Source organism: Cornus florida, unplaced genomic scaffold, assembly GCF_030987335.1.
Source record: "Cornus florida cultivar Cherokee Brave unplaced genomic scaffold, ASM3098733v1 CherokeeBrave_3.0.0_Hap2_Chr09, whole genome shotgun sequence".
Classification (NCBI taxonomy): Eukaryota; Viridiplantae; Streptophyta; class Magnoliopsida; order Cornales; family Cornaceae; genus Cornus; species Cornus florida.
Genome location: NW_026775579.1, coordinates 63,276,850 through 63,348,938, shown reverse-complemented (window position 1 = coordinate 63,348,938; position 72,089 = coordinate 63,276,850). Strand labels below are relative to the sequence as shown.

Here is a 72,089-nt window from a genome sequence, read left to right as displayed (position 1 = left end):
ATAGCTAATTTGTGGTAGAGTTTTATAGAGTATTTTTTATATTAATAATTCATGTCTAATTAGATTTACTTTTATTAAAAAAAAGTCATAATAAAAGGTAATTTGCGGTAGAGTTTTAGAAATATTATTTAATTTTTTATATCAATTAATAAATATTTTTTATATTAATAATTCTTATCTAATTAGATTTCCTTTTATTAAAAACTCAAAATAAAAAGATAAATAGGTAATTTGTGTTAGAATTTTATAAAAACTCTTTTAAAAACTATTTTTATATCAATTAATAAATATTTTTTATATTAATAATTCTTCTCTAATTAGAATTTTTTTTTCTTAAAAAACTCATAATAAATATATAAGTAGGTAATTTGTGTTAGAATTTTATAGAAACTCTTTAAACATATCCTTATCTAATGTGATAGAATTTTATTGAAAATAAATTAGGTAATTTGTGTTAAAGTTTTATAGAAATTATTTTATTTTCTTTAAATACATGTCGAGTTAGAGTTTCTTTTATTAAAAAAATCATAATAAAAAGGTAATTTGAGGTATAGTTTTAGAGAAATTATTTTATTTTTTATATCAATTAATAAATATTTTTTTATATTAACAATTATTGTCTAATTAGATTTTCTTTTTTTAAAAAACTCATAATAAATAGATAAATAGATAATTTGTGTTACAGTTTTATAAAAACTACTTTAAAAAATTATTTTATTTTTTAAAAATATATCCTTGTCTAACTATATTTTATTTTACTAAAAAACTCATAATAAATAAATATATACAGGTTATATGTAATAATGTTTTAAAGAAAATAAAAGAGGTAATTTGTGGTAGAGTTTTATGGAAATTATTTTATTTTCTTTAAATATATTCAAAATAAATCGGTTATATGTGATAAAGTATTAGGAAAATTATTCTATTTTTTTTATATATAAAATAGGTAATTTTAGGTGGAGTTTTATAGAAATTATTTTATTTTCTTTAAATATATTTATAATAAATATGTAAATACAGGTTATATGTGATAAAGTTTTATAAAAAAATAAAATAGCTAATTTGTTGTAGAGTTTTATAGAAATTATTTTATTTTTTTTAATTATGTTCTTATTTAATTAGATTTTATTTTATTAAAAAATTCATAATAAATAGATAATGTCATAAAGTTTTATAGAAAATAATTTGTGATAAATTTTATATTAATTTTTGTATTTTCTTTACATATATTCTTGTCTAATTAGATTTTCTTTTATTAAAAAAACTCATACTAAATAGATAAATATGTAAAATGCGTTAGGGTTTTATAGAAACTCTTTTAAAAACTCTTTTTATATCAATTAATAAATATTTTTTTTATATTAATAGTTATTATCTAATTAGATTTTCTTTTCTTAAAAAACTCATAATAAAAGGTAATTTGTGTTAGGGTTTTAGAAATATATATTTTTTTTATATGAATTAATAAATATTTTTTATATTAATAATTCTTGTCTAATTAGACTTTCTTTTATTAAAAAATACATAATAAATTGATAAATAGTTAATTTGTGTTAGAATTTTATAGAAACTCTTTTAAAATCTCTTTTTATATCAATTAATAAATATTTTTTTATTTTAATAAATTTTCTCTAATTAGATTTTTTTTCATTAAAAAACTCATAATAAATAGATAATTTGTGTGATAAAATTTTATTGAAAATAAAATAGTTAATTTGTGGTTGAGTTTTATACAAATTATTTTATTTCTTTAAATATATCTTAGTCTAATTATATTTCCTTTTATTAAAAAACTCATAATAAAATGTAATTTGTGGTAGAGTATTAGAGAGATTTTATTATTTTTTATATCAATTAATAAATATATTTTTATATTACTAATTTTTATCTAATTAGATTTTATTTTATTAAAAAAACTCATAATAAATAGATAAATAGATAATTTGTGTTAGAGTTTTATTGAAACTCTTTTAAAAACTCCTTTTATATCAATTAATTAATATTTTTTATTTATATTTTGAAATAAATTTTTAGATAATTTTAATTTTATTAGGTAAATTTGAATTTTGAATTTTATTATGTAATTTGAAATAATTTTTTTGGTAATTTATTTATTTTTTATATTAATAATTCTTGTCTAATTAGATTTCCTTTTATTAAAAACTTATAAATTGATAAATAGGTAATTTGTGTTAGAGTTTTATAGAAACTCTTTTAAAATCTCTTTTTATATTAATTAATATATATTTTTTATATTTATAATTTTTGTTGAAATAAATTTCCTTTCATTAAAAAATTAATAATAAATAGGTAATTTGTGTTAGAGTATTATAGAAACTCTTTTAAAATCTCTTTTTATATCAATTAATAAATATTTTTTTTATATTTATAATTTTTGTTTAAATAGATTTCCTTTCATTAAAAAACTAATAACAAATAGATAAATAGGTAATTTGTGTTAGAGTTTTTTAGAAACTCTTTAAATATATCATTGTCAAAAGTGAATTATGTGATAGAATTTTATTGAAAATAAAATAGGTAATTTGTGGTAGAGTTTTATTGAAATTATTTCATTTTCTTTAAATATATCCTTATCTAATTAGATTTTATTTTATTATAAAACTCGTAATAAATAGATAATTAGATTTTATTTTATTATAAAACTTGTAATAAATAGATAATGTGATAGAGTTTTATAAAAAATAAAATTGCTAATTTGTGGTAAATTTTATAGAAATTATTTTATTTTCATTATAGAAATTTGTATTCTTAGCTACTGCATTGTAGAAATGGTAACATGACCTTGACCTTTGGAAATATGAAAGTGGACATTAAGAAAAGGAAAGAATCTACCAACCTATTTGATTTGAAAATTTGAATTCTCAAATTTATTTTTTGTCACAAGGAAATGGTAAGAAAAATTTAAAAAAAAAAAAAAAATTATTTATCATTATGGTAAAATTTTAAATACCTTCCATTATCTTTTCGAGAGTGAGATACTTAACAAACCAAAAAAATTAATAAGTGTTCTTAATGCGTTGAAAGGTAATTAAATGAAACGTGTTGATAAATGTACACTACCACTGCCGAGATTACAACACAATTATAACACAGCATCGAAGACTCAAAATCATATATTAAGAGTGAATCAAAAATAAATAATAATAATAATAATTGAAAAAGAAATAACATATAAAAAATAATATATTAAGAATGAATCAAAAAAAATATATAATAAAAATTGAAAAAAAAAACATATAAAAACTTTTCAACAACGTACAAATTCAATTCAAAATCAAGTCTAACCCAAAACAAAAAACATTGAAACAAAGAAAAACAATCACAATCCAAAAGTAAACTTATCAAATCAACCACTTCTAAATATCAATTAGAAAAATAAAATTAAAATGAAACAAAACAACCACTTCTAAACATCAATTAAAAAGAGAAAAAAAAAAAAAATGCTTCTAAAAAGAAAAAGTAAAGAAAAAAATTAACAATCCAACCTTCTCAATATAACAAATTAAGAATAAAAATTTTGAACCATGCAAAGTATACTTACAAAGAGTAAAATAAAAATAAATACTTAAGAAAAAAGAAGAATGATACTTTTGAAAAAGAAAAAAAAAAAAAAAAACAATAATGACTCAAAATAATAATAAACTAAGAATGAACCAAAAATAAAAAAATAAAAAAATGAAGAAAACAACCACTTCTAAACATCAATTGGAAAGAGAAAATAAAAATAAAACAAATCAACCACTTCTAAACATAAACATCAATTAGAAAGAAAAAAATAATAATAATAATAACATAATAATAATGCTTATAAAAAGAAAAAGTAAAGAAAAAACTTACGGAGACCAATTATAAAGAGAAAAGAAAAAATATGCACACCACACGCCTGACTTAATATATATATATATAATTCTAAAAAGAAAAAAAAAAAAGAAAAAAATTAACAATCCAACCTTCTCAATACAACAAATTAAGAATAACAAATTTTAAACCATCCAAAGTATACTTACAAAGAGTAAAATAAAAATAAAAACTAAAGAAAAAAGAAGAATGATACTTCTGAAAAAGAAAAAAAAAAATAATAATGACTCAAAATAATAATAAATTAAGAATGAACCAAAAATAATAAAACAAAAAAATGAAGAAAAAAAAAATCAACCACTTTTAAAGATCAATTAGAAATATCAATTAGAAAGAGAAAATAAAAATAAAACAAATCAACTACTTCTAAACATAAACATCAATTAGAAAGAAAAAATAATAATAATAATAACATAATAATAATGCTTATAAAAAGAAAAAGTAAAGAAAAAACTTACGGAGCCCAATTATAAAGAGAAAACAAAAAATATGCACACCACAAGCCTGACCTAATATATATATATATATATATATATATATATACAACCCTCAACTGAAATTGTAGTTGAGGTGTGGGGCCGTCGACAGCATCCCTGATTTGTAGCCCGGGTGGGTATACCAGCCAATATATATATATATATATATACAGGTTATAAATAATGCTTCTAAAAAGAAAAAGTAAAGAAAAAAATTAACAATCCAACCTTCTCAATACAACAAATTAAGAATAACAAATTTTGAACCATCCAAAGTATACTTACAAAGAGTAAAATAAAAATAAAAACTAAAGAAAAAAGAAGAATGATACTTCTGAAAAAAAAAAAAAAAAAAACAATAATGACTCAAAATAATAATAAATTAAGAATAAACCAAAAATAATAAAATAAAATAAAAAAGAAGAAAAAATCAACCACTTCTAAATAGGGATGACAACGGGGTGGGTTTGGGCGGGTGTACCCTCCCCACCCCCACAACCGTTTAAAAACTCCGCTCCTATTCCCACCCAAAACCGTCAAAACAAGAAAACTTTCCACCCCATCCCCATAGCCGTTTAACATTTTTACCCCCGCGGGTACCCATCCCACCCCGTTTAAGACCATAATTTATTTATTGTTGAAATAGATTTGCTCTATTTTTTTTTTTTTCCCTCATCTTCAATTCTTCACAATTGCAAATTTACTTTTAATCAAATTCATTTGTTACTTTAATATTGTTATATATGGTACTTAATATATAGTGGGAAATATATACACTAATAAAATAAGGGTACTTAAGTAATTTGTCTATCTAAATGGGGCGGCGCGGCGCGGAGCGACCTCCCCCCGCCGCCGCACCAAACCAGCGCGGGTTTTTATTACATCAAACCATCCTTGCCCAAATAAGCAAAACGGTCCCCCAAAATCGCCAAAAGCGATGCTGGGTGGGGTGGATAACCGCGGGGGCGGGTCAAATTGCCATCCCTACTTCTAAACATCAATTAGAAACATCAATTAAAAAGAGAAAATAAAAATAAAACAAATCAACTACTTCTAAACATAAACATCAATTAGAAAGAGAAAAAATAATAAAAATAACTTAATAATAATGCTTATAAAAAGAAAAAGTAAAGAAAAAACTAACAAAGACCAATTATAAAGAGAAAAGAAAAAATATGCACACCACAACCTAATACACACACACACACACACACACGTTATATGTGATAGAGTTTTATAGAAAATAAAATAGGTAACTGAAATTTTATTAGATAATTTGCGTTAGAGTTTTATATAAACTCTGAAATTTTATTAGGTAATTTGTGTTATAGTTTTATAAAAACTATTTTTATAAAAACTCTTTTCATATTAATTAATAAATATTTTTTTATATTAATAAATAAATACCGAACTGCTAAAACAATTAATAAATATTTTTTTATATTAATAAATAAATATTAAATATTAAAATACTGAAATTCTTTGTATATTTAATAATAATATAGATATAGAAATGCACTATATCTATATTGGATGGTGTTTTTCACATTACAACCCCTCTGAATACACTATACACAAATAAGAAATTCGGATCATCTTGACCCCTGTAGTAATTTGTGTTGTACTGCCTAATGGTTCACATCACACATTCTGTGTATGACACGTCATCCAAGCACCCCAACTAGACATACACACCAATAATATTATAATATCAAGTGTATCATCTGCTTCATGGTGCTTACAGTGAATCTTTGACCAAAAATAAGAAGGAAAATTTTTTAATGTAAAAAATGTTGCTAGATGCAATATATATATATATATATATATATATATGAGGAAGGCTCTCATGCGATCTGAAATAACAAATTTTTAATACTAAAATTCAATTAGTCAATTACACTTTATTACTTTATCAGACTTAACTATTGTTAATAATGTTAATTTTTATAGTCAATTTATCATAATTAGTGAATAACTTTATTCAATCTCTCTCTTCCTTAATCTCTTCCATCTTCCTTGCAATCTCAACCACTACCGCCATATCTACACCATCACCATCTTCACTACTACTACCACAATACAATACCATATTTATTTTTCAACTTATGGGAATTAAAAAACAAAAAATATATAAATTTAAAAATTAATATAAATTTAAAATATTATTTTTTTCTACGTATAAATAAATACATGATTTTATGATGTCTAAAGGTCTTCGTGATGTTATATTGAAATTATAAAATTAATGGGAGGGTAAAGTAAAGCTTTTGATTGTTAAAATAAATAATAATAATAATAAAAGTTGAACAGGTTCCATACTATTTGAGTCTTGTGATTATATTTTCCGTATGTAGCCTTGCTGCGGGGAAAACAAAAGAAATGGGATGGAGAATGGCTTTTATTAAATATATATTCAGATCCAAAATATATTGTTGTCTCTACTCTATATATTTGTTTTTTCTCACTCCTTTCCTTTTCACTGGTCTAGAAAATGACAGATACCGTAAATATTGATTCATGTGTCAATATCAAAATTATAAAAAATCGTCTTGAATTGGCGACGAATCTGACCTGTGTTATAGAATAAATTGACTATTAAAGTTAACATTATTAATTATGATTAAGTCTGATAAAGTAATAAAATGTAGTTGACTAATTGAGTTTTAGTACATTATTTTGGACCTTCCTGTATATACATAAGATAATTGATACAATCTTAGGTTGTGGCCACGTTTTTGCATTTATATAAGTTCAAAGCCTTAGACTTAGCGTCACAGTCACATTGATTGAGGCTCTTAAGTTACAATCAGAATTAATTGACATAATGCTATGTTTGGTGTGCATGAACGGAATAGAATGCCCATTACAACCAGTTATTTGTTTGGTGTGCAAGAATGGAATGGAATGACCATTCCAATTGAATGAAAATCCATTACAGAGAAAGAAAATCCATTTCATTACTAAACCTATGGAATGGCCATTCCATTCCATAGTAAGATTAAATATTTTTGTAATATTCCTAATAAGCCTTTCATCACATTCCAATAAGGCAAAAATATTTCGCATAGACCAAAAATCTTTCATATTCTATTTTTCACGCTTCTCCAGCTTCTTTATTAGACGTGGTAAAGGTCTTTCACCTTCCCTCTCTTCTGAATATAAAAGTTACAGGACCTTCAACCATATTATATATATATATATATATATATATATATATATATATATATAAGCCTTTACATCAGCTTCTTAGGTTAAATATTCAATCCGTTTTTGGATAAAATTGTACTAACAAAATATTAATTAGATTGATTTTATTAAAAAGTAATGAAAATGGTATTTTTGAGAAAAATCATTCAATTCCAGATTTAATGATAGTCAATCAAACAATAGAATGGTAATAATCATTTCATTCCATAACGATTCACCGTATCACACCAAACATTAAAATGGTAATACTTATTCCATTCCATCATTCCATTCGCATTCTCATTCCATTCCAAGTTGCATTCCATTCCATTCCTGCACACCAAACATAGCCTAAGAGTTAAACAAAGTGATCATTATATTTATTAGGCAAAAGAGCAAAAAACACCCTTAAACTATACCATTGTTGCATAATGCCCCCCCCAAACTATTTTTAGAATCGAGTTGCCCCCCTCAACTATTAAAAGCAAGTAAAAAACCCCCTTGAAGGTCATCGAAGACAACTTTCCAACCGGTAAAGTGATACAATTACTAATTTATCCTTATTTATTAATTTATTAGAAAATAAATATAATTTATGGATGTGAAATACCAATAATGCCCTTATATATATATATATATTCCTTCTTCAGTCTTTCCCATCACGAAAAGCTGTAAGGCTGCCATCGCCCGCAGTGACGCCGGTGATTGTTACCGGAACAGAGCTTCATGTGATCAATGATGGTGGTGAGATTGGAATTGGCTTCATAACTGGCCACATGAGGTGAGAGGTGTGAGTAGAGGAGTTTCGTGAAGAGGCAAATTGTTAATTGCCAGACCTTTCCCAAATCCATCAAATTCCGAACCCCAAAGCCCCCCTTTCTCTCTAAACACACACACACTCTCTACAATGGCAGAAACCGATACCCTCTGCTTCGCCACTCTTTCTTCTTCTCGCACTAAAGAAACCTTTCATTCTCTCTCTCCCTCACCTCTCACTTTGCTCGCCAATTTCTCTCTTCTTCACCGTCAATTGCTCTCTTCCTTCGTCCATTTCAGAGCAAAAGCTTCGAATTCCGGCAATTTCCTTGGCGACGATCCGTTTGGATTCTATTCCTGGGATTCTTCCAATGAAGACAGTGGTATGTTCTTGATTTCTTGCGTTTCTTTCTTGATGTTTCTCTTTAGACTATATATTTTTAATTTTTTTTAGTTTGATTGCTTAGATGACTTTTTGTTCATTTATTCACGATTCAGTTCACGTCCAACTAAATCTGAGATCTTATTGTATCTTGTAGGATTAATTAGGTTTTGATTTTATAGTTAGAGAAATCTTGAGCCCATGGTTGGTGATATGCATACATTAGGTTAGATATTCAAAGCATTATTCGGTCCTTTAAATGCATTAAAAAAGCCTTTATCAATTATAAAGATATGAATTATTTCTTGTTCTTGGTTTCACTGTGAATAAATTATTTGAAAATCAAAAAGAAAGAAAACTTGGACTTTTGATTCTTTCCTTCCGGTCCCAACTTGTTAATAATGTTTTGAAGTTTTTGTTTATTTTATAGTATTAACTATTGAGGGCATTATTGGTATTTCACATCCGTAAATTTTATATTTTTTATAATAAATAAATAAATAACTAAGGGTAAATTATTAATTGTATCGCTTTGCTGGTAGAAAAGTTGTTTCCGATGGCCTTAAAATAGGCATTTTACTTGTTTTTAATAGTTAAGGGGGACAACTTGCTTCTAAAAATAATTCAAAAGAGTATTATGCAACAGTTGTATAGATAAAAAGAGTTTTTTGCTCTTTTGCCTATTTATCATTTCAATTCTCTATTTTGCTTTTGCACTAAAAATGTTATTGTGTGCGTTGCATGGTAGATTGTTAGTTATTGTTTATTTACTTCTTAGAGGCTACAAATAAATCACTAATTGACATCTGATGACACATCACAAGTCCAACTTTGTTCGCTTACAAAGTTGGCATTGTCGCAAATATCTATAATAACCTATTATATTGTGCAAATGTTATGGTTAGTATATTTCTTTAAGTTAGTACTTACTAACTTAGAATAAGATTTTTATTTTATTCTATTTATTCTATTATTAGATTTAGGTGCTAGATAACTCATCAACCTAGCTATCCTACGTCCTTTCTATCTCTAAGGTTCCTCCTCTTTTTTCTTTTTCTGCTCTACATTTTTTCCCTCAAATTTCTCTTCTGAATTCACGCTTATACATGAATGTCTATCTTTAAGCTAAATAACTCGTGTATAATCCAAATAAATCCAAAATATACATAATTAATATTTTGACAATAGAATATAAGTATCGGATTTACTTTAAAATTTATATTTAATCTTAGATAAAAATAAATTTTACATAAAACTTAATTCATTCCATTTCATGGTGTGTTATGTAATATATAATAATACAGTGTCACACCATGTCAAGTTGGAGAGAGGTTGTGCCACCATAAGTGACACAAATGCTTATTGAACATTACATGTCTCTATGATAAACTTAAAAGTTAGTTTTTAGAGTCTTTAATATATATATAAAGATTTCTATAGACTTAATTCTTGTTGAGTGTGGGGGATTTTAGAATATAGAAAACCTTGTAGAGATAATAAAAATCTTGGATATTTTGATGGAAGATGCTAAAAGAGTTGATATTTAGTTGGTAACCATATAAAAGCGGTAGAGGTTTCATTTGTGGAGTGTTGGTGTCTTCAAGTATGAAAATATGACGGGTGTATATCATTTATATAGTTTTGTCGCAGCGAATACAAATACTAATGGATTGACTTAGAGTGATTCATCCTTTATCTTTAGAGAAGAAGATGGTTGTTGTTACTATTAAAAAAGTATCAACTATGTCAACATATAAAGTTGTCAACATATAAAGTTGACGACGTGACCCCAATTTTTAATTTTGGGAGGCGATACTCAACACTCTATTTAAAAAATATATATTAATCAATAATTAATGATTTTTTTTATAAAAATTAATAATTTAATTCTGAACTTTATAAATAGTTAATTATTAACTTTACAAGTAAATAATTATTATTAAGGCCTTTCAGATTCCTCTCTTTGTCTCTCATCTTACATATTTTAAGTTTCTATTTGACAAGATAAAAAATATATATATATGTTTTTGTTGAATGTATATATATTTTTTATAGGACAAAAAATAATTATTCAAAATAAAAGTTTTTTTTCTATTGAATAAATAATAAATTGCCTCTTTTCACCAGACCGAGAAAAAAGGTACCCATTAAAAAAGTAAATTATCCATCTTTTTTTTTTTTTTTTTGGGTAAATGGATCAAATATATAAAACCCACAAAGAATACAACAAAAGTAGGCTAAGTAAGGCCCATCACACAAAGCTAAGCAAGCCTACCAAACAAACCCAAAACAATAAGCCTAGCCCACCAAACTAACTATTGTTGCAACAGCACCATAGAAGGTGTTTGAGCAACAGAAAGGGGAAAGGAGAACAGAACATTGTAGGCCAAGAGGATCAGCTAGTAGAGGGCATGGTTTCTCCAATGACTGAACTTGGAAGGCTCCAAACAGCAGCCGTCGATCTACCATCCTTGCGGTTGGAGAATTTGTTAGATAAAAGGTAATTCCTCACAAAATCATCAATAAGTTTGATAGCTGCCCGTGAGGATTGGTTTGTTGAGATGACACGATTATTGAATAAATTATCTCTTTTAATAGAGAAAAAAATCCAAAACAAATATCTTTATTTAAGAAATTATCCATTTTGCCAAGATCCAAAAAATATATATATGAAAAAAGGATTAAAAAAAATTACGAATAAATTATCTCTTTTAATAAGACCAAAAATATAAATATATATTATTTTTATTGAATAAATTATCTCTTTTGAAAAGACCTATCATAAATTACAAAAAAAAAAAAAAGAAGAAGAAAAAGTTAGCTCTTTTGATGAAAAATAAAAAAATAAAAAAACTGAAAAAAAAAGTTAACTTTGTTGAATAAATTAAGGTTAATTTAATTAAAAAACACTTTTGGAAACTATATTTGCCAGAATGTAAACACTTAAAAACAAACTCATTAAAAAACCCTTTAGGCAAAAATTATTACAAATATGTCAATTTTTACTGTTCATGAATGCATGAGACAAAATTGCCCTTAAAGTACTTTTTGGAATTTACTAAATTATCCTTACTCCTTTTATTTCTTCCCTTACGAGCTATAGCTGGGTTATTCAAATTCAAGAACACATTTTGAAGACACAGGGCACAATTAAAGAAGGGGGTAAAGATGAGTCTTTTGTTCAAGACTTCAGAGAGAGGAATGGGCTAGATCAAAGGAGGAAAGAAGGAACAAGGCTAGACTATAGGCATTCCATTTTCTCAATCATCTTCATCATCATTGCATCCTTGCACCACGTTCATCATCTTCATATGACAGTTCTGGCGTTCCAACGACCCAAATTGCTATGGGCCTTTGGTTTATTTTGTTTATGTTTTTTGAATAATGTAAAACCTTTACTGAATAATATAAAGCTTGTACTTAAGGAGCGTAAAATAGTCATTGGACTCGTGTAAAACATTCATTGCACCAATGTAAAATATTTTCTAAACAATGTAAAACATGTACTTAAGCAAAATAAATAAGTGTAAGGAAGTGAATGCAATGCAAATCTGTCAACTAGGTGCTAAAATGCCCCCCTCTTGAATGCTTCTATCTTACATTTGGTATTCGCTTTCTTTGCATGTATTGTAATGATTAAGTTTGTACCATAACTTCCAATTCATAGCAATAAAAAAATATTATAACTTAAATAACTGATCATGCACATTTGGAACTGAGAACCAAAGACACATATTACATTCAGTGCATTCATGTAAAACGTTAACTACACTAATGTAAAACCTTAACTAAATAATATAAAACTTCTACTTAAATATAGTAAAATGGTAATTACATTAATGTAAAATCTTTACTTATTAATGTAAAACTTTCACTTAAGAATGTAAAACTACCGGTTAAATAAAGTAAAACGTTCAAAGCACTTGAGTATTGTAAGAACATGCTTCCGGAATTGAGTTTCATTATGTGGGATCTGCCAAAAAATGCATTTGTACGAGGTTTGAATCGCCAGAACGGTAATCATTTGGGTTGCCAGAATGGTTATATGAAGATGATGAACATGGTGAACATGGTGCTAGGATGTGATGGTGGTAACGATGAAGATGATTAAGAAAATGCAATGCCTACATTCTAGTCTAGTATCTTCTTTCCTCGTTTGATCCGGCTCCTTCAGAGAAAAGTAAACGCCGTATAAACGGTAGTTTGATATTATAAAATAAGGAATGATGCATTAATGAGTTTATGAACCTTCTTATTATTTTCTTATAAATAAAAAAAAGATAAGTGGAATGCAATTGGAGAAAAACGAGGTATGAATATCGCTACAATTAATTTTCAATTTTAATTGATAGTTTTTGTTTTCAACTCCCAACCTGTAATTTTTCAATGAAAAAGATAAGCACATTCCAAGCCCAAGCGTCTGAAAATAAAAACCAAAAAAAAAAAGAAGTTTCTGTGGGACTCGTTGACCCGTCAGAGCCCAATAAGCCTAGCTAGGCCCAATTTGAAAATTATGTACTTCACAAAAACAAAAAATTTTAAAAAAATAAAATAATACTAATAATAATAATAAATAGTGCAGTCTCAAAACATGATATACATATGTTTTTTTACATTACTATGTTACCACTCAATAACAAGCTTCTGAGTTCAATAATTTATGTTTAGATAGTAGAGACAAATGTTCAAAAATAAATAAATAAATAAATAGTTGAGACAGAGAAAAGAAAATTAACACGTACTCTTGGTTTTTATAAAATGAATAGAAAAAAATTTGCAATTTCAGGTCTGTGTATTATTATTATTATTATTATTTTTAGAAGGTAAATTTGTGTATATATATGTGAAAATGTACAAAAAGGCCTTAGTCCCAAAACCAAGCCCAAGTCCGGACCGGAACAATTCAAGCCAATGTCCAAAACAGACCATAACCAAAATCAAACACACGACCATGGTTCACAGTTGTGATATTGGTCACAGTCATGGTGTAATAGATTGAGCGAATATCGGTATAAACCGACCAATCATAAAAGTATGTAACGATATTGAATTCTTAAAAAAAAAATTACAAACCGATCAATACGTGAAACCATGCACATGACCTAATTTAGGCCACTCAATCTGTAAAGACATTTGTACCCTAGAGCCCTAGAGACTGATGTGTAAGCCAACCCCAATCCGGTGAAAAGGACGGCAGCCAAAATCATATAGACAAAAACATATGGCGGACAACCAAGAAAAAGTCAGCCGGTGGAAAGAAAGAAATGGCGTGCGCCCAACCCAAACATAACCGCAATTAGGACTGCATGCATTGTCTCAAATCTTATAAATATTAATATTAAAAAATATTATCACTCACACACACACACACACACACCCCAATACTGATTGCATGTACGATCTGCTTCATGTGCATGCATGCATGATATATATCTTTGACCCGAAAGAAGAAAGAAATGTTTTTTTTGATCATGTTAAAAACTATAGATGCAATATATATCTTTTCCGTGCATAAGATTTTAAGTTGAAATCATAGAAGTTTAAAAGCAATGTTAGAACAATATATAATACTTCTTCACTTTATCACTAATGTGTCGTGATATGATTGGAGGATGTGGCCTTTTATAGTATTAAAATAAATAAATAAAATCATAGTAATTATCATATTTTGCGTTAAAGTATTTTTCATTTTTTTATTGACTCACAATTTTTAAAAAATAAATAAATAAAAATGAATATTCGGTTTTTATTGGGACTAATTTTTTTATATGTTATACTCCATATGAAAATGAATAATTATTAAAATTTTCTTACAAATAATCCAAGTATTTTATAAAAAAATAAAATAAAATAAGATTGTTGTAGTAGATTTTTAGATTATCTATTTCTCTCTGGTTATGAAGTTTTGTTAAACAAATATAATATTTTATGGAATCCTTGTTTTATAAGCTTTTCATATATATATTAGTTGCAATATTTGGATGTACGATTTGTTAGATATGAAATTTTGAATTTCGAAAAAATTAAGATTTAAATAAAAAGATATTTTAGTCCAAATATCAACTCTTTTGCTCTCCTTAGATAGTTGAGGGGAGTTTTTTGGTAAAAAAATTAGACAAGGGGAATTTATTAAAAAGGGTTACAAGTCGAGTAGGGTTCTTTAGTAAAACATTAGACAATGAGAGTTTACTGAAAAAGGCAACAAGTCGAAGGGATTTTCACTACCAACAATCCATGCCACATCCTCCCACCACATTACAGCCACACCTAAAATCATATATATACACACACACTTGCATATATATATATATATATATATATATATATATATATATATATATTCGTCTCCTTTTGGACTATAATTTGCTCCGTAAATTGGGGTCTTTTTTTTTAATTTATTTTTGCGGTGTTGTTGTTGTTGCTTATTGGCCTTTATTGATGTAAGAGTTATCTGAAAATGGAAATTGAGAATGATAGTTGAAAAAGAATGGTGATTGTGTCAAAAAATAACATTTTGGATTAAATGTACCATTGGAACAGAATTACTAAAATATAGCATTTTGATATTATAACATCTTTCAAAATATAAATTTCACATGCAAAATTAACATTTTGCATTAGATATGATCTAAGCCAACCCCAATCCGGTGAAAAAGACGGACAGCCAAAATCACATGTATGTATATAGATGCAACTTATGTCTAGGTAATTATATAGACAAAAACATATGGCGGACAGCCAAGAAAAAGTCAGCCTGTGTAAAGAAAGAAATTGCGTGCGCCCAACCCAAACATACCGCAATTAGGACTGCGTGCATTTGTCTCAAATCTTATAAATATTAATATTAGAAAATATTATCACTCACACACATATTGACATATATATATATATATATATATATATATATATATATATTTATACACCAATATTGATTGTACTATATGCTTCATGTGGATGCATGCATGCTACCTTTGACCAGAAATAAGAAGGAAATGTTTTTTTCGATCACGTTAAAAAAACTATAGTCTATAGATGCAACATATATCTTTTTCTGTACATAAGATTTTAAGTTGAAATAATTGAAGTTTAAAAGCAATTTTAGAACAATATATATACTTCTTCTCTTTATCACTAATGTGTCGTGATATGATTGGAGGATGAGGCCTTTTATAGTATTAAAATAAATAAATAACCCTTCTAAAATAAATTGGTCCAATCATAGTAATTATAATGAAGGATAAAGTGCAAAAAAATCCTGAAGTATTGGCGTTTTGCAACTATGCCCCTTGAACTAAAGATGGCCCCCTAAACTATTGATTTGTTACAATTAAAAACAAATCCATTATAAAAGACTATTTCACCCTTTGTTATTAAATTTGTCATTTCTTATTAAATTATTTTTTATTATATTTTATCTTATTTAAATATTAATTATATCATTTACCTTAATTTTATAATTAGTATCAATTGATTATAAAAATGGAAAAAAATAAATAAATTTGTAGTTATCATTTTTTTAAATGATTAACTTATTATAACAAAAATTATTATACTCACTTTAAAAAAATTTAGTATAAAAAAATATATTCTTTTTCAAACAATATTCATGAAATATTAATAAATTACGTAAATAAAAAATATCTTCTTTTTAATGCAATATATTCATGAAAATTAAGAAATTACTTAAATTGTTTCAAAATTTTCTATTTAAGATTTTTATTTAAATAATTAATTAAAAAAATTAAATGCAAACTTATGCAAATTTAATGAAGAATATTTCATTAAATTAGTATGAATTTTTTTCATAATTTATTTTAACAAGAAAAATATATCAAGTATAATTTCAAATAAGAAAGGGTATTATGGTCATATAATGAAAAATAGGTAAGACAATGGGGCATTTTGCAACTAAATGTGATAGTTTAGGGGTTTTTATGCACAAAATATAGTTCAGAGAGGTTATTTGCCAATTTAGAAAGGGGGGTTATTTGCCAATTTAGAAATAATTGAGGGAGTTTTTTTATACTTTACCCTGTAATGAATGATATATGTTGATTAATTAATATGCACGTATTGTATGACTGCACTGTTGAAGTAATTAATTCCACATTCACTTTAGGATTCAAACTAGATATATATTATATATAGGCTAAAATCATCAAATTTTAATGAATATTGACACCCCGACAAATCATTTTAAACCGTTCAAAAGATGCACATATATTTTACTAGTATATAAAAAATAAATAAAAGAGTGCAACATTTCAATTTCCGTCCCGATCGGCCTGAAAGTTATCGAACAAAGCACCAACACATTCTAATTGTGTCAACATATGCATCGTCCCCATCATCTCCATCTCACCAGTCTGCTTTTCGGATGGACTGGATGTTGATTGAGGCTGTTAAGTTGCAATCATAATTGGTTAACACTTCACACAATGTCAAACAAAGTGATCATTATGTTTATTATTTTAATTCTCTATTTTGTTCCTGAACTCAAAAATGTTCTTTTGTATATGATACATTGAAAAAAAAAAAAAAAAAGGGGGTAGGGAAGATTTGACTTCTAAACTTAAATAAAACATTGAATTGTGTTTTATTTAGCAAGTTGTTTTAACCTTCTTCTTTTTTCTTTTTTCTTTTTTTTTTTAATGTTATGGTCTTCAAAACAAAAAAAACAAAAACTAGGCAACCAGCCACAATGTTTGAACATCTAAAGTAAATGCATATTCAAATAACACGAGTAAAAGGTGAAAGGAGTTGTGGTTGGTCAGCTTTTGAGCCATAGGGTGTCTAAAATTCATTGTTTTCTGTGTCTTAATACCGGAAGGTAAGCGAATAAAACACATTTTTTATCACATATATTTTACTTTTGGCGTTTTTGTTTTTATTCGTTACTGTAGTAATGAACACTGAAAAAATGCCCTAAGTAAAAATTGTTTTATTTTGTACAGTTCCAAAATGTTTTGTTTTTACATGTTTCTACACTATAGCAACTTCCACACTAACAATAAACAGTTCCCAAAAAATAAAATGAAAAATTCTGAAAGATCCTTTTCAAACTAGCCATTAAACATTTTTTCAAAATACTAAATATAAAATAACTTCATTTTTACCTCTAATAAAAATTTCAAAATATTTAGTAATCACCATGTAAGACTAAAAAACTTGATTTTTTATTTTTAATTTTTAATTTTTATTTTTTATTTTAATTTTTTTTTTGTTGGTAAAAAAACGTGATATTAACATCCTAGATGAAGGTGTTCAATCGAATATGACATAACCCACCAACTAAAGATATTATGTTTTATTTACTAGGTTGTTTCCAATAAAAAATAATAATATTCTTGAATTTAACTAATATGATCGACCTTTATCAGAAAAAGATGATAAAATTATCCTATATCACATAATCTTTATTTTTATTAATTAAGGGTAAGCCCATAAAGACTGAATAACAATGTAACATAATGTTCTTTTATAAATTGGTTAAAGACAAAAATATGAGTGGCTATAATCTTCATAATTGAGCAAGCAAACGACGAATTTTGAAATAAAGGCAACAAAAACAAGGTCAAGAAAAGGGGCTCGAGAAATGAAGAAAACTTTTCCAAACATGACTCTTATTGTAAAGTTACTCTCTACCATCCAACTCTGGACTTTTGGTATTTGACCCTTGCTTTATCATCCATAATTGTTAAGTTACATGTATGATTTTTGAAAAAATTATTATATCGGATCCGAAATTGTGCAATTTTGGTTCACAAACATGAAACTCATATTATACTGTGCCGTTTTGGTTCACAGGCAAAAAAATCTATGTTTGAATTCAGTATGTGTATTGTGCACACCGTACAAAAATTACATGGTATCCTATCGGTTCAGGGACCGAGGTTAGATTAAAAATGATTTTAATTTAAAATTTTAGTTGCAGATATTTTGGACAGTAGAGTTTTTGTCAAAGCTTGCAAATAGAAGAAAAAATATTTATTGAAGGAGTTTATTTTATGAAGAAGTTAAAATGCTTATTATTATAAAGTAAAGCAATGCCAAGCTAACGGGTCATTTGATTTTGTTCTTCCTTCAAATATTGTACAATTATTTTGAGTGTCCATCATTGACTCCATGTGTGGCACCCTACAAAGTACAGAGTCCAAATTAATTGATCGATTGCAGAACCGGCCATTAAATGAATATATCCAAAAGATCGTAGAGGTTTTTTTTTTTTGGAATCTAACAAGTACTCCGTATTTCAGACCAACATGCCCAACGAATTACCCTCATAGGATTAGAGCTAAGGCTAACATTTTTAATAGGGGAATCTCAGGTTTGCTCAAATTAACAATAAGTTAAATTGATTTTAATGTCCTTGACTTGTGTATTGACTTTTAAGTGTCAAAATACCCAATTAAAGAAAATTCTTAAATAATTATTTAAAAATCAAGTTATTTAGAAAAAGAAGTTGCAGATTTTGAAACGAAATTGGTGTTGGTGCTTTTTTAATCTAAATTATTTCAAATTGGAGACAATCAACCCAATTCAATTATTCAATTACTCCAATGAAAATGAAAACTTCTTTTACAATTCAATAAATGGGAAAGTAATGAATTTCATACAAATAGATACAACTCTTATACAATAGGGGTGAGAATAGAGCCATTATTGGCCATTTTCGATCGAAACACTAAGTTGTCGACGGAGGTGGAGCATCGGGCACTCACACCAGGAGAGGGCAAGACCATTGAAGCACACACGATCAGGGATGGACCCAGAAACTCAAGGGAAGGGGGCAATATTGAATTATTTAAATAATTTTAGGAAGGGCAAAGGTAATATTTCATTAATATATCTATTGAATCCTAATAGTCCTCCTACTGCACTCACTCTCTCGAAATAGTGTCATCGCCACTGTTACTCGCTGAAGCCCAATTTCATTGCCACTGCCAAGCCTTGGGTTGTTCTGTTGTAAGTGATTTTGGGAAGGGAATGGAGACGAGAATAAGGTTTCTCTTGTACAGATGATGAGACGGTAGAGAGAATGAAGAATAAGGTTTCTCAACTTTTAGTAATTTCAATTCTAAAGAACGTGAGAGATAAGAGAGAACATGTTCACTTGTCTTCATTTGATCGAAGGACAAAAGCACCCTTTCAGAGTTATGATATTTTACAATTAAAATCAATTAAATATTAAAGGGCAATATCGTATTTTCTTACCTTTTGGGGGGTTGTTTCCTATTTGGTGTGTCATTGTTCAAAAATTAACTAATTTTTATATGACTAGTGATAAGTGTCGAAAGATGCACATCTCGACTCTTAATCTTGCATTTGTTAGCATCTTAATTCTATTTTTATTCATCTTTTTAGTTTTAATTTGTTTTATTTCTGATTTTAGGTGTTTGGGGCTAATTAGGACTTAGTCTAGTGCTTTAAAGCTTTTATAAAGGCTTGGCAGAGAAGAACGAGCAAAAGAAGGCTGAAGTGCATAATTCATTATTCAACTCGATCGATCGGATATTGTTCAAGTACTATTTGTGATGTAGAACTGATTACTGAAGCATTTATGACCCGTTTGGACCAACAGGGGGCCAAACCGGGAATCCTGGCAGATTTTCTGGGCCAACCCCAAAGTGTGTGTTTTTTATCCGACAGGAGATTTTTTTTACTGGAAACGGGCCAACAAACAAGACACACGGCTATGCCGTGATGTAACGTGTTTTTCGGCGAAATACCATCGTTTAGGACCTCAAAACGGGATTTTTATGTCCAAAATAAGCTTGTCAAATATTTCAGAATTTTTGTTCGTTGTCTAAACGAACTCGAATTGTACTCATATTTTATATTTAGTAGTTTTATTTTATTAGGTTTCTTTCTCTATTTTTTCAGAATTTTTAGAGAAACTTTATCTTTAGACTTATTTTCGAGTATTGGTATCCTTTTAGGATTAGGCTTCTTTATGTTATAAGGATTCGAGTTACAGTTAGTTTTCTTATGAATTAGGATTTTCTTTCATTATAAATATGTGTAATGTAGAGATCAGAATCATTTATTCAATTATCAATACAAATATCAGATTTATCTGAAATTATCATTCGTTTTGTAGATTCAAAATACCCTACTTTGTAGATTCAAAGTAAACTGTTCCTTGTGAACAAATTTATCGCTTTTGCTTACGTCAGTTCGGATTTAAATCCGATTGATCAGATGTATGCCAGAAAGTTGCGAATTTCAAATTTAAAGCCTTCTTCAAGGGAGCTCGGGGTGCGATCAACCAGGGGTCCTTGTGTACAAGGTCTAACCACATTTACAGCCCAAGAGTCACCTATAAAAGAAGATATCAAGCCATTTTACAAAAAAGTGGGATTTTGGATCAAGCTTAGGACCTCTCTATACTTTCTCTCTCTAGGGTTCTGCATACAAAGATTGGAGAAAAAAGTGTGGTTGTGCTTAGAGATGGATTTTGAAGCCTAAAGGACTACGTGCATCAATCCTCTCTATGGCGGCTAGATCCTCTCTTAGGGCTTGGGTGAAGCCCTAAGCTTGAGTAATTGTATCACTTGTATTTAATTTTGGGGTTTTATAAGTTTGTATACGAATTGCATGATGTTGTGTATTCAGTTTGGTTGTACCAAATATAATTGTTCATAAAATCTTTAATTAATCTTCTTCTAATCTATGCATTGTCTTATGTTTTGATTGTTGATGATTAATCTCTACATCATTCACTCTTCATAATTGTAGTTCATGATGGTCATGTAATGGTTTTAATTGGATGCCTTTGCAATTAGCTTGATGAATTATACTTAAACTTGATGAATTGTGCTACACCATTAGTTTAATTGTATTTAAGTAGACAATTCATACTTGATTTTGATAATTCATGTTTGTTAAAGACAATCGTAGCATTTTCTTGATTTTTAATATGTGCTTGTAGCCACATCCTCATTGTATACACATGTTTTCCCCAAATCATCAATGCAAGTGGTATGATTACAAGGGCATAGTGGTGAATTCCATGCCTTAAGCCTCTCTCCCTCTTATCTTTCTTTAATTTGATCGTCAATATCCACTTTAATTACATTTCTTAAATAGTTTGATTTTAGCATTAATCTAAACAAAACAATCCCTATACTTTTGATCTCACGTTCATTTATTTTAGGATTGATTCAAGTCTATAATTCTCGTGTTCGCTATACTATATAGTAGTAGTGGTGTATATATATAAATGTAAAATTGACTTTCAAAGCTTCCAAAACCACATTCATATTGACCTTGTGAGGCGACCTCTCACGAGAGCGATTAGCTAGCCATCCATAAGGCAAATCTCAGAGAGTGCAAGTGTAATTTACCCTTTTAAATAATTTTGCTAATCCCAAATACGTCCTTATTTTTATAAAAGACAAAATCTATTCAAAATGATATGATGGTAAATTCATTAAAACATGATTACTTCCATTTCCTTTATTAATTAACCAAACATTGACACGATCATCTCCTCTCTTTTTTTCCTTAACTAATGTCATCTCTCTCTCTTTTTTTTTTTTTTTTTTTTTAATGGTAACTGTAGGTATGTTTGGTGGCTCAAAGAAGCATTGGACAAGCTTGGCTCAATTTTTCTATAACACGCTTCTCTCATAACTTAAAATTTTGTTCAGTCACTTCTTTCACAATTGTTTTTGAAAATGAATTAAAAAAAAATATATGTAATTTGAGAGGACATGCATTCTCTTGTATTTCTCTTAAAACTGTTTTTATTTTTAAAATTATCAAAAACTGATAGAAGAAAATAAAACCAAAACAAGCCTCTCTTTGTATGAAAAGACCTGACACCTGACAAAGCAGCTATTCTTTTTGAACAATTATAAGATTTCAATACGAAAAAATAAGTATTCCGAGAGTCGAACACATCTCACTTTTTTATATGAGTGAGGGATGAAGTCATCGTATTTGTATGAGTGAGACACATTCAACTTTCATTTTTTAGGATGATATCATTTTCTACTTGTAAGCAAAATTAATAGTCTAACATTAATTTCACCCAAATCAATAACTATTCATATATTTAATAGGGGTTGCACCATATTTAATTGATATGCATTACATCATATCAATTCCTAAAGTGTCTCATGAATAGTCACATATGAAGTGGTGTATTGGTTGATGGAACCAACATAACTCTTCATATATAATGGAATGGTCCCAACCCTCGTCTATATATATGTGTTAAAATTTTGAAATCTATCATCCTGTACGCAGAGAAAAGATTAGAGGGTTGAAGGTCGTCTCCAATTAGAATATGTCCAGAACGTTATAATTTATCTTAAATAGAGTTTCGTATCGGGTATGTCTCCTAATTGAATTTATGCATTTAGATCCATGAGTTAAATTGTATAAGATATTTCTTACACGTGGTATCAGAGCCTACATAAACTCTAATGCATTATGAAATTTCTCTGCAATATATATATATATATATATAGACATGTATCACGCTATATATAATATACATGCATATGCATGTACTGAAATATGATATATATATAAACCATTCTTTAGAAGAATGTTCTAACGTGAATGTGTTGGACAACAACGTGAATGTCATTAATATTTATGAGACAATAATATTTTTGGGTGTTCTTAGCACACCAACGTTTTGGTTTCTGGTGTTTATATCCGCCAAAATGAATATTTCTTATTCGTTAATATTTCATGTGAAGGGTTGCCTGTTAATCACATGCAGAGTCATATATGATTGTTTATGACAGTTGTAGGCTGTTAATCACATTTAACGTATCATCATTGCATGTTTTCTGTTTGGGTTACAAATGTTCTGAAAAGTCATAACTTTTGGGGTTCAAATTACTAGTCGTGTCTTTTGGATTTGAACCAACAGACATGTCTTTTGGATTTGAACTAGCAACCATGTCTTTTTGGATTTGAACCAACAGAATCAGAGTCATGCTAGGTAGGCTTTGTGATCAATACACCAAGAGTTATGCGCGTGGTATTCTAGAGATGTTTGACTATAAACTCAATTGGAGTGTGCATGACAACACCAACATGCAGTTAATATGCGGATTGTGAAGGGTTATATGTTTCAACATACCATTACATGTTTTAGTTTGGGTTACTAACGTTGATTCGGTATATATATACATGTATATCATGTCTTTTGAGTTGCAATCAATAGTCATGTCTTTTAGGATTAAACCAATAGACATGTCTTTTGAATTTAAACCAATAGTCATGTCTCTCCACCCAGAGTCATGCATCCATCCTTACTTACTCTATCAATAAGGGTCGCTTATTTAATATTTTAATTGGTGAATTTTTTATTGTATAACATGTGTAAATTTTGAAAATTTTGGATCTTATTTTATCCCTTAAATATTAATTTTCATAAATATACCATTTTTTTTAAGTTATCATCACTGGTTGAATGTTTTATATATTTGATGATATACATGGCATAGTCGATTAATTTAAAGTTTCATAGCATATAAGTTTATGAAATTATACATGTTATTGAAATTATATACATAATTATGCATGTGTCTCATGTTATAAATTGTTGCATAATATGTATATGTATATGTCTTGATTCATTCGGGAAAATTAAATTATATTTTGCAATTCTAGGCACAAGTGTCATTTTGTTTGATTAAGTGTTTAGTCACCAAAGTGGCACTCATGAAAATTTTAATGATATTTGTAACTAGTGGCAAAATTATTATTTTGTTAAAGTTAAAGGATTGTGTTGGCGTTTAGTAAAGATGATCAATGATCAAGCCCAAATGTGGGTCATTGAATTTGTCCAACTAAGCGGATTGAGGTAATTAGTGTAGAAGACACAACTGATGACTCACTACGCCCAAAGGAGTATAAGTTGTTATTGTATTTTCTATGATTAATTAGCTTCAAAGGTGAAAGTTATTTCACCAGTGGGAGACTAATATACGATAATTTTAACCCAAAGAAAAGATTATTATATATTATATTGATCCCATTCAGAGTTAATTAATTTGAGACATTATTTAATTAACTCTAGAAAGTTTAGTTGATATTCCCATCAATTAAATGTAAATGTGTGGCCTTAGTTATTCTCAAAGTCAGTGAGAATAAAATTCATCTTTATTGTTAACTGTAGATGATACTGACATTATTGTACATGAGATTAAACAATTTAACTTCTCAAACATTTGAGATTAAGGTGTTGGTGACGCCTTTTTATTGGTATTAAGTTTCACCTAAATCAATCTTGTGAAATTCTTGGATTGTCACAAAGAACCTAATTAGATAAAATTCTGAAAGTATTTGACATATAATACTATAGAGGTAGAATTGTACCCATTGTAAAAGTTGAGAAATTTGGTAATCTAATTACCAAGAAAACATCTATAGTAGTATTAGGTAAAAGGCATTTTCTACGCCTTTGGGAACCTAATGTATTTTCAAGTTTTGCATATGGTTAACTATAATATACCATTTGCTAGTTAAGCAGATATCACAGTGATCCTGATTTGGATCTATAGTACGTGGCAAAGAAATTTATAAGGCATCTGCAAATAATTACGAACCATATCTTTCTAGGAGTGGTGAAAATTAACTTTGCTGGTTGTCAGGATAGTAAACAAATCCACTTCAAGTATTGTTTTACTATTATGATAAGTGATAGAAGCGGAGTTTATTTGCATGTTATAAGGCCACATTTCATGTTTTATAAAATATCAGTTTTGGACTTCAGGTCAATACCGCTACAGTCTTGTATTAAAGAAACAATAAGAGTTCAAGTTGGTCTAAAATATGACCGTTACTACCTTGTTGTGAAATAGAGGATATAGAATCAGCTAGTGTCTGATTGAGCACATTGATACCCAACAAAATATTGTTGATCCCATGACTAAGGGTTTGCCGCTAATGTTGTATAGTAAACATGCAAATTTCTCTTTGACAACATTTATTTACTTAGTTAGTGGAAGGTTGTATTTGGCTCGGGTAAAGACAATTTTATTTTGTAATCACAGTTATTATCCTCATTTCCTAGATTTTTCATATTAGTGCACGTGTATGAAAAATTTGTGACTTAAGTATCCAGTTTTGAGACACCGTGTGTCCTTATTGAGACACGGTAGGACCGATGCATGGCATGAATATTATATTGAATAGATGCACATGCAAAATATATGTAACGTTGGAGTTGAGTTTGTTAGTATCAGTGACCATTGGCGTCTTATATCATTGATGATATAATGACGCCCTTGATCCCATATTAGTAGACTCATTGATGATATAATGACGCCCTTGTTCCCATATTAGTAGACTCGAAGGTACTTTAAATTGAATGGTAGAGGTGTTTCTTATAAATATATGGATCAACTTCTGTAGTACACTCAATGATCATTTTGATCTTGAAGTGATCGGAATTAATTATTGTTAGACTAAGTGGGAGAATGTAAGCAAAATTAATAGTCTGACATTAATTTCACACATATCAATAACTATTCATATATTTAAGAGGGGTTGCACCATATTTAATTGATGTACATTACATCATATTAATTCCTAAAGGTGTCTCATGAATAGTCACATATGAAGTGGTGTATTAATTGATGGAACCAACACAACTCTTCATATATAGTGGAACGGCCCCAACCCTCGTCTATATATGTTAAAATTCTGAAATCCATCATCCTGTATGCAGAGAGAAGATTAGAAGGTTGAAGGTCGTCTCCAATCAGAATACGTCCAAAACGTTATAATTTCTCTTGAATAAGTTTAATATCGGGTATGTCTGCTAATTGAATTTATACATTTAGATCCATGAGTTAAATTGTATAAGATATTTCTTACACTACTTACATATATATATATATATATATATATATAGTTGGATATGTGCTACTTTCGAATATTATATCACAGCTCCTTCAGTAAAGAATCACGTTGGCTTGAATTTTGGGAAGGAAAAAAAAAAACTTATATATAGTTTAATAGTATAAAAAAACAATAATAATATATAAAAATCTAGTCCAATGATATAAAATTAAAAAACAAAGAAAAAAACAAAGAATCTTACAGTGAAAAAAAAAAATTAAAAAAAAAAAAAAAAAAATCAAACAATGGATGTTGTTGGAATAGACTTGACAGAAACCCTAATTCTTTATGAACACGGATCTCTCTTTCCAATTTTAGATTCTCAGAAACAAACGAAGAAAAAGGACCAAAGAAAGAGACAAATCAAAGTACAGGTTAGATCAGCGAAAAAGCAAGATATATATGATAGAAAATAAAGTAGTAGTTCTTAGAGCTGGGCTAGCTAGCAATCATATCAGATAAAGCAAACGTATACACTGCACTGAAAAGAAAAGAGATGCCAAACACAGCCCTAGCCACGTTCTCACTCCAACAGACCTTTTATTATCACAAACACAGCTAGAAACTACTACTGCTGCCAAGTCAAAATGGAATCATCAATGTTATCTGTTCCACCCAGCAATTGCAGCAAAAGCAGTCCACACCAGACCAGCTATACATCTCATCACCAAACCTGGCAGGCATATGATATGGTCAGAGTCTCAAACTTCAAAGCCACACCATCTCCCAACACACAATCCCAACCCCATTCCATTACTCACACACTCAATAGACCAAAAAGAAAATTTAGTTAGTGCCATGAGATTTCGCCCTTTGGGAGTCTTAAAGATTAAGATCATATATACGCAATCTCAGACATACGCAATCTTACTTGCGAACTGCCCACCAGATGAATCCATAACTATTTGAAAGATCCTAGTTGCCCTCCATGGATTCATGTGTAGCCGCTGCTAAACTTGCAAAGATAAGAGCTTGAATACCATAAAAGAAAATTTTACACTCCCACCCCCATTCCATTCCCATTCCCACCATTACTTATTTTAACACTCTCCCAATAACCTGAAAAGAAAATTTAGTTAGTGCTCGAGATTTCGCCTTTATGGAGTCTAAAAATTAAGGTCAGACATACGCAATCTTACTTACAAATGGTACGAATGAATCCATATAACTATGTGAAAGATCCTAGTTGCCCTCCATGGATTCATCTGTAATATAAGCCACGGCTAAACTTGCAAAGATAAGAGCTTGAATCCCATTTCTAAATAATTAAAGGAACATGACAGGTAGAGTAGAATACTCCAAATTTGAGGGTCAAAGACTTATTAATCTGAATGAAAGATCCACCAAATTGAATTAGGTCTATGAATCTAAAAAATAGTAAAGAGGTAGGGGCTCAAAAACAGCCAGCAGAGAACAACCTTACCCTCGATCAGTTCACCCTTACAAAACAAATAAGTAAAATACAAATAAACACTAACCCAATCCGAGCATATACTGTAGATGATTATCCACACATGGCACACAGTAGGCATACACACGCATATATGTGTGTGTGTGTGGGTGGGTGTAAGGACCAAGTATCTTCCACCTGTTTTATTTTTGTCCCGCTTTCATGGACAATGTGACATTCTATATACTAATATTCTCTTATAAATTCATATATATATATATATATATATATATATATATAAACAACTCCCAGAGGATCCAAGTTAGTCATGTCCATATGTATTTTGACCAATAGACACCCACCAATTAATGAATATGAAATTTTGAGTTGTTTTAGTACAAAATACAATACACTATTACCACTGTAGAAAATTTGAACAACGAGGCCAAAATCATTCAAGTTAAACAAATTAAGGAAAATTAAAGTACTAAGAAAAAATAGACAAAAAAAAGTAAAGAAAATTGCATAGTGTGTGAGAAATGAGAGAGAACCAGAATACAGGAACAAAACTTGATGATCAGTAGATTCAGTAGGGTGGTAGTGGTTGTGGCTGTCTAGCAGAAGGTGCCCATATCACATCAGAAGGCAAATGACTGCTGTAAACAGACATCCCACAAGATTCCGCCGCAGCCGGCGGATGCCCACCGTCTCCGCCACCGGAATCCCCCGGAGACGACTGCCCACGACCGTTAACGTTCCCTCCAGAAGCCGAGCTCCGCACATCGTCCTCCGCCGGCAACCGGTGAAACGATGGGTTGTTGAACGACGCGGCCACCACGTACACCGTCCCGGCGGCGAGCAGAGACCCCACAACCGACCCTCCGACGATCTGACCCTGCGGCCCGGCCAGCGATATGGTGAACCCATTCGCCACCGGAAGCAGATCTAACGACGTCGTATTGGGGAGCACCGTCGCAGAGAGAGAAAGTATGTCGAAACGGCCATGGAATGTGACTGTAGCTCCGGGAGTGGTCGACGGTTGTTTGAGAGTCACATTCGCTACGGTGCCCGAACCGGTGAGAACACAAAGACCCATATTCCTTTTCCGGCAGAACCGCGACACGGCATCGACCACATCGACGCCGCCGGCGACCTCGAGCACGTGCGGGCTCATGGAAGGCTCGGTGTCGCGGGTTATGATGATGGGTGGTTTGGGTTTGTTCTTGGAACCAGGAGGTCGTCCTCTGGCTCGACGAACAACCTCGATGGTGGCTCCGTCGCCACCTCTTACGGTGGGTGTGATGGCGCCGCCCGGACTACGGCTGTCGTCTTCCTCAGAAGTTTGGGTGAGTTGGAAGTGATTGTGGTGGTGGAAATTGTGTGTCTGGTTGAGTTTGGTGAACATGTTGTTTGGGTGATCCTTTTCTTCTACGCATTCGCCTTTCATCTTCTCTTTCTCTCTCTAAATCGATATATAATCGCATATATCTCTATCAGACAATATATTCAAAGGGTTGGACGGTTGAAAACTTGGGTTTGTTATAAGAGGAGGTATTATTATTTTGTAGAGAGAGAAAGTAGGAGAGAGAAGAGTGAGCTTGAAAGCTAAGTCGGCACCGTTTAGAGAGAGAGAGAAAGGAAAAGTTTTTAGAGAGAGAAAAAGAAGGGAGGGGAGCAGTGTATGGTTAGCTTGAGCTTCACCGCCTTTCTTTTCAGTTTGAAGGGAGGGAGGGTCTCTTAAGCGCCTGCCCACCGAGTGGGACTGACAAAGACTCGTTTGACGTCCTTTTGGCTGGCTCATGGGGATTTGGATATCTCCTTATCTCTTCTTTCTCTCTCTACGCATGTAGATAATACATCTATATCTGTATCTGTATCTATATCTATATCTATACATAGATTTATGTTTCTCTCTCTGTGTCTTTGCAAGTGTTCATGTTTAAACTTGTTCGTGTTTATTTAGATTCAAAATCTCACTAGTATTAATTAACTACATATTAAATAAATAAATTTGATTGAATTAATTAACTACATATTAAATAATTCAGAACTATCTAATAATAAACGACTGTCAGAACTATCTAATGCTTATTTACAGAAATATTTAGTACAGCAAGTGGACTTGTCTGCAGCTTACATGAATTTTTTTTAGATAGTCCAAATTAGGCTACATCTCAATCAATTTTGTCCCTATTAATTATACCAAGAGATGTACGTAGTTTCCAGTAATGGAAAAAAATTTGGACCTCATGTAAAAGATTGGGTCAAATGCAGAAAATACGAATGTACAGAAAATATTATTTAAGTTTTAATTTTGTGTAAATAGATTCCTGACACATTTAAATTATAATTTGACTAAATTATCCTTATATATATATTTTAGCTATTATTTTAAAATGTATTATTTTATGAAAATGACAAAAATGGTCATTTAGCACAAGAGTGGATGTGATACACATTTTAAGCATATTACAGGAGTGTTTTTTGCATTTTATAAACTCTTGTTTCGCATCTTTTGATCTAATTTGATCTTAACGGTTAGATTTAATTGAGAACGCAGTTTTATCGCGATTTGAATAATAAGATGACGGTAGGTGATTTAAATATATATATATATATATATATATATATATTTGTTAAAATTTATTGCAAATTATAAAGTGTAAAAAATTAAATATATATTGTTTATATATAATGAATAAGTATCTTTAATTTAATTTTTTAATTATATATTTAATGAAAATTGAAACTGTATTAAAATTTAACTGGGAATAATTTTTTTTTTATAATTATAAAAGGAACTTAAGTTTTCATTCCATATGATACATTGTACATTAATTTGACAAATGTGACAATAATTTTTTTTCAAGAGAGATAATATATTGTTAGCGGAAATATATATAGAGAAATTTGTTCAAAAAGGTTAGAAAATTCTTAAAAGTGGGTAAAATATAGTTAATATGCACATAATACCCTATATTATGTAATTATTAGTATACACGCCCGCTTAGTTATTTTTGAAAGAGTAAAAAGACAAAACAGTATTACAACATTTCTTTATGTCATATTTCTAATTGATGGCCGAACGATTATAAAAGAATGATTTTTAGCATAGTTTTTCAAATGAAAAGTAAAAATGCTATGTAAAATAAATGTTAGAAGTATTTTATGTAAAAATTTCTTGTGTTTCAATTACAATCATTTATTACGTACAACAGCAGCACTTGAGAGAATCTGAACCTGAGTGATTTTAAGCCTTCACTATCTTTAACGTGTGAACTTTTGTTCATCCAAAAGTCAAAATGGTGTTTGAAAATACATGTGTGTAATGAAAAATCATTAAATAATTTTAAATCATTGGTAATTGGTGGTTCAGTGAAATGAAGAATCTCCCAGTGACTATAAAACGTGATCACATGGATGTAATTAAATATTACAAAAATATTTAATTTTAATTCGAATTAAAATGAACCACCAAATAACAGAGAGTATTTAATACTGCTCTTAATTGTGACATGTCGTTATCCAAACAAATAAATGCCACTCTAGCATAGTTGCATGTAATGCCACCTCATCACAATTGACATGAGAAGAGCGAAATAATTGACATAAATACGAGGAGTATAGCCCAGGCCCATCAGGGGAAACAGACAAAAGTCGGCCCATCCCAAGACAATGATAACCGAAACCCTTTCTTTTTTTTTTCTTTTTTTTTTTTTTTTTTTGGTTAAAAGGTAATGCTTTGCAAAATTTGATGAATTCAAGTGTGATAGATTAAAAGTTTTGAAGATAAATCTATAGAAAAATTATATGTAAAAAATAAATCAATTAAGTCTGGGTTAATTTTATTAAACTCTATAAATACAAATATCATTTAATTAAACAACGGAATATATATAAAAGCGTGGACAAATATATAGTATTACACTGTAGTCATGTACTAAAAAGTCTGTCACATCTTGAGTCAAGTGTTAGGTTAATATTGTTAGATTAATTTGACTTTGAGCTTGATGAACTAAAAAGGTTGGCATAGAGCTTAGATTATATTTGATGTAGACTAATTAAATATTTTCAATATATATATATATATTTTTAAGAACATATTTGGAAACCACTTGTCATGGAAGCAATTACACAATTCCCAGCAAATTGAACCATAAACTCATTTTTGATCTCGGAGTAATGATTCGGGAACAAGAGAAACTAATATATATATATATATATATATATATATACAAAAATATCCTTGTATATACAAATTAATGTTTTTTTTTTCTTTTTTTTTTGACAAAAATAACCTCGTAAAAATGTTACCTCTTTTTAAGGTGTTAGTTGAATATCTAACCGAAATCAAGTTGAAGACTTTCATATTGATAGGCAAGTGGATGAATGAAGTCTATGGTTCAAACTTTTCTGTAATATTTGAATCCAAATATGTCGGTGAATTTGTTAGTCCATTTTCAACGAGGTGGAAGATTTCTTGTGAATGCATGATCTTAATCCTTTTAACGTTCAATTGTGCCATTTTTTTGGTATTTGAATTCAAACATGCTGTGACATTTGTTAGTCCATTTGTAGAGAGACAATCGATGGTCTAGAGAGGTTTTAGATAGAGAGATTAGTCTATTGTGTCTTGATATGTATGTATAACTATAATTGTATATATCAGGGTATTTTTTGTCAAAAATAATAAGAATAATAATAATAATAATAATAATAGTAGGGCAGTCTATAGAAGGGCCTCTACTATTTTCAAAGAACACCTAATTTAATAAATAAATAAAGAGCTAAAATCATAAAAATTCCTATGTTGTTTATAAAAATTATCAACTAACCCCTTAAATTAAATTATTATATTATTTTTTTGATGTTTAAAAAAGTTTATCAAATCACCCATTCTCCATTAGTTTCTTATCTAAAACTAACGGAGCAAATCACAGATATTTTAATTAACTAAATTACTCTTATAATGGCGTAATGACCAAACTCCCTTTCCCACGCCACAAGTATTGCACGTGACCTTCCTACTAATAAGTAATAATGTTGGTTTTGATTCCATTATTGGCAAAACTGGTTAGGGAAAAAGAGAGGGATTGGACGAGATTGGTTTACCAAACCCAAGTTGATTTGTCATTCCGTCCATGGGTTCAAGTTGCCACAATTTTTTTTTTCTTTTGTAGCCCATCATACATGGGCCTATAAAATTTGAGGCCCCAAAATTCTGAGGCCCTAGGCGGTCGTCTTGGGCCAGGGCCGGCCCTGCTAATGTCCCATGCTAATGGCTGATATGCTCAATTCTTAGCCTCTTTACAAATCGAATCGGTGACCATGGCGTCGGTGATTAACCATGGCAATTTCTCATGTGTTTGAGGATGAATGGGTTGATAATGTTGACCCAATTCCGGCTAAGGTGAAGGCACGGTACTACGACGAAGCGAACAGTGCTGGGTCTTGGGTTTTATGACTGGTTTCCGCGATCGGTTCGTAGAATTTATGGGTCTTCGGTTTGGATTTGGGCAGGCTGTGGATAGGGGGGGAAGGTGGTGGTGGTGGTGGTGGTGGTGGTGGTTTATTCTCTGAAATTTATAACTATAATGGTGTTGCCACCACCGATTATGGTGGTTGTGCCTTCAATTTTGCGTGATTTTCAGGTGGAGATGGTGGTGGTTCGTCTCCAAAATACAACCTCCTCTAGGCAAAGGCCATGGACAGATTCAATAATTTTCAACAATTCATTCATCTTCAATGTTGATAATTGATCAGAACCCGAACCAAATCTACGTGTTTTTAGAGATCTGGTCAATTGTTTTCTTTGTTAACTCCCATTTTCTTTGATTAGTGCCGGAACCAAATCGACGTCACCTCATTTAACGGCGAGGGATATCACCGACCTTTCGTCGGAGTCCCTGCTGTTCGGATCTGCTATGGCGTCGATCAGAGACATGACATGAGGGCCGATGATGTGAGGGCTGACAACGATAATGTGAGGGCTGTCCGTGCTGTGTTTTCTAGGATTTTTGGGGAAGATAAAAGGAGGGATTCGACAATGTGAGGGCCGACGAGGGAGATGGACAACGACATCCTTGAAGATGTGTCGGCCAGGCTTGGCGAAGAAACGCCGGAGATCGCCTTGATGGGATTTACCGACGGGGAGCATAGAGGAGTGGACGAGGACAATGTCGGGAGGGGAGAAGAGAGGTGGGTGGTCGGAGGGTGAGAGAGGAAAGACAGAGAAAGTGAAGGTGGAGAGGGTTGGGAGGATGGAGTGAGGGTTGGTGAGACAAAACATGGTTGGTTGGTTGGAGAGAGAGGGAGGGAGACAACTATGGACATTTTCAGACCCTCTGCACAAAGCTAAATTTGAGAGTTGGACTACGTGGCTTTAATTTTAGTATTGTGTGTATTTTTCTTGGTTCACACAAAGGGCATATTTGGCATTTCAAAATTATACAAAAAAGTTTTATAAAATAATATTATACTATTAAGGGCATTATTGTTATTTTATAACAACTTAACGGTTTTGTGGGGAGATTTTTTTGTTAGTTAAGGGAATTTTTTAATAATTAAGAGGGTTATGTGCAGTTTTTGTAAACAAGAGGAGGTTATGTTTTTAACCCATAAATAAATAACATTTGTTGAGATAGATGCCCAATCAAATGGGTGCTAAGTTGCTAATGGTTATAAGTGGATTTGTCCCACATTGAATTTGGATGGAGGTTGAAGTGTTTATAAATGAGTGAGTTTTTGGTTAAATAGGTAAACGTCTACCTGTTACTGTTGGCATCAGAGCTATATCTAATCCTTAATTCGGTGTCACACTAAGCGACCTGCCATCAGCAAACATTGCAATTATTTTTGTTGGGTAAATAATAAAAGATAATTATTTCTTTATAAGAAAATATTTAGATATGATCTTACTGAAAAAAAATAAATAAATAAATAAAAATTTGAAAGAGAGATCAAATTATAATTAATTTTTATTTAAATCAGTCATTTCAGACGTGGAGATACTTCCTCACGTTTGGAAGTAGATTTAAAAGCCCAAAATAGCCAAGTAGTGTATGAGGCTGCTTCACTGAAACATTTTCTGTTTTTGTTTCAGGAGGAAATAAAAATATAATTTTGTTTTTTTATGAGTAAAAAAACAGAAAAAAAAAATGATGTTTATTAAAATTATTTTGTTGTTAAAATTTTGAAAGAAAAATAGAAAACGAGTAACACATGGCAATTTGTTTTTGTTTTGTTTTTTTAGGGGTTCATTGCCCGCACTTTACTAACCCGAGCCTTCTGCGTATATCTTCTATTTTCAGCTTAAGATGCGCCCCCACACTCTTCATTTTGCTTCTCCGAGCGCAGTGTCGCTCTTCCAATAAACCCTTGCAGCAGTATTTGCAAATTAAACCCCTCTCTCTCGCGGATTGAAGGTGAGAACTGATCCCATCAACATTGAATTCTAGGGTTTACAATAGTTTATATATATTGTTTTGGTAATTGTATAATTTCCAGAATTTTACGCTTTGAAATTTAGGGTTCTTTTCAACTTCATGTTCGAGTTTATATCGTTGTTGCATCTCTATTATGTGGAATTTTAATGACATACATACATACACATATATATACACACACGAGTCTTTTCTACTGATTTCTTACACTGTTTATCCTTTGCGTAGCACTAAGTTGAACTGTTCATTGGTCTCTGTAAATTTGGTGCAAAACATTATACACCATAAAAAACTAGAAATTTTCTAATTCAGACTGAGTTACATGTCCTCTGTATATATTCAATCCTTTTATGTTGTGATTATTTTTTAAATTAACTCTTATTATATAGCCCAATCCAATATTTAAGTACTGTATTACCATTGTAATTTAGCTGAATTTTATGTGCATTAAAATCAATATATACCAGTGTCACTAGTTCATATACCTATTTCCACTTATGCACAATACATATTCACAGTTTCACACACATTCCCTTTTATTTGTATTATTATTGTTTTTTCCCCTCAATTGGGTGTTTCATTATTAGGGATTGTAACACAATAATGGTGGACATGAAAATCAATATATACCAGTCTATATATCTATTTCCACTGCTGATACACAATACATATTCACATTTTCCCACACATTTCCTTTTATTTGTATTATTATTGTTTTTTTTTTTTACTCAATTGGGTTTTTCATTATTAGGCTTTGGAACACAATAATGGTGGATTGGTGGTGGTCTTTAGTGGGGGCTGCAGTACCTGCTGTAGTGGCAGGGCAGGCTTTCCGGATGAAAAAGAGGCGAGCTGAGGAGCAGAGGTTGAAGAGTGCGCGAGGGCGCGAGAAAAGCTCTGATGATATATTTGTTTGCGAGAGGGTGTGTACTTCGAAGAGGATGCTCAATAAGGTCGGTGCGTTTTCTAAGGAACCAACTCTTGATACTTGTGTTACCGTCTGTGGCGTTTCTCAGCTTGATGCCTGTGCTGATGCGTGTGCTAGAACTGTTTGTGTTAATCAACACCAGGTGCCCAATTGGAATGATATTTGTCTTAGGAGGTGCCAAAGTGAGTGCCTTAAGCTCTCAAATTCTTCTGCTAATTCTTCATAGTTGCTACTTTGTTTTCTTGAACTCTTTCCAATGACTTTGATGTAATTTTAGTGTTTTTTGGTTGGTGCACCGATTTAAACGGTTGATTTAGAAATTATGTTTGATGTTCTATTTGTCTGGTCAAAATAGTATGGGGGCTATATACATCATCACATCTGGTACTGAAAATGATTCCGTCTTTTCTTTTTGGCTTTTGAATGAATATGTGGTACTCTTCTTGTATTCAAAGTGGTCTTCTTTGGCTCCTTGGAGTTGCTTCTCTTGTTTCGTAGAGATTTTTAATGTACTTGCATAATCAAAGCATCCAAAACAAACTTACAGTGGTCCTTATCTTCTATATTCAGGGTAAATTGTTGGCTACTTTAGAAGTGCTAGATATTATTGAAAATTTAGATAAGATATCATTTAGGATTCAAATCATAGAAATCTTGAGTTGGACCCCAGATTCCTCATTCTTCAATTTGTAATATACTCGGTATATAGCTCATGATTTCTCTTTCCTTCTTTTTTCTTAATTTAAATTTTGAACAGCTGCTACAAGTGAAATTACGCCTTATCAAACATCCACATGTCTTTAGCGGTCCAGGAATTCAATTCTTGTGGTACTCTTGTTAGTTTGGTGTTTGATCCAAGGAGTCACTACTGTCAGAAGAAGTAAATTAATTCAGTCTCTGTGCACAATAACATTCTTGTAAAGAAACTATAGTAATAAATCTTGAAATCCCAAAGAGACTATAGGAATTTTTGCAATTTCCTTGCGTGTTAGTGGGACTGGAAATGATTCGAGTCAAACCGGTTAGATGTTCTGCAAAAGCTCAGCTTGAAAGAATAACGAGGTAAAAAATGGCGTGAGTTTATATGTTTTCTTAACAAGAGATCTCGAGGGAGCTTTAATTCGAGCAAGTCTTACTCTACATTAGAGCAGCTTGGACGTTATAGTTATAGGATGCTCATTATTTTGTCTAGTCAAGTTCATCAAGTTCAAAATTTGATCAAGCTTGACTCATTCATCTCATGGATCCATCTCAAGCAAGCTTTTAGTCAAGTTGATCACAAGCTTATACTGAGTTGCTTGGTTCATCCTCTACACGCTAACAGCCTCGCTTGTCAGTGAAACAAGTTTGCATTCTACCTCATGTTTCAAGGTGCCATTTCTTGGTCGGCGACTCCCTATGGAAAACAGAAGCTTGTAGACATTATTTACTTGCCCACGGGGACTGTAAGGAGTACTCCTGTACTGAAGAGGTGCATTTGTGGTTACAATCACTATTTTATTGTTCATCTCCTTAGCTTCATTCTTTTTAAAAATGTTCATACTGTCTTCTCTCTGTAGGCTATATGACCTACCTGCAAGGTGTTCTTAATCATGTCAAAGGCATCGACAGCTGACTGCTCTATTATTCAGCCATGAAATTGATAATGTAATTTTACCATGCATAGACATTGGTTTTACCACTTCATTGAGCTAGTCACAGTTCTAATGGATGCTCAATCTTCCTACTGCCAAAGTGTTCTTAGCTAATTTTTTTTTTCCCCTTAAATTTATCATTTTGCTCCTTCAAAATTTTCAGAACACTTTCTTTCTTGTTACCAGAAAAAGGTAAAGGGAATGTGTTACCAGTGTGAAGAGAGCTTAAAAGAAGACCACTTCAAAGATTACTTGAATCATCAATATATCAGGTTATGGGCATAGAGCGCCCAACTTCCCGAGCAGGTGTCCCTCTTTCCCCTAGTTTGGGAGAAAAAAATCAATATATCAGGTTACCTGTGACTACTAATGCAGCGCTCAGGATGCGTAAACTGACCTAACATGTTTAAGGGTTGAATAGGGTTTAATTACCACCATAACCCTTCATCCATCTATGCTAATTATAGGACCTTGATTTTGATATCAATAGAACATTATCAGGTTCCTTAAGTTAACCAACAAATAGGAGGAAAATTAAATTATCAGGTTCCTATAAAATATGTTATATATATATATATATAACATAGGGTGTCTCCATCCCCTTGAGCAGGACTTGTTCCTTCACTATAGGGTCAACCCCCCCCCCCCCCCAAACAAATTCCAGTACTAGCTAAATAATAGCCCATGCACTAAAACCTAAGTGACAGAGTGAGAACGGTAAAATTTAAGTCACACAATTTAGAGTGAGAACGATAAAATTTAAGTCACACAATTTACGCGAGTCCGTCTAAATTTCAGTCACACAATTCACCCTAGCTTAAGGGAACAGGCCTTGGTTGGGCTTTAGTTGGGCCAACAACGTTGTAATGCAACTCTACTATGCATAGTGGTTTGGGCCACTTATAATTGGTAACAAACAGCAACCACTGAGACTTAAGAAGATAGATATAGCATTAGCATAAACAATTAGATTACAGAAATTAAAGTAAATCAGTGATTCAGTAGACACCTAAACTCAAGTTGTTGGGTAATATTATATATGCATTTATTTATACATACTTTAATCCTCATCGAAATCTGATGTGGGATAAGTCTCACTTGTAAGTTGTAACACCTAGCTATAACAACCACAACTTAATTTATTAACCAAAAATTAACATCTCTTTAGTTATGATTCTTTGATTTTTTTTTTTTATTTCTTTTTTGAAAAAAATAATATATCTTCTTTTTTTTTAAAAATAAATAAATAAATACATCTTGATTCCTACTTTTAGCTATCCTAGAAAGTAAGCTATGAGCCTTTGAACAATCGGGGTTGCCAAAAAAACGTAACCATATATTAAAGGAATTGCTGTGAGGCAGACACTACCATCGCCGGAAAAGAAAATAAAAAATGGCAATTTTATTTTCTTTTAATTTTAATTTACTTATTTATTTTTGCCTATAATGGCATGATTCAGCTTGTTTATAAGCGCTTACCTTAGTGGAAAATATCATCTATATTTATTCTTCTACTTGTTTATATATATATATATTGGGGTGGGAGTTAGACTAGGTGTGGCGATTGGTAATATATTTATATGAACTGGTACTATCATTTGAATGGTATGGAATCTTTTGAAATAAAATTCAAGAACAAAATTGTGCTGAGTTGGGATCAAATGGACAATACTATAACATATGGTAGTCGTTAGTCGTTATAAGTGATATAGAGAGGCGTGATGTGGGTGGTGTCTAAGTTGTCTTAACACAATGGGTTAGTGTAACAAGGGTTATTTTGTCCCACATCGGAATCGGATGAGAAAGAGATTGGGTATAAATGGATGGGTATGCAGCTTTACCTAACAGTTCGAGCTTTCGAGTAAATGGGCGAGTGCTCACTCGTTACAGTTGGTATCAGAGCCAAACCCAGTTCTTGATCCGGTGCCACGCCAAGCCTCCGGCCCGGAAGGCGTTCGGGTGAGTCCACCCGGGTAGGCAGGGTGGCCCAACCGCAACGCCGGGCGCCAGTAACACAATATAAATGCCATTTTTAGTAAACCATCTTTGCATGGGTAGTTTGGTATTTATATTTAGATGAACATTAATTTTTCACATAATTATAAAATTGGATTTTTTTTTTTGGAAGGTGAATATTTGAATTTTCATGAAAATGCAACTTGAATACCTGAGAGCACATTTGGGGATTTTTTATTCCCCTCCCCCCTCCCAAGTTTTGTAGATTGGAGAAAGAATGTATATAAATTTTGTAGAATGGGTTGCCTGAAAAAGAGGTTGTCTGTTTTTGCCAGGATCCAATTAATCTTTTGTTTTTAAAATTTCTATTATTGAGATGTGACCACATTACCGTACCTTTTCTATTATTGAGTTTGCATGTAATTCACAAAAGTATATAATTGTTGGAGACCCACTATTTTAGAAGGTAAATTGGATACCACTAAATTACAGTAATGGTAGATACTTTAGTTTATTAATTATTAAATTTACTAAAATATTAGTATTATTTTACAATTTATTTGTTTAAGTAAAATTATCAATTATTAAGAGCTCGTTGGTAAAAGAAAGGAAAATAATTCTAAAAAGGCTTTTCCTCAAAACATTTTGAAGCATTTCGATTTCCTTTCCTTGTTAACTTTTCTTTGAAATTTAAAAATAGTCCAATCAAGGAGAATATTTTATAATAATAATAATAATAATAATAATATTTTTTTTTTGCCGACTATGACGGTATTGGACTTCTTAAAATCTGTGCATAATTTACTACTAAGCATATACAATCCATCTATCTCACATGGCACTGGGCAATTATCAAAAATAATAAAAATAAAAATAGTTGGTTCCCAATTTGAGATTTATTATTAGGCTATCCCTACAAAGTTATTGGAGGAGAAGATAAAAGGACCCGTATTTCATTTTTGATTTCTTGAGAAAAATGAAGAGCAAAAGGATAGATATTAGTGTAATAATTTATTATATGATAAATTCTTTTCACTTATGCTGCGTTTGATATGCATGATATATTGGAATAGAATATAAATAGGAATGGAATGTGAATGTGAATGGAATAGAATGGTCATTCTCATTTTATTGTTTGGTTGAAAATATGAAACGCGTAGAAATAGAATGATAATAACCATTCTAATGACAAATAAATTAACAAAATAACATTCTTATATAATTTTTTAAAAAGAAATGACGGCGTAGATGGCGCGCGGTGACGATGGTGGTGGAGGTGGAAGCGGTAGTGGTGTAGGTGGTGGTGTTGGAAGGTAGCGGTGGTGGAAGGTGTCGGTGGTGGTGGTGGTGATGGTAGAAGACAGTAGTGGTGTTAGTGGAAAGTGGTGGCGGTGGAAGGCGTTAATAGTGTTGGTGATGATGGTGGAAGGCAGCAACGGTGACAATGGTGTGGTGGTGGAAGAAGGTGGTAATGGTGGTGGAACGTAATGGAGGTGGCGGTGGTGGTTGAAGGCAGAGACGGTGGTAGAAGTCCGTGGTAATGGTGAAGGTGGGTAGTGTAGCGGTGGTGGAAGGCGGCAACAATAATAGTTGTGGCAGTGGTGGAAGGTAGCGATGGTGGTGATGGCGACGGCATTGGTGACAGTAATGGTGACAATAGTGGTGGTGGTAGCAATGACGGTGGTGGAAGGCAGTGGAGGTAGCGGTTGTTGAAGGTGGTAGTTGTGGAAGGCAGTGGCAATAGTGAAAGTCGATGGTGGTGGTGGTGGTGGTGGTGATGGCGATGGCGATGGAGGAAGACAGTGGAGGTGACGCCGATTTGGTGGTTGAAGGCGACTATGGCAGTAATGGTAGTGAAAGACAATGGTACGTGGTTGTGGTGAAAGACAGTGATTTTTTAACTTGGAATGTTAGGGATTTTTGGGAATTTGAATTTTCTTTAAAAATTACTTGGGAATGGAATGGTCGTTTAGTTGTGGAATGGATTTCCATTTCTAGGAGTCGATTTTAATTCTAATTGATCGAATTGCTATTCCCACTTTAAATTGCATACCAAACAAATGAATGGTTAAAATGGACATTCTATTTCATTCCATTCATGCACATTAAATACAACATTAGTCAATTGTTGCCTACTATGTTATAAATTTATAATGGCTCACTATGTGAAAACTCTGGGTTTGTTTGGTTCAGTTTCCTAAGATGTTTTCAAAAAAATTGAAAATTAAAATACGTACTATACAAAAATTTATTTGATTGATGGTTTTTGAAAAAAGTATTTTTAAAGAACACGATATATATATATATATATATATATATATATATATATATATATATATATATATATATATATTTGTTATAATTCTTTAAAGGGCAAAGTGAGAAAAACACCATTAATGTTTATATTTTTGGCAAATAAGACCATTATCCTTTATTTTGGGTTTATAAATCTGTTAAGTTTTTAAAATGTGATATAAAAAAAAAAAAGGCTTAGAGCATATTCAGTAGTTTATTAAAACACTCATTTGTGTCAAATATACACTGCCACGTATGATGTGTAAATTTTTATTTTTTATTTTTATCTCTAGCAATCTGTTAAGAGTATCTCTAACCGTTGTGTATATTTCTTTTTGTAAATCTGATGTGTCATGATAAATTTACACAAAAAAAATTGGATTATTTATTTTTAACTCCAACACCGCTATTTTGAAATCAGAAAACAAGGTTGATGGATGAAGTAATCGGAATGACAAATGGTTACGGTTGCGGAAATCGGGGAAAGTTAGGAACCGTCGATTACCTTTTGAATCAAAGAAGCGACGAGGAAACGAAGCTCATTTCAGTTATTGATGATCATTCGATCTATATATGGAAATATGGCACACGGATGAAACTGAAGAAAGAGAAGCATTTAGAAGTGCTTTGGCAACATACCCTTATAACCCCCTTGCCTTAAAAGACGACTTCTCGACTGCATTGAGGAAACGAAGAAGACATAGCTCGCATCTAATTGTCTTGCTTCCTTTTTTGTTGTGAGAGAGCTAATATTTTCGTTTTTGCTGTCAAATGTCATTCCTCAACTTCCGCATTTTCGACTTTTACGCGAATAAGGATTGGAAATGAGTTCAATCTGTTTCTTGTTTCTGACTGAGTCGCTTGCTTGTACGCGGGCTGCTAGGCTGTTATCATCTTAACGCCGAACTGAAACACTGTGATTTCGCTGACTATGTGGTCAATGTCTTGCCTAGTAGTTTGTTGGAGGGCAGAACTCCACGTGAATTGGAATACTAGATTAGGGATTGCTAATGACTTATCCCACCCGTCAATAAAATCGTGACTATGACTCTTCTTCGAGCCCAAAAGCTGTTGTTTTGTACCTTTTGTGTAAAAATATATCTCCCAATAACAACCAACCATGTGTCATGTCAGGACCTACATAACTTTTACAAATCTACTTAATATAGAGTTGATTCTTTAATAGAATGAGAATATGAGGGAGAAAATAAATATGGTGATGTGGCTGTATAAAAGTTGTATAAAATACCTAACAATTTTACACCTTAGTGATGTGGCAGTCTATCTTAACAAACTGTTGGAGATAATAAATAATAAAAAAAAAATACACATTATACGTGGCCGTGTATATTTTACATAAAATGATATTATACAAAATGATATTTTAACTAACTGCTGGAGATGCTTTTAAGATAAATTGCCATGTCACCAATGTGTAAAATTGTGGTGTATTTTACACACCTTTTTATACAGCCACATCAGCATATTTTCTTTCTCTCCTGCTACCCATCTTTTTCATTCCAACGAATCAACTTTAAGTAGGTTTGAAAAAATTATGTGGAATTCAGGCATGACACTAGTTAGTTATTATTGGGAGATATATTTTTACACAAAAAGGTATAAAACAATTGCTGGAACTAAAAATAAATAATCCAAAATTTTTGTACGTGTAAATCTATTATGACACATCAAATTTACACAAAAAAAATATACACAACAGTTGGAGATACTTTAGTGTCTAAATTATGTAGAAAATAACCTTTAAGAAACTATTTTAAGTTATAAAATTTCTAAAACACCCTTTTGATTTCTCTAAAATGCCCTTATACCATTTTATATATAAATGATATTTCCCTCTCTTTTTAGAAACTTAAAAGGGCACTTTAGTCTTTTTAGATTTACTTAGTTTTTCATTTTTTTTTTTCAGTTACACGAAGGCACTTTAATATTTTGATCTGACACTTGTTCCCACTAAAAGTAAAAGTTAAGAACTTTTAAGAATGGGCAAACTACAATGACTTCCCCTGAGGTTTGACCTAATTGCAACTTAATCTGAGGTTTGTCATTTTTTTGCAAAGACACCCCTGTATCAAATTTTGCTATAAATTTACTTATCTACCCCTTTATTATATTGTTAAAAATAAACAAAAATATCTAAAAATAGAAAATGACCATTTTGCCCACTAATATTTCCCACTATTCCTCTTTCATCTCCGTTGCTACCAACCATATATACACACACCTACACATTACAATAGATGAGACCATGGCGGCGAGGATGGCTGGGTCTGCAACAAAGAAGGCGCTGAGGTTTGGGGTTAATGTCGAGGTTGATCTTGACATGGCGACGGCGATGATTCTGGTTTGGGCGCAAGGACGCAATGATGAAGGTTTCCGGCGTCGAAGAGAGAGCCCCTGGCCGGAATTCATCGCCTCCTGCGTATTCAACCGCCTGGACTCCCTTTCTGACGCCGGATTCTGGTTCCGACGAAACGCGACTACTTCGGTGTGAACAACAGGATCTTGATCTCCACATGAGCCGCCATATCTCTCATCGAAAATCCGATCACAGACGTCAAAACCTCCACCACCGCCACTAAAATATGGCTGAATTCACTGCCAGTCTGCCACTATTAGAAACCCCCCCACCACCGCCGATTGTGGTGGTGCTACCGATTGTTGGGAGTTTAGGTTGGTTTTGGCCTTTGCGAAATCATCTGAATCAAACCTAAAAAAAAATAGAAAATCGAGTGTAAACACATTCATCCATCGACCCAAATGTCCGAAGATCTCACTGGTAGTGTGGATCAGAGATCGATATCATGAATCAAGCTAAGATCGATATCATATATATGCCCTACAACAAACTCTGAAATTCCAACCCAATCTTTTATATATATATATATATATGACGGCTTGTCTGCAATTTCTTGGGCGGTTACAGTGATATATATATATATATATATATATATATATATATATATGTTGTACCCACCATCAATGAACCAAATAGATCCACCACCTAGCCATACTTCCCTTCCACATGCTTCCTCCATTGCGAGATGGCAACAAAACAACCCAACCAATAATTAAAAAACATATTGTTGATTATGGGTAGGGCTTGCTGGTGAATTGAAGGTAATTGTGAATATAAGTGTGAATATGTGTACTTAATTTACAATTATATTTCTTCAATGTATAAAAATCGGAACCAATTCGTAACATGTGGTGTTGCTGTAAACTTCAACCTCTGGTCGTGAGAGGTGGGTGAGTTAGAGAGAGAAAGATGGTCCACTGGTGGGGGAGTTTGAGAGAGATGAGTCTGATCTCTCTTTATATTTAAGGGTACTTTGGTCCATTAGTATATATATATATATTTGTTATTTAATAATAATATGGGCATTTTGGTCAATTTTTGTACAGAGGGGAGGTCTTTGCAAAATTGGTTAAACCTCAGTGGAACACGTTACAACAAAATAGCAAATCTTAGGTTTAGTTGCAATTAGGCCAAACCTCAAGGGAGGTCATTGTAGTTTGCCCTTTAAGAATCTATAAGAGACATATACCCTATATGAATTCTGCGGTGCTTATTGCCCGCAACTCTTCTTTAAAAATAGTTTTTGTTTTCTTAGCTCTTCACAACCATTCTTACAAAGGTAAACCAAGCCCCTATCATAATTGATTAGTAACTTTTTAAACTTAAAACCGTTTATTTAGATGTAAAACCTAATTTAAAAAATATATTTTTTTAAATTTTGGTATTTAATTGTCATAAATATTTACAAAGAAAAAAAAAAAAAATATAACAAAAATAACTTACTCATTAATTTTTGGCAACTTATTTTATACACACTGTTCGATGAATTCGACCTCAACCTTAAATTAAACCTTTGTCAAACACCGAAAATAAAAATAATAAAAAATATTTTACTTAAAAAAGAAAAATATTTTTTTACACACTGCTCGATGAATTCGATTTCAATCTTAAATTAGACCTTTGTCAAACACCGAAAATAAAAATAATAAAAAATATTTTACTTAAAAAAATATATTTCAGAAATCCAAGTAGAAATGTGTACATTACTTCCTTTATATATCCAAAAAAAATAAAAATAAAAACAAAAAAACAAAAATGTTGCATTTCAACCACCATACATACTACCATTACATTACCTAGAAATTGAATAAATAGCTTACTATTCAATTTCTTATAAGTTCGATCACCTATAACTTTCTTCCTCATTTATTGATTACATTTCCTGAATAATATGCTTTCCTTTTATTATTACCCAAAAAGAATGTATGCCAGTCAGTGGTGACCTGTAGGGCCTAGGGGTCAGGTCACCTAATCTATCTTCTTTATCAAATAATTGTACGTCCACATAAAACCACATTTTATTATTTAACCAAAATTGTCAAATCTATTGTTTTTTTTTTTATTTCTTTCTCTTGTCGTTAAGTTTGTAAAATCTACAGTTGAATTGATAATTTCTGTACTAAATTACTAATTATATTTCATATATGGTTGATTTATGGATAGTATTGTTATTTTATATATGATTGCACATGTATAAAACTACTTTTTTTTTTTTTTTTTTTTTCTTTTTCTTTTTCGATAATTATGTATAACACTACTTTCACTTCACATCTTTGATATTTAAATTCACCCCCATAAGAGAACTTCTACGTAATAGTATTGTATGAAGTAAACAAAAAAATATAAAACATACATGAACTGCATTTTTAGTTGCTGTTTTAACTTTTAACAATTTTATTTTATTTAAATTTTAACAATATAAAACATATATGGTTGATATATTTTAGGAAATCACAATAAGAGGTTGATACCTCTTTTAAACTTAAAAAAATACAAAACATGGGTTATATCCACTTTTTAGGATTAAACTCGACATATCTATTTTTGTATATGTTCATCTGCATCTTTCTTTTTCTTGCTTCTGTCTGTTTCTTTTGCTCTCATTCTTATTTACAAAAACAAGTACGTAGGAAATAAAAATAAGATAGAAACCGTAGAATTGAGTGAAAAAATGAATAACTTTCATATATAGCATGCATAAAAAATAGTTGAGATAGATTTTAAAAAGGGAGAAATAAAAATGGTTAGTTCAATTTTTTTAATGATAGTTTTATATCTTAAGAAAAAGGTAAGAAATATAATTTTCCATGAGTTAATTAAAAATAATACTCAAAGTTGAGTAAGGAAAAAAATAGATCTGTTGGGTTTAACAATAAAAAATGGGTATAACTCATATTTTGTACTTTTCTAAATTTAAAAGAGGTGTCAACCTCTTATTGAGACACATTAATGTGCAGGACACAATCTGTCTTGATGGGACAAAATTGAAGCATTAATGTACATTTTTAGTTGCTGGTTTAACTTTTAACAATTTTATTTTATTTAAAATTTAACAATATAAAACATATATGGTTGATTTATGGTTAGTATTGTTATTTTGATATATTTTATATATGGTTGCCCACACATGTATAACACTACAATAAAAACAAACTTGGGTAAATTACACTCACACCCCTTAAGGTTAGGTTATATTTCAGCTAGATAAAGATTTTGGTTTTAAATTTCACTTATATTTGAATTAGTGGTTTAGCATTTCACTTACACCCCAAATGTCAATTTTTAGTTGGGTGAGAGTACTTTTGAAGTGTTAAATGACTATACTATCCTTTGACCAGGTGTTGACTAATTTTGTGACCAAACTACCCCCAACATACAAAGCAATATCCACGTCAGCCAAATACTTTACACATAAGCCATCTTCTCTCTCCTCCAATCTCTCTCTGCACAGACCCATCCGGTGTTACCAATCACCCTTTGTCACCATCGACGTTATGATCGGCACTATTTTCTTCACCTTTAGCCTAACAAACCAGAGACAACAACCACAAACCCAAGAAAACCCACATCAACAACAACAACCCAGACTCCCTAGCTCGCATCCTAACCAGCGTCACCTACAGACCCAACCCATTAACCAAACTTCTTCATCCTTACCGGCGTTACCTGCAGACCTCACCCATCAACCGAATTTAGGCGACAAGCTCTCATCAACCAAACTCCGGCCACAACACCTGTCCATCAACAGATCTAAAGAACCCAACCCATCAACCAAACTACAGATCCAAAAAAGCCAACCCATTAACCAAATTCTTCATCGTTACTGGCGTCACCTACGAACCCAACCCATCAACCAAACTCCAGCCACAACACCTGTCCCGCCACCATGCAAATCCTCAACACTGCCGACTTCGTCCCCAACCTCACCCTCTGCCGTCTCATCCACCTCTGATCCGATCAGCAGCCGGAATCTGACCTCTCCTCCCTCCAAACTACTTCCTCCAATCTCAATGCAAAAAGTAGTTCAATCGATCAAAAAAATCAACAACCATGCCGATGATTGCTTGATTTCTCTTCGCAAAATAGTTGACTTCACTAAGTCCTCCGACGGCTCACTGGGCAGTAGCCTATCAACTCTTTGTCCACAGCCGGTAAGTTCATTATTGCCGGAAAATTAGCCCAAACACGGAAAATTCGCCCAACTCACCAGCGTCTTCCAAGTTCATTATCATCGCCGGTGGTTTCTTCAGAGCTCTATGCCGCCGCTGCTTCCCTGCCGCCATTCAGATAGTGAGGTAGGGATATGGTCGGTGTGAAAGTGAGGACATAATATGATAATTTAGAGATAACCCAGATAAGGATGAAATGAAATCAAATGGCTATCAAAATGACTGGCCATCAGCAGTACTGTCCTTTGAATCTCACAAAAATAGATTTAATTATATGTTTTGTATAATTCATTGATTGAATTTTACCAAAATTCCAATCCAAAATGTGGGTGGGTGAAATCATTGACGAGGAATCTAAAGAGGATTGGCCTGCAGGGAGAGGAGAGGGAAGGTGCTGGTGTATGTGTTTGAACGGTTAGGATTGCTAGGGACCATAAATATGTGGTGGTCTCGGGATTACGTGTACAAACAATATACTGTATATATATACATACACAGAGGGGTCTTTTTGTCATTTAAAATTATATATATTTTGTATTAAAAAATTGAGAGTAAAAGTGTCAATTTACAGACAAAAAATAAATTGGGGTGTGAGTGAAAGTTAAAATCAAAATTTTAATTCATAATCTTAGAGGATGTGAGTATAATTTACCCCAAAAACTTCTGCATCAGATCTTTGATATTTAAATTGTCCCCCATAAGAGAACTTCTACGTAATCAACAGTGAAGTATGGTATGAAGCCCGTACCATTATTGTCCAAACAAAAAAATATAAAACATACATCAACTGCATTTTTAGTTGCTGTTTTAACTTTTAACAATTTTATTTTATTTTATTTGAAGCAGTACGTATTATTTTAATAATTTTCCAAATAATCACGCACACTTTCCTTAAATGGATAGTCTTAACCTCTCTAGGCCATTGTCACGAATTGCAAATAGGGGTATGTTTTGCTATATAAAGAAAGCTCCTTTTTCTTTTTTTTTTTGTCGGTAAATGAAAACTCCTTTTCCTTGAGGTGTCATTCCACCCACTCTCTCTCTCTCTCTCTCTCTAGTTTTCTCTCTCTAGAATTCACATCTTTCTCCCCAATTAGCAGTGGGTTTTGGGAGAACCTTTGATAAAACGGTAAGTGCCTAGCCCCAACATTATTTTTTCGCTCCGACAAGACGAACACTAAAAAATAAAAACCCACCAATTCTCAGCAAGATCTGAACTGGGTCTCTTTATCTAGGGTTTCTACTCTGTTAAAGTCACAAACCCACATTTTATGTGGGTATTATAATTTTCACCATGAAAAATGGAAATATATGTGATTTTTTTTTTTTTTTCTCTCTCACATTAATCTCTCTCTCTTTTTTGGAGTACTGTAGGTTAGGAATGGGGAGAGAGAAGATAAAGATCAAGAAGATCGAGAACATGGCGGCGAGGCAGGTGACCTTCTGTAAGAGACGTGGAGGGGTTGTCAAGAAAGCTAAGGAGCTGGCTGTTCTTTGTGATGCCCAAGTTGGTCTCGTTATCTTCTCTGCAACCGGAAAGCTCCTCGAGTATTCCAGCTCAAGGTATATATATATATATATACATGATATTGTCATACATATTATATATATATATATATATCTCATATTTGATCATGATATACATATTATATATATAAATAAATATATATACTGATGTGCCATGGCTTTTGCAGAAAGTTGTTAGCCATACAGTTTAATCTCCCAAAGTTGTTAGCCAACTTAGCCGTACTGTCTTAATTTGTTGGCCTTCAGATCTTTGCCCTTTTGGGTTGGTGGTTTTTTTTTTTTTTTCAAATATTAAGTTTAAAAAATTTTAGTGATTAATTTGTTACACTTCAACTTACATCCACTTAAAAAAAAAAAAAAACTTACAACCACTTGATATATCATCATTTATTATAGACATGATATTTGCATCTTACTAGGTCAATGTGAATATTATGAGATAGCTGAACCCTAGTGGAAAATTATTTATATCTCAAATATTTATAATGTATCCATTTGTAGATGCATAATTGTCTCTTCTTTTTCTTTTCTTTATGTTTTAATATCAAATCTTCAAGATATGTGGGTTTGTAGATGCAGAGTTTTCTTTTTCTCTTCCAATCCCTATACATCATTTCCCATATCTACTTAAATCGATCGCTCTGTTGATGTGCCCATGCAAGTTCATTTTTGGTCTCTAGAAGTTTGTCTTCTTATTTTGTAACTCCCCATTCATATGGGCTTCTTGATCTTCGTCATATGCAAGTAGCGTCCAATGTCCATCTCATCATATCCATGTATACTGGTGTTGTGTTACTATTAGGGCTGCACACGGTCCGGTTTGATCTGGTTTTGAGAATTTTTGGAACCAAATTCGTTCCTAAGATTTAGAAAATTTGAAACTGAACTAGATCATTTGAGCCATGGAACCAAACCAGCCCAAACCATAAAAAAACGGTTTAGTTCAGTTCGGTTCCACGGTTATTTCTCTATTTTTTCTTTTGAATTATATATACAATAAAAATATCAATAAAAACATTCACATTCCCGAATCGAAGATTAAAATAAAGAGAGAGAATGAGAGGGAAAAGTGGGTGAAATAGACCCAAAAGCTAAATCTTATAAATTAAAATAAGGTTGAATCTTGCTGAAATTGAAAAGGATGACAAATTCATGGCTGAAAACTAAGAAACTTGATTCGTTGTCATTGTTGGTTGTGCTTGAGGCGCAAACACACCGTGAGACTTAGAGCTCTATGAATTGAAAGTGAGAGAGAGTGTGAGAAAGAGGATATCATCGATGGTAACGATAAAAGATCGCCGGTGATGACCGAACTTCTGGTTGCTTGAGAGAGATTGATCAACAACTAGATTCCGTGGCAATGAGAACTAAGAAGAATAAGGCGGCGTAAGCAAAGAAAAAAATGAGATAGTAGAGGAATGTTGGCACACACCCAAAAATCAAAATATTGAGAGAATCAAATACAAATTAAAAAATATTAGATAATGATGAATGTTGCTTCCTGAAATCCCTTGCAAAGTTAAGAGTAACATATATATATATATATATATATATATATATATATATATATATATATATGTTACATATATTTATATATATATTATAACTATTCGATTTGGGCCGGTTCGGTCCTGCAGGATCCTAATCCGGAACTGAACCAAAAATTCATGGTTCCATTATTTTGAAATCGTGACCGGACCAAACCGCTATGGAACCGGCCCAGACCGCCCGATTCAGTTCAGTCCGATTTGGTTTTTTGAGTTGACGGTTTTTTTGCACACCCCTAGTTTTTATTCTCCCAATTAAGTTATCAAACATATAAACAAAAGGGATCATTACGGATACACGAACTTATTATGGAAATATATTTATTATTTGATGAAGTCAAAGTTATGATGTTTCGAGAAAATAAAGTTGATCAAAATGCTAATGTGAACATGGAAAAATATTGTTCATTGTGTAAATTACCCTTACTATTTTCAGGTACTACTTTTGTCTTTGGCTATAGAGCAATCACTTTTGTGCACATATATAAGTCCCACTCTTTTTTGCATGTAGGTACCATTTTTTGTGTAAAACAAAAAGTAGTACCTAACGACATGGTCCGCAAAAAAGATGGCATATGCGTGCATAAAAAATGGTACCTCTATGCCCAAGACAAAATAGTACTTGGAAATAGTAAGGGTAGTTTGGATAAATGAATAATATTTTTTTCATATCCATGTCAGCATTTTGGTCAACTTTATTTTTTCAAAACATTATGACTTTGACTGTATCAAATGGTGTATATGGGTCCATAACACCATGTATTCGTAATAATCCCTAAACGCAATCCTTAGCTCTTTTCTTTGGTCTAGCCCATCTGTTGCTCTTTCCAAGCCTAAAGTTGCATGGAGCTCAATTTGTAAGTCTAAGTTTGAAGGTGGCCTTGGATTTCCTCATCTTTCAACCTGTTGTAATCAAGCTCTCATACTTAGACACATTTGATGTCTTTTCTCAAATTATTCAGGTAGCTTATGGTTTATGTGGACTAATAAAACTTTCCTTGAGACATGAACTTTTAGGACATCAAAATTCCTCTCGATAGATCTTGGTGCCATAGAGAAAAGTTTTAAGCCTTAAGCCCTTGGTTAAATCCACTCACCTTTGGTTTGACGATTAGCGTCCTCCTGACCCTCTTAGACTCAGAATCAACACATCCAACTCTTTCATTGGTAAGTATGCTATGGTTAATTAGTTGCCTTATCCACAATAATTTTGGGCACATTCCCTTTCATCTAACCAAGTTGGTTTTAGACTTTAGTGCACATCTCATCACAGTCCCTCTAAAGCTTTTAAGGAATGGCATATTGCCTTGGTGATCTTCATCTTTTTTCAAGATTATTTTCTCTGTCGCATACTCTATCTACCTTTTCCTCTATCCCTTATGAATTCGTTGGAAACACTTAGTTTGGTTTCATCCTTCCATCCCAAGGCATAATTTTATCCTTTAGCTAGCCATTCTTCTCAAATTACCCAGCCACTAGAGATAACAAACATCTTACTTACCTTCACATCCTAAATGTTTTCCCTCTTTGCAATGTTGATTTGGAATCCCACAGTATCATGATCATTTCTAGGGTTTTTTTTTTTTCAGCCACCATTGGAACTTCAAAACCTTGCAAGTGTTCAAATTATTCATTAATATTGGCCTTCCTCATTTCTTAGTGTTTTTTTTCCCAAAAATTCAAGCAAGGGTATATCTGTATATGTATATAAATATATAGGAAAATGTACAAGATGGGTTAGGTTGCAACATAGGTGTCCCAATAGAAACAGACTGTGTTAATTACATTATTGTAAAGACTAAGCCCATTTGGCCAATAAGATTCAACCATTATACCAATTAAAAAAATGGCCTTAGTGACCGTTGAAGCATTACTCCAATGTTCAGCATCCGGATACCACATTGGCAAAAAACGATGGATGACTCTCACCCTATTACATCCGGAGGTCGAGGATGAAGGCAAAGACAATCATTAAGAATAACCCAATCATGGAGAGCTCGACGATTTGGGAGCCAATCTTTTAGGGTAAAGCTCAAAAGCCTTGTTCTTATAACCGATATGATCTTCACCAAAACTTGATTTTGAGATGATTGAGGTGCCATTTTGGAACAACCTATAGTTCCTCTTGGCCTAATTGTGGTAAACATATACCAAAAGAGTAAGTTTGAAGAATTAAAATTTGATTTGAAGTAAGTTATAATGGAAAGAGAGCCAATTGATTAGCGAGGCGCAAGAGGAAGAACTAATGTAAAGTCAATGTTTTGTTTGTAAAAATGCGAAAAGGCCAAAAGAGGAAGGCTAAATTTAAAAATGAGGAAGGATTCACTTACCTTGTCTAAAAACTCCTCTCCTTATTCAAGAAGGTATGTGAATCCTTATTCAAGAAGGAATGTATTCAAGATTCTATAAATAGAGGTGGAGTTAGGTTAAGTAAGTAGAGTGTAGAGAAGAAACAAGGGTTTGGTTATTGATATGAGGAAATTATAAAGTGTATGTTTCCTAAAGGAGATATGTAGCCCCAGAAGATGATGAGTGGGAGAGTGGAGGGTGGACAGTCTCTATGGCTATATATTCTCTTCTTGACTCATAATAGTGGAAGTTCTTCTCTCCGTGGGTGTAGCCCTAGTTTTGGATGAACCACGAAATATTATGTGTTGTGTGCTTGATTGATGAATGATTGGTCTCCATCTATGTATGTTCAATGGTTGTGTGATGATATGTTTCTATTGTGCTTTAATGAAGGGGTTTTAATTCCAAACAACAAATATCAAAACTAATTAGAGGGAGTTAATATTCCTAACAATTGGTATAAGAGCTGATGGTTCGTCTTAGAAGATTTAGCCTTTTATTAGAGCCGAATAATGGTCCTAAAGAGGTTGCCAAAACCGAAGATTCATCATACGTAGGAAGTTTGCCAAAGCTAAAGGATGACTGTGAGATGTCTTGGGGATTCAATTAGAGTCAAAGATGGTGATGGCGTGAAGATAGAAATGCATAAGCCCATGAGGAACAAGTTTTAGGACAAGAAGCCAAAAAGTGAGTGCTAGGTCCCAAGATGGGGTGAGTGGGAAGATGGTGTGGATGGATTGAAGAAGGGGTTTGCTTTTAGCCTAGAAATAACAGGTATGTATAGAATGTGTGGGGCGTAGAGATGTATGGTAGTGGTGGATTACTATTAGACACCGTTTGGGTGAGCACCGAAAGCGGGTAAAGGATCTCGTAGATCGTGGCTTGAGTATCTAACACCATACTTGAGTAGATTGAGTGAAAGTACATGGTTCGACATTCAAAAGTCTTTATTGGTGTCGATTAGCCTGATTGAAATTGGTGGGTTACCATGAATGAGTAATTGAACATCAATGATGAAGGTTTGGGATGGGATGAATGGGAATGGAGAAGAAAAAGGAAGGAAGGAAGAAGATGAGAGAAGAACAGAGATGTTTGGTTGGTTTGAGGTAAAGGAATTTTCAGTTGAGGTGGAGCTACGGAGGAAAGTGATGATGGAATTTAAGCCAAGGTGGAGATTGTTGGGATGTGTCTCAAATTCCTAAAGGTTACTATTCTGGAAAAGTGCGACGGGTTGCATGTTTTTTTTGGATGGGTTGCACTTTCTCGGTTGTGGAAAAATAATGTTTTGAAAAAGTGAGATGGTTGCACTTTTTAGGACCGATCACATATGCCTGATATGTGTGTGATTAATTTGTTTCCTTATTTGAGAAATTACTTTCCTAAAGCTTCAGCTTTGTAGAGCAAGTTGTTTCTTTGTAATTAAGAAAATTGTGCCTTATTAGGCTTCTATTTTAAAGTTGTTATTGATTTAGTAATTTCTTGTTAGACAAGGTAAAGGAATGTGTTGAAAACTTTTTAAATAGAGGTGGAGTTGAGTGGAGTAGGTTAAGAAGAAACAAGGGTTTGGTGAGTGTTGTAAGGATAGGAGAGAGTGATGTAATTCTCGAGAAGAGATGTAGCCCCAAAAGATGATGAGTGAGAGAGTGGAGGGTGGGAAGTCTTTATGTTTGTATATTATATTCTTGATTCATGATAGTGGAAGTTATTTTCTCGGTAAACATGGACTTAGTTTTGGGTGAACTACATAAATATGATGTGTTGTGTGTTTGATTCATGAATTATTGGTTCCCTTATATGCATGTTCGATGGTTATTAGATGATATACTTCCGTTGTGCTTGAATGAATGTGAATTTAATTCTCATGTATCAAAACTAGTTGGAGGGAGTTAATATTCTTAATATAATGTAAGATGATTGATTGTATTGAGCTTTGAGATAGTTGAAGTCAACGAATGAGAGAAATTCCATGCTCAATTGAGTAAGAAAACACGTAGCTTGATACCTTTGGAAAATCCCAAGTCTTCAATGTTTGATCAGAGAATACGGAGGATATATAATAGACTAGAGTCTAGCTAGGATCCTCCCAAAATGATATTTCAGTACCATTTTGTATTTTAAATATTTTGATCAAGGGTTGAGCTAGTTATCTGATTTAGAGAAGTTCCCTCCACGACCAAAACATCTATGATGGATCTTGATACTCCACAGATTTCCCCTCTTTATTAGGTATGTTTTAACCTGCTAAACCCATATACTTTGTGAATCTTGCTTGAGAAGTTTCCATATGTGCTTTAATATGAAGGTCTTGTTTAGGGTTCTTAGATTTTGTAATCCCAATCCACCATCAGACTTTGGTTTGCACATAGATTTCCATTTCATCTTGGCACCAGTAGATTTCATTTCAGTTTTTTACCACATAATCTTTTTAGCAACTTGTTAAGCTTATCATAATTACCTTAGGGAGTATGAATACACCACCTAGGACAATTGGAATCTAACTAGAAAATACTTAACTAATTGGAGTCTTCCGGGTATAAAAGTGATCTTTTAATCACTAATTGATGCAGTGTCAACATGGTAACCATGTCAACACCATGTGGGTGCTTAGATGGCTTATTAGAAGATCAAAAGTTGTCCTTAGAATTGGATAGCAATTGAAGACTTGAGTTTCTAACTGCCCATATATATATTTCTTAGTATTTTGTGTTTTGTAAGTTGTGTTATTTAAAATTGTGCCAACCTTTTGACTTGGGTTTAAAGTTGGGAGTTATATCTTCATTAATGAATAAAAGATGAAAACATATATCTATAGGTGCTGGAAGAGGGAAGAGAACTTTACACTTGAAAATTTGATAATTGATATGATAGAGCATAGCTCTTTGTTTATCCAAGTCATTCTATTGCTTATGTCTTAATTAATTGTTCTATATTTTTCTTTGATAATTGATATGATAGAGCATAGCTCTTTTTTATCCAACATATTCTATTGGTTATGTCTTAATTGATTGTTCTATATTTTTCTTCTTCGCTCCTTTGCACGTCCCCACGTCACTAATCATGGCAGTGATCTTCTATGCTAAGAGCTTGCAATCAGTTGATTTTAGCATAGCAGAGATCAGAGGAACTCCTAGATGCCCAACCAAAGAAACGATTGCACGTTCAGTGGTGGGGTCAACTCCTGAGATAAAAACTGAACTTTTGGATAGGTTAATAGCTAGGCCAGATAATATAGATAATTGATGAAATGTTGATATAAAGGATCCCCTTGCCTAAGCCCTTTGACTCCTTTGAAGTATCTATGGAACTCTCTCCATTAATGGATACGATAAATAAAGTGGATGTGAGACAAGTTTTGTTCCATTGAATGAGAATTTAGGGAAAGCCAAAGTTGAGAAAACATCAAACAAAAACTCCTAACCTACTAAGTCGGAGGCCTTCTTGAGGTCAACTTTCATAGTACACCTAGCAGAGTAATGAGGCCTTGTGGTATCAATGAAGAAGTTATTGAGTATGATAGAGTCACTGATTTTTCTGTTAAAAATAAACATCGTTTGAGTAGAATCTATGAGATGGGGAGAATTGGCTTGATTTTGTTGGCAATTAACTTAGAAATGCATTTCAAAATTAAATTATAACTTGATATGGGCCTATAATCGTGAGGAGAGGAAGAGTTTTGACACTTAAGCACAAAAGAGGTATATGAAGGGTTATCTTCTTTTAGTAGTTTCCTATTAGTGAAAATTTCTGCAACGGGTTTCAGTTGTAGGTGGAGTCAATCAATCGGCTTGTTTAATCACGATGATTAAAAAAAAAAAAGAAGCTAAGTTGAGAAAGCATCAAACAAAAACTCCTAACCTACTAAGTCGGAGGCCTTCTTGAGGTCAACTTTCATAGTACACCTAGGAGAGTAATGAGGCCTTGTGGTATCAATGAAGAAGTTATTGAGGGAGTATGATAGAGTCACTGATTTTTCTGTTAAAAATAAACATCGTTTGAGTAGAATCTATGAGATGGGGAGAATTGGCTTGATTTTGTTGGCAATTAACTTGGAAATGCATTTCAAAATTAAATTATAACTTGATATGGGCCTATAATCGTGAAGAGATGAAGAGTTTTGACACTTAAGCACAAAAGAGGTACATGAAGGGTTATCTTCTTTTAGTAGTTTCCTATTAGTGAAAATTTTTGCAACGGGATTCAGTTGTAGGTGGAGTCAATCAATCGGTTTGTTTAATCAAGATGATTAAAAAAAAAAATCGTGATAGATTACATGACATGAAGCTCGGGTAGTCAAGGTGGAGCTTGGGAGGTTTGACAGATTGAGAAGTATACAACGGGACAATAAAAGTTAGTGCAAAATTGAAGCCAGATGAATTGTCCAATTTAATTACCATGGGAAGCGATGACTGATGTGATGAAATTTGAGCCAAAGTGGAGATTGTTAGGGATTATGACTCAAATTCTATTGTAATCAAGTTTCTATTTTAAAGTATATTTTATATGTTAATTTCTTATATGGCAAGTTTTGGCCTCTAAGAATTATAATTATTGTCCAATAAGAAATTGGGTTTTTAGAACTCTATAGGTTACTGTTGAGAGGTATGGGTTAAGAGAGATGTAGCCTCATGAGAGTTGGAGTTAATGGACAGAGATGTAGTTACATATTGGGTAGAGTGAACATTGATGGAGAGAGGGAGTCTCGTGGAACACACAGAGAACTTGATCAAAAGTTTGTGTGCATGGTCCGGTGTTAGAAATTTTCTACTGTTGAAATATCTCTACATATATAATGAATCTCTTCTCATCCGTAGACATAACCCTAATTTTGGGTGAATCACGTATATTTTGTGTTTGTTGTGTGATTGTTTTATTTCTTCTTTTGCTTCGGTTGTGCCCTACATATTTGACATGATTACTTTAGTTCCATTCGCAGACTCTCTTTTACAAAAATTTAGCAGTTGCATATGCCTTCTTATAAAGTTAATAAATGAAACATTGGCTATGATAAATTATGACGTGTAATTGTTATTGTGAAGGATGAGAGATATACTTCAGAGACATCATATGCATTCAAATAACCTCAGAGAAATGGACCTATCTTCAGTTCAACTGCAGGTAAAATTAATTTGTAAAGAGTTTACAGTGCTCTTGAACATTTGCGAATCGTTTATTTTCTCACAATGTACACTTTTAATATTTTTAAAGATTATATTTTATATATTCATTATTTAAGATGAGTATGTATCTTATTATGCAAAGACTTTCTATAGTTTAAAATTATTAGTTTTAGTCCCTACAAATGAGTCACAAAAAGTTGAGGAATTAGATTAGTCTAATAATAAAAAGAAGTGTATAGTGCAAAAAATCTTCCTGAACTATGTTCGAATTTGCAAATAATTACCTCCTTAAAGTATATTTTGTGCGTAATACCCTCTAAACTATCACATTTTGTTACAAAATGCCCCAATGCCTAGACTATATTTCAATAAATGACCTCAATGCCATTTCTTATTGAATTACACTTAATCTATTTTTCATTTTAATCGAAATAAATTATGAAAAAATTCATACTAATTTGATGACATATTCCCCATTCAATTTGCATAATTTACCTTTAATTTTTAAAATTAATTGTTTAAATAAAAATCTTAAGTATAAAATTTTAAAACAGTTTAATTAATTTCTTAATTTTTCATTAATAAATTGCATGAAAAAGATAGTATTTTTTATTTAAGTAATTTATTAATTTTACATCAATATATTGTATGAAAAATAAAGTATTTTTCTGCGATAAAAAAGTTGAGTATAATAAGTTTAATAAATAATTAAATTTTAATATTAATAAAAATATTTTAAAAAATAGTAGTTACAATTTTTTCCCCATTTTTATGATAAATTGATACTAATAATAAAATTAAGGTAAATAGTATAATTAATATTTGGATAAGAGAAAAGATTATAAAAATGATTTAATAAGAAGTGACAAAGGGTAAAATAGTCATTTGCGATTTTTTTGTCTTTATTTGCAACAAATTTAATAGATCATTGGGGCAATTTGCAGTTTTTTTTGTAAAAGGGCAATGGTTTAAGGAAATTTTTGCACTTTACCCTAAAAAGAATTGGTCCAAAATAATTTCATTGTTTTTCTGGGAAGTCCAAACCCCTTAATTTTATCCTTAAAATTAAGATGTTTAATTACAATTATGCTCTTTGTTTTAGCAGGAGCATGAGAATCACATGAAATTGAGCAAGGAAGATGCAGATATGAACCATCAATTGAGGTATGCACGTGCGTGTGTGTGTATATATATAGAATATATAGTTTCAAATAAATCTCCTTATATTTTATTGAATCAACATTCTTGAAATAGGCAGATGATGGGTGAGGATCTTCAAGGATTCAATCTGGAGGAACTGCAACAATTAGAGAAAATGTTTGAAGCAGGATTAAGCCGAGTGTTTGAGACCAAAGTCGATCTTGTCTCCCTTTTCTTCCCTATTAATTATGATATATATATACACACATGTCAAGATGTTTACAATTACAGCTTTTCATTCGTTTCAGAGTGCACGAATGATAAATGAGATCGCTGCCCTTCAAAGAAAGGTTTGGTAACAGATCACACTGAATCATTGAACTCGAATTTCTTTTTTCTTTTTCTTTTTAGGAAGGTAACCATTGAACTATAATTCATTTTACTTTTTAAGTTACTTTTTGTGCAATCATGGTTTTGATTCATAGGTTTTTAAGCAGTGTCCTAAACCAAAAATAATATTGTTAGAATAAACCAAATAATTTCTTCTTTTTTTTTTTTTCTTTTTTTTTTTGGGTAAATAAATAACCCAAATAATTAACTTCCCTTCTCCTCTGAACTTCCTCTTAAATACATACATGTAGGGTGCTCAATTGATGGAAGAGAAAGACCAATTGGAAAAGCAGGTTATAGCACTTTTCATTGCCTTTAATTATATAACACACACATATATGATTTGTTTTTTATATTTAACTTATAATTTTTAATTTATTTTTATTTTTTATCACAGATAGTGATGGTTTCTAAAGGAAAGAGACTCCTTGCTGGTCAATCAGATTCTATGAACCTTGAAGAAGGCCAGTTTTCGGAGTCTGTCGCCAATGTTTCCAGCTGCAAAAAGGTTCTTCCACTGGTAGACGATTGCTCTGATACATCCCTGAAACTTGGGTAAGCTTATCTGTCTATATATAAATATATATATATTCATGTGGAAGTGTTACATATTCTAAACACAGTTCTAACTAAGGCAAGCATTCCAGAAGCATGCAAGTTTTTAGGTGGATATAGAATATATACTTAAAAGAATAATGATAATAGTCCGAAAATCGAATGTATTCGAGTATTTTGCTGCCCTCTCAAATGATGACAACATTATTGATCCAGGGGATTTGGCATGCTCCTCAGATGAGGATTCCTCTCAGAATCACAAGGACACAGAATTCATTCACACTATGGACAAATTGCTGAAACCAAGGAAACCATCTCATGCCAAGCACTCTAAGATTGCCAAGAGACCAAGAGTAGTTAAACCAACTGTTAACAGTGTTTCCTTAAGGGGATTTAGGGGTCTGTGTAGCTTATCCTCCTCCTCTAAATGAATTGGGCAGCCTGGAATATCAAAGGGCTAAACTCTACCCTCAAACAAATAGAGATTAGATGTCTTATTAGAAATTCTGAGCTCAGTTTGGTGGCCATTCTTGAAACTAAAGTCAGTTGTAGTAACATGCCTTCTATTCACCAGTTCATTGCTCCCCAGTGGCAGATAAAATGCAATTACCTCACTTCTGTTTTGGGAAGAGTTTGGATTCTTTGGGATCCTCAAAATTTCCTTGCTGTCCGCGGAAGATCATAACCAAGTTATTAATTGCTCCATTGAGTTGATTGACTTCAAAAAAAGAGTTCTGGCTTCTTTTGTGTATGTTGCTAACATAATAGTTGATAGGAGATCCCTTTGGAGGGCCCTTAACTCACATTGCACCTCAAATGAACCTTGGATTCTGATGGGGGATTTCAATGTACTTCTCCACATCAATGATTCTTTTGGTGGGGCTCTTAGATGGACTCAAGGTATGCAAGAATTCAAGGACTGCTTGGAGAGAAAGGGTGTTTCACACTTGGTCCAATGGAAGTTTTGGCTGTGCTAATATCTCAAGGAAGTTGGATAGGGATCTTGTCAACTACTCTTGGATGTCTCTTTTCCCACAGGCTGAGTGTGAATTTCTGCCTCATGGTTTATCTGATCACTCCCCAATGGTGGTCAGGTTTGGTGTTCTTCAACCCAAAAAGAATATCCCTTTTAGGTTCTTTAATTTTTGGGCACTGGATCCTATCTTCCTTCACATTGTTTCACAAGAATGGCAGAGAGAGGTCCATGGTTCAAGAATGTTTATTCTTGTCCAAAAGCTGAGAGCCCTCAAAAAACCCCTCAAACAGCTTAATAAATCCTCTTTTAGTAGCATCTCAGCAAGGGTAGTTGTATGTAGGGATGAGCTTTCCCTTTGTCAAAGGAATTTAGACCTTAATCCAGCAGATGACTCTATGAGATTAAATGAGAAGGAGCTGTCCACTAAGCTCTCTGAGCTCTCACTGGCAGAAGAAATGTTCTTCAAGCAAAAAGCGCAAATTCATTGGCTCAAGGAGGGTGATCAGAATACTGCTTTTTTCATGAGAAGTTTCAGCTCAAAGGCAAATAGAAGGAAGGTCCAGTCCATTACCAACTCCAGTGGTGGATAACTGAATGGGGATGAAATGAAGCAGGAAATTCTCAGCCACTTCAAGTCTATTCTTGGTTATGAGTATCAGCATTATTCAGGTACATCTTCATTTAGCTCTTACATTACTAAGGCTGTCCTAAACCAGTGTTTACCCTCTCTTATTTCAATTCCCACTGACTCTGAAATCCAAAGTACCATTCTCTCATTCCATCCATTTAAAGAGCCCTGGGCCTGATGGGTTTAATTCCTCTTTCTTCTCTCATTCCTGGTACATTATTGGTTCTGATGTCATTGCTGCAATTAGGAATTTCTTTATTACTGGCAGAATGCTTACTGAGATTAACTGTTCCTATATTGCTTTGGTGCCTAAGAAACCTAATCCATCAACAGTTACTGATTTTAGACCAATATCATGTTGTAATCTTATTTACAAAGCCATCTCTAAAATACTTTCTATTAAGCTTTCTTCTATTCTCCTTTCACTTATAAGCCCCAATCAAAATGCATTTGTCAAAGGTAGACACATCTCTGAGAATATAATCATGGCACATGAGCTGTTGAATGGTTATACCAAGTCAGGTCATCCACCTAATTTCGCACTGAAAATTGATTTAATGAAAACTTTTAACACAGTTCATTGGCAATTTATCTTGGATGCAATGATTGTTTTTGGCTTTCCATCAACTTTTGTCCATTGGGTGTCTCAATGCATAACCACGCCATCCTACTCAATCTCACTCAATGGAGAACTTTTTGGTTTCTTCAAAGGCAAAAGGGGTATTAGACAAGGGGACCCTATCTCCCCTTTGATTTTTGTTCTTGCAATGGAGGTGTTATCCCTCACAATCAGTTGTAAAATTGGGAACAACCCTAATTTCAAGTACCACTGGAGGTGTAAGAAACTTACCTTAACCCATCTCACCTTTACTGATGATATTCTACTGTTCTCTCATGCCAATCTCTCCTCTGTCCACACATTACTGGATGCTATCAATTTATTCTGCACATTCTCTGGTCTACAACTTAACCTTCCTAAAAGCAAAGCATTTTTCTCTAGAATAGATAGCCAGACTAAATCATTCATATTGTCACTGCTGTAATTTGAAGCTGGAACTCTTCCAGCTACCTATCTTGGCTTGCCATTGTCTTCAAGAGCAATCAGAGCAAGGGATTGCACTTCATTAGTTGAGAAATTTACAAGAAGAATTGGGAATTGCACTTCAAGATTTTTATCTTACGCTGGGAGGGCTGTGTTAATTAAATCAGTGATGTGCTCTATTCAGTCCTATTGGTCTCAGGCCTTTGTGTTACCTAAGAAGATTTTTGATGAGATCAACAAGCTTCTGAGAAGCTTTTATTGGTCTGGGGTCGAACTTAAGAAAAGAGGAGCAAAAGTGGCTTGGACAGCAGTGTGCAGGCCAAAGATCTTGGGTGGCCTGGGGTTTAATGATATTGAGACTTCAAATAGGATTGCTAATCTGAAGCATATTTGGAAACTGTGTCAAAGGAAAGAGAGCCTTTGGGTGGCATGGACTTTCTCATACTTAATCAAGGACAAAAGTTTCTGGACTGTAAAGTCTTCTTCACTCAATTCTGGATTTTGGAGAGGCTTATTGAGTCTAAGGGAAATGGCTAGAGGGCTTATCAAATATAGGTGGGGTGTGGTAAGGATACAAGGCTGTGGATTGACTACTGGCTTCCCAATGGACCAATCGTGGAACAACTAAGGCTCAATGACATGGAAATTCTTCAACTGGACCTCATGGCCTCAGTTGATAGCCTAATTTTCACTAATCATTGGATGATTCCCTTATCACTTAGTCACTCACAGTTCTTTCAATCCTTGAATTTTCTTTCTCAGCTATACTCATTACCTCCCCCCTTTGATGAACTAGATAGCATTGTTTGGCTCCCTAGTCCAACTGGTACGTACTCCTTCTCAAATACCATTGCTTGTTTTACTCCACCATTTCCAACCTTTGTGTGGCACAAACTTATCTGGTTCAAGAATCATATTCCAAAGCATGGCTGCATTGCTTGGTTAGCAGTTAAAGGGAGACTTTACACCTTGGATTCTAAACCAATGCTCCATAAGCACTATGTTAATAGATGCTACTTGTGCCTATCAGAGATTGAATCTTTGGATCACCTATTCTTCAGGTGTTCTTTCAGCTCACGGATTTGGAGCTTCATTCAGGAAGTAGCAGGATTTCAGTTAATCCCTAATTGTTGGATGGATTTAATCCATTGGTGCTCAACTCATTGGACCTCTTCAGACTTCTTGACTCACAAACTCTTGCTTTCTGCAACAATCTATTTTTTATGGCAGGAGAGAAACACTAGAGCTTTCAGAAATGTCTCCACCTCACACCAGCATATCATTTCTCAAATCAAGTTTTGCACCAGAGCACAACTTGCAGCAATCAAGCTTAAAAGGGGTTCCAACCTTAGACAAATCACAACTGAGCAAGATCTTCACAGTCTTTTTGTGCAGGCCTGTTCATCAGCTGTTGTGCATCCTTGGTTAATCTTTTAGCTGTGTAGAATTTGCTTGAGGCAGTGTTTGCTTGTGCTTGGATGGGTTATGCATTTTGCTGTAGGCAGTAGTGTGCTGCTATGTTTTGTTTTGCTTAGATTTGTTTAGTTTCTTTGGCTGGGTTGTATCTTTCCAGTTCTCTCCCCTCTTGGGGCACCATGTATTTTCTTCCTCTCTTTTATACAAGCTTACCCTTTAACCAAAAAAGACATGGCAGTCAATTTGGGTATAAGTTGACACGTGAAAAAGATAACAGAGCTGCATGCAGAGGCAAAGGAGATTGAAGCATTTGAATTATTTAATGGATATGGATTGCAGTGACACTATTTATCTTTTAATTTGTTTCAATTAAGTATTAGTGGTTATCCTTAAGTTAGTTTAATTTAAATATATTATTTGTTATGTGATAGAGTCATTATGTAAGTCAAGTACTTGAAGTAAGGAGTTTGTTTTTACGTTATTCTATAAATAAATATAGAGGCATGCTGAAAAAAAGGTCCAGGGTCCAGCACCCTCAGAATCATTTTATTTTTTTGTTTGCTTTCTCAAGCACTTTCCCAAAATAATCCTTTTTATTTCTCTCTCTCTCTTTCTCTCAATATCTCGTTCTATCTCTCTTCCCCTCAATCTTTCTCTACTTCTTTCTATATATATTTCTCTTCCCTTTCTATTCTCAAAACATTATTATAAATTATTCATTATAAAATTCCTTTTAATTAAGTCAATTCTTGAACCAAAGAGGAGTTTTACTATTCTCTTTATCCTCGCATCGTCTGAAAGTCAACCATCCCAAAGAGACTACAGTTGACTATTTAACCTCGAACCATATAATTGGTTCTGGTACGCCTGTATCACATCAATTCCGAATCGGATCTTAGGAGCCGATTTTAGTATCAACATTCTTGGCACACCTGGTGGGACATCAATTCCGAATCGGATATAAGGAGTCGATTTCAGCATCAACATTCTCGGCACGCCCGTTGGGACCCCACTAGGTGAGTGATTTATAGTAAAAATATGCAGTCGGCTTCTCAACTGACGTACAAATATTCTGATCAGTCAAATCAGCCGATGTACTAGTATTCTAATCAGTCATATGGTTGGCTAGATAATTATCAACAACTAGTCACCGATTATCGGCATGTTCCAGCAGCCGATTATCGGCATGTTCCAACAGTCGATTATCGGCAGACACCAATAGTCGTTGATTATCGGCAAGTTTCAGTATCAGATTATCGGCAAGTTTCAGCAGCCGATTATCGGCAGACACCAGCAACCGATTATCAGCAAGTGGTAAATCAGCATGTCACCCCCGTATCATAATCTTCGGTACTCAGGGGGCCGCCGATGGCCAATCAGTAAGAAAGTTGGCTAGAATTTAAGCAGAGGATGAAAACACTAATGGCTCAAATACAGGAGGAGCCAACAATCGCTGATTATTGGCATGTTTCAACATCAAAATATCGACAAGTTTCAACAGTAGATTATCGGCAAGTTTCAGCAGCCGATTATCGGCAGACGCTAGCAACCGATTATCGGCAAGTGGTAAATCAACATGTCACCCCCGTATCACAATCCTCAGTACTCGGGGGGTAGCCGATGCCAATCAGCAAGAAAGTTGGCCTGAATTTAAGCAGATGATGAAAACACTGATGGCTCAAATACGGGAGGAGCCAACAGTCACTGATTATCGGCAAGTTTTAGCATCAGATTATCGACAGACGCCAACAACTGATTATCGGCAAGTGGTAAATTAGCATGTCACCCTCGTATCACAATCTTCGGTACTTGGGGGGCAGCCGATAGTCAATCAGCAAGAAAGTTAGCCAGAATTTAAGCAGATGATGAAAACACTAATGACTCAAATACTGGAGGAGATACTCAAAGAGGAGAATGAAAGAAATAATTCCTCCAAGGGTACTTACTACAAAATTATAAAGTGTTCTCGGCTAAAGTTGATAATGAACTGGAAGTTGATGTTGCCGAGATTAACATAAAAAGCCTTACATATGTAAATCAGCATGTCACCATAGTTACTGCCATGAATGAAAGGGTACAAATCGGCTGAAAGCAAAGCCGCCTATGTACTAGCATTCCTTGCCAATTGTGACATCTAATAATCGGCAAAAACAATCATCAGCTGAAAGAATTGTTTTAACTCGCTGTCTTCAGCCCAATTTCAAGAAAAGAAGAAAAAGACTAGCCGATGTTAATTTCAAAAGGATACTTAGAGCTCGGTTGAGAAAATCGACTAAGAAAAAATTAGCTAAAAAACCAGCGGCTGCCGGGGGGCATGTGATTGCAAACCCCCAACAAAAGTTAGTTGATCCGTATGCTCTACTTCAACCTGCCGATTATGGTGAGGTCATGTTTACCAATCAATGGACTTTTGGGCATGATGCAGTCCTGCCAATTGAGCTGGAGGAAAAATTAGCTAAGGCAAAATCGGCTGGAAGATAATCGGCTAAGATGAAATCGGCTAAAAGGAATTCAGCTAAAAAAACTTTTTGCTGGCACAATGTCATTCATCTAGTAGAGATAATAGGCAGATCAGCTAGAATGACGCTTCACAATAATTTAATTCTTGCTGATCACGATCATGATTTACTAGAGGAGTTTGAAAACGTATGGGGGGCAAGTCCTTCCTGGGTTTATGGGCTGGCAATATCGGCAAACTTTATGAGAATCTAGGAAGAAGCCTAAATCGACAGATTTGGCTAATATGAAATAAAGATCATCTTAGGGGTGATTCAGAAGAAATAAAGCTTTCAAGCTTGTTGATTTGCAATCTTATTCCAAGTAACTAGCGAAGCCCTTGTTCAAAATTTCCTTCCAATGTACTTTTAATTTTAAATATCTTATCGGCTTGAGCGGCCAACAGTCGATAAGACATTTAAAATTGGGGGACATTGTTGACACCTTTTTTGGTAAATTTTGTATTAATGACATGGCAACTAATTTGGGTATAAGTTGACAAAGAGAGCTGCATGTAGAGGCAAAGGAGATTGAAGCATTTAAATTATTTAATGGATATGGATTGCAGTGACATTATTTATCTTTTAATTTGTTTCAATTAGGTATTAGTGGTTATCCTTAAGTTAGTTTAATTTAAATATATTATTTGTTATGTGATAGAGTCATTATGTAACTCAAGTACTTGAAGTTAGGAGTTTGTTTTTACGTTATTCTATAAATAAATGTAGAGGCATGCTAAAAAAGAGGTCCAGTACTCTCAGAATCATTTTATTATTGTGTTTGCTTTCTCAAGCTCTTTCCCAAAATAGCATCCTTGCAATTTCTCTCTCTATCTCTCTTAATATCTCGTTCTATCTCTCTTCCTCTCAATCTCTCTCTCTCTACTTCTTTCTATATCTATTTCTCTCCCCTTTCTATTCTCAAAACGTTATTATAAATTATTCATTATAAAAGTCCATTTAATTAAGGCAATTCTTGAACTCAAAGAAGAGTTTTACTGTTCTCTTTATTTTATTTAATTTTTCATACCAACACTGTTAAAAAAGTAATAATAAATTCCCAATATTAGTGTGCACTGGTTTTCGGAGTTTGGAAAAATTTTGTTTTCTTTATTTTGCACTTTATTTTTTGTTTTTTATTTTCTATTTTTATCTTTACTTTTCTTTTATATTTTTCTTTTTATTTTATATTGTTATTTTAATTTGTCCATTGCCGACGTCCTCCAATGGTGTCATTTTCGGTAATTTTATAAAATTATTTATTTTTATATATTTTATAAATTGGTTCAGTAAGGGTAATTTTGTCAATTTAGGGTTTAAATTTGTTAGAGTGACCTAGTTGCACCAGCTTGAAACTTTAGGGTGTTTTTTTCGCACGAGAAGGGCATCCTACAGCAGTGTCATTTTCGGTTATTTTACAAAATTATTTATTTTTATATATTTTATAAAATAGTCCAGTAAGGATAATTTAGTCAACTTATCAACTTAGAGTTTAAATTTGTCAGAGGGACCTATTTTCACCAAATTGAAACTATAAAGGTATTTTTTGTATGTGAATAGTGTGCTATACATTGTAAGCATATTTTAAGAATATTTTCTGCACTTGACCCTATTTAAATCCTTCAACACTAACCTTTCGACATACATGCATCATTTCTCAAGAACTTTGGATATCCTAACTACAGTCTCTAAGGTAAGCATTACATGGAAGTTCATGGGTACGTGATTGTTACATATATAATCTGCATACCATCCATCTCTAAGATTTTACTATATACATATATATATATATATATATATATATATATATATATATCATGTGGAATTGTTTCATTCTACAAGCATACATCAATCTTTATACACAGTTTTAGTAAGTAATTTGCATAATTGCATAACATAAAAGCACAAAAATAAAAAGTATTTTTTTTTCTTTTTATCCTCTTTCGGGCAAGGTTAAGCAAAGTATAAATATATGTATTTACAAGGACTGTGGTTAGCCCAAGTTGGCTTGAGCAGGGCAAGAGCCCAATAGACCAAAAGGGCTCAACCCAAAGAAACAACAAAGACCAAAGGTCCAACAATTGAAGCCTATCAAGGCCCAAATAAGAGATTCGGTTAAATATTGTTAAGTAATTGCTAGTAATTCTAACTTTAGTTACATAATTCTTCTGCTCTCACGTTTGATCCCAATTCCATTATGTGTGACTTAAATTTGCCACTCACTCTCGTATTCACTCTCGCTCATCCATCCGTTCTGTGTGACTTAAGTTCTAACCCTCTACAATTTGAACTCTGAAACAACTCTCTGTTCTTGGTCTACGGGATTTGAAAACCGGGTTAGCCTTTGCAACGGTGAACTCCTTTTTTGAATATATTGCACATTGCGCTGATGTTTTGGGGCTAGGCCTTGTCTAGTCCCATTACTTACATATTAGACTTGTTTGAATTTTCGAAAAAGCAATTGTCATGTTGTCTAAGTGGATGGATAGATTCAAAAAACCAATAATAATTACTCTGAAAAAAAAAAAATTCCATGACAATGATGACACCATCTCACTTTTAATTTGATTTCTCAGGATTAGATCGTCTGTACTCTATAGTATTGTATTGTGCATAATGATAGCTAGAGAATATTATAGTTGCTATACAAACCTTTGAGGCTTTGATGGGATATATAGAGGAGTGATTCGTCTGATTGATTTTTAAAAGTGTCTATCAATATGCGTTTAAAATTTATCATGTTATTGTGTTTTTTAGCCAATAAATATATATAAGTGGTTTTTTAAACAAAATTAAGAAAAAATATAATAAATGTGATGTAATCTTTTGTGTTTTATGTGTTGTTTAATGAAAGTTGCAGTGGTCAAACTACGCTAAAACTTTTTTGTTATTTTTTCATCATCTCTTTTTTCAATTTCTTTCACAACACATGGATCATAATACTTACTTAAAATTGCTATTTGCTTCTTTCATCTTAATTGTTTTTCCTTCGTCCTCAAATTGTTAGGTTAAGAAGAGTTATTTGTTGATTTATTATTATTTTTTATTATTTAATCTTGCAAACCCCGGGAGCTGAGTGCTCTACACTGAGTAATCCCCGAGTTATTAGTTTATTATATGCCACATTTTCTGATCACAGTTTATTGATTACATTCTTCACTCTAGCATATATACCCCATTTTTTATCGAAAATTTAAGCATAAGCACATCCCACCCACAATATTACCTCTATATATGAAGGCCCGAACTCTCATTCTTTCTCACATATGTTGTATTTTTGCATACTTTCACTTCTAAATATAAATGGTCACTGTAAATAAAATCAAGAAAGAATATAATGAAAAATATGTATATTGTTCAATTTTATGGACTACGGATGTAGACTAAAATGGCAGAATCATTTTATTATGTTAACCTTCTGTTATTTATTCTCCATTTGTCTTTTTTATAATAATATATTGTTCCAAGTCCTAGCCTATTCTTTTTTTCTTTTTGTTGAAAACAAGCCAACCTTTTCTCTTTTAGTGAAATTGTTTTTATTGGTTTCACTTTCTTATTTATTATATCTTTTTCAGGCTACCTTTTAACTAGTACTAAATGGAAAGGGGAAGAGATGATATCCACAAGGAATAAGCCAGCCTTGGACGTCATCAGCATTTTGTTATGTATAATAATGGAATGTGAAAACAAAATCAAATTGTGATAGTTTGTTTGCCTTGTTTGGGTTAATTGAATTAATGTAACACTCCTAATTAAGTAAGGGCCTGTTTGGTATGCCCTCCTTTTTTTTTTTTCTTTTTTTTTTCTGCATTTTGCTTCAACTCAAAACAAAAACAAATGTTTTATTGTAAAAGTGTTTTGAATAGTACTCGTAAGCAAAAATATGAAAAAAATGTTTGGTAAAAAACATGAAAACATTTGTTGCAATAAAACATAAAAACATTTGTATCAAGAAAATATGAAAGCCAGCCTTGGCGTGATTTGTAAGGTCCATTAGTTGCAAGATTTTTTAAAGTAAAAATATGAAAACATGTTTGGTAAAAAAGTATTGCAAATTTAAAAAATATAATAATTAGTTTAAAATTACTCCTTAAGAGTTTTTTTTAAAAGAAAAAATATTTACTATTGTTCATCGCTACAGTATTAACGCTATAGTGCGGAAAAAC

The 72,089-nt window shown here is 32.4% G+C and overlaps 3 protein-coding genes and 1 long non-coding RNA gene across 5 annotated transcripts; 3 read left to right on the top strand and 1 right to left on the bottom strand.

Moving 5' to 3' along the window:
• Window positions 1-8,211: 8,211 nt before the first annotated feature.
• Window positions 8,212-12,223, top strand: LOC132274106 (uncharacterized). The gene is made up of 2 exons (XR_009470335.1): window positions 8,212-8,680; window positions 11,783-12,223. It is a non-coding gene; the product is annotated as an uncharacterized LOC132274106 (long non-coding RNA).
• A 14,702-nt stretch (window positions 12,224-26,925) lies between these two features.
• LOC132274105 (AT-hook motif nuclear-localized protein 17-like) lies at window positions 26,926-29,634 on the bottom strand. 2 transcript variants are annotated; one of them, XR_009470334.1, is made up of 4 exons: window positions 28,492-29,634; window positions 27,694-27,755; window positions 27,422-27,609; window positions 26,926-27,223 (listed from the first exon to the last, which is right to left on the bottom strand). XR_009470334.1 is itself a non-coding variant. In XM_059775274.1 (2 exons), exon 1 carries the CDS (start codon window positions 29,385-29,387, stop codon window positions 28,527-28,529), a length of 861 nt encoding a protein of 286 aa, XP_059631257.1. In that variant the 5' UTR covers window positions 29,388-29,634; the 3' UTR covers window positions 26,926-27,223; window positions 28,492-28,526. The 2 variants fall into 2 exon arrangements, 1 of the variants encoding a protein (XP_059631257.1); XM_059775274.1 differs by lacking the exons at window positions 27,422-27,609; window positions 27,694-27,755.
• Window positions 29,635-35,205: 5,571 nt separating this feature from the next.
• LOC132274104 (uncharacterized protein At5g64816-like) lies at window positions 35,206-36,764 on the top strand. The gene is made up of 2 exons (XM_059775273.1): window positions 35,206-35,364; window positions 36,134-36,764. Exon 2 carries the CDS (start codon window positions 36,150-36,152, stop codon window positions 36,534-36,536), a length of 387 nt encoding a protein of 128 aa, XP_059631256.1. The 5' UTR covers window positions 35,206-35,364; window positions 36,134-36,149; the 3' UTR covers window positions 36,537-36,764.
• Window positions 36,765-49,691: 12,927 nt separating this feature from the next.
• On the top strand, window positions 49,692-71,781 carry LOC132273315 (MADS-box protein SVP-like). Its single transcript, XM_059774297.1, has 9 exons — window positions 49,692-49,870; window positions 50,116-50,304; window positions 59,201-59,279; window positions 60,387-60,445; window positions 60,536-60,635; window positions 60,730-60,771; window positions 61,063-61,104; window positions 61,209-61,366; window positions 71,499-71,781. Exons 2-9 carry the CDS (start codon window positions 50,123-50,125, stop codon window positions 71,512-71,514), a joined length of 678 nt encoding a protein of 225 aa, XP_059630280.1. The 5' UTR covers window positions 49,692-49,870; window positions 50,116-50,122; the 3' UTR covers window positions 71,515-71,781.
• The last annotated feature ends 308 nt before the right edge of the window (window positions 71,782-72,089 follow it).

Coding starts and splice junctions, on each gene's coding strand:
- LOC132274105 (XM_059775274.1), bottom strand. CDS start 29,387: ATGAAAGGCGAATGCGTAGAAGAAAAGGATCACCCAAACAACATGTTC.
- LOC132274104 (XM_059775273.1), top strand. CDS start 36,150: ATGGTGGATTGGTGGTGGTCTTTAGTGGGGGCTGCAGTACCTGCTGTA.
- LOC132273315 (XM_059774297.1), top strand. CDS start 50,123: ATGGGGAGAGAGAAGATAAAGATCAAGAAGATCGAGAACATGGCGGCG. Junction 59,280..60,386: donor TATCTTCAGTTCAACTGCAG/GTAAAATTAATT, acceptor TTGTTTTAGCAG/GAGCATGAGAATCACATGAA. Junction 61,105..61,208: donor AAGACCAATTGGAAAAGCAG/GTTATAGCACTT, acceptor TTTTTATCACAG/ATAGTGATGGTTTCTAAAGG.